This window comes from Manihot esculenta, chromosome 11 (assembly GCF_001659605.2).
Source record: "Manihot esculenta cultivar AM560-2 chromosome 11, M.esculenta_v8, whole genome shotgun sequence".
In the NCBI taxonomy this organism is placed as follows: domain Eukaryota; kingdom Viridiplantae; phylum Streptophyta; class Magnoliopsida; order Malpighiales; family Euphorbiaceae; genus Manihot; species Manihot esculenta.
The window spans coordinates 27414458-27486546 of record NC_035171.2 but is presented as its reverse complement, the minus strand read 5'-3'; the positions used below and the strand labels follow the sequence as shown (position 1 = coordinate 27486546).

The window sequence follows — 72089 nt, the reverse complement described above, 5'->3', positions numbered from 1 at the left end:
ATCAAGCAATCAGTCACATCACTGTCGAATAATCAAGAAATATATCAGCAACATCATTATCGAATAATTAAGAAATATTATATTTAATCACACATTCCTATAGTATAAAAGGAGAAGAGCCACAAAAACAAAGATATATTATTCTTATCGCTACTCGAGTTTACATTCATTCTCTCAAAACTTTTCTTATGAGTTTTTAATTACTAAATCTCTTATGTACAGATAAAATAATAACAATATTTTTTTTATATTACATACCAATCACGAAAAATAGACCATGAACTGTTATTATAAGATAAGTTCACGCGGCAAAGATTTGATGTGTGAGAAATGCAGTTCAGCATGAAAAAAGAAAAATCTGAACACCTTAACACTCGATTAATTATTAAAGATTCGCAGTGAATCTAGGCATGAAGTTACCATTATTAAGCACAACATATCTCCGTTACGCCTGTGATTGCGGGATCGTCAACTTATTAGCTGGCAATATCTCTTATCAAGCAATCAGTCACATTGTTGTCAGATAATCAAGAAATGTTATATTTAACCCTACCTTCCTACAATATAAAAGGAGAAGAGCCACAGAGGCAAAGATACGCTATTCTTGATCACTACTCAAGTTTACATTTATTCTCTTAAAACTTTTCCTTTGAGTTTTTAATTTACTAAATCTCTTATGTACAGATAAAATAATAATAATTTTTTTTATGTTACATACCAATCACCCAAAATAGACCATGAACTGTTACTACAAGATAAGTTCACACAACAAAGATATGATGAGTGAGAAACGCGGTCCAACGCGAGAAAAGGAAAATCTGAATACCTTAACGCCCAATTAATTATTAAAGACTCGCAATGAGTCTCGACATATAGTTATCGTTATTAAGCACAATCCAGCATATTTCCGTTATGCCTATGATTGCGGGGTAGACTCGCAATGAGTCTCGATATATAGTTATCGTTATTAAGCACAACTCAGCATATTCCCGTTATGCCTATGATTGCGGGGTCGCCAACTTATTAGCTGGCAATATCACTTATCAAGCAATCAGCCACATCATTGCCGAATAATCAAGAAATGTTATATTTAATCCCACCTTCCTACAGTATAAAAGGAGAAGAGCCACAGAGGCAAAGATATGCTATTCTTCATCACTACTTAAGTTTATATTCATTCTCTCAAAACTTTTCTTTTGAGTTTTTAATTTACTAAATCTCTTATGTACAGGTAAAATAATAACAATTTTTTTTATGTTACATACCAATCATCCAAAATAGACCATAAACTGTTACTACAAGATAAGTTCACGCGGTAAAGATCTGATGAGTGAGAAACGTGGTCCAACGTGAGAAAAGGAAAATCTGAACACCTTAACACCTGATTAATTATTAAAGACCCGTAATGTGTAATACCCGGCTAGACTCCGGTATCGGAATTCCTACCGTCCGGTGGAATCTTGGATGTCGGAAACCTCTAGAAGGGTAAAAGCATGTTTTTATAAAATGTTTTCATGTTTTAATGGTTTTAAGTATGAAATTAAATGAGTTTTTGCATGAAAAGTCTTTGCAGGAAAACCCAGGTTCGGCCGCCGAAAGTTAAGTTCGGCCGCCGAACATAGGGAGGTTTTGGGGAGTGCCTTTGGCCCCCGAAAGCCTTCTTTGAGTAAGCTAAGGTTCGGCCGCCGAACCTCATGTTCGGCCGCCGAACATGCATGAGATGTGGGGGCACGTTAGGCCGCCGAAAGGTGGCAGGACCAGCCCTATAAGAGGCCCCGTAACCGAAACAGGGAGGTTTTCTCTCCCATTTCGGCCGACGGTGAGCTCTAACCCTCCTATGGTGTTTTTAAGTTGTTTTCCCTCAGATCTTTCAAGTTTTAACAAGTTATATCTTGTTTTTGAAGAGTTTTGAAGTTTTGAGACAAGTTTTGGAGCTTTGGGAACTCAGGAGCTCTTTTGCTTGGATCTCCGAGTATAGGTCGTCTCCCTCTCGATCTTCAAGAGGTAAGAGCCGATCTTAAGCTCATTGTATGCTTTAAGTAAGTTTTAAGTTGTTTTATGGGGTAGAATGGCATGTATAGGGTTGTATGAGTTTTTAAGCAAATGTTAGATTTTATGTGATTATATGGGCAATGTGTGTTGTTTGAGTATGCTTGAAGTGTTGTAGTTGGGGTATATGTTTGTTTGAGGCCCCTAGGAGCTTGTATGCATGTTTTGGTTGAGTGGTATGCATGTTTTGAGGTTTTGGGAGGCAAGAGGTTCATGTGAGCCTAGTTTCTGCCCATTTGGGAGAAACCAGGTTCGGCAGCCGAAGGTACTTTCGGCCGCCGAACCCCCTTGTAGAGGCAGCATTAGGCTGCCGAAGCCTGCCCCCGAAAGTTGAGTTTCGTCTCTGTCTGAGACTTTCGGCCGCCGAAGGTGCCGCCGAACATGCATGAGTTTCGCCTCTGTCTGGGAGTTTCGGCTGCCGAAGGTGCCGCCGAACCTGCCTGACTTTCGGCTCTGGAGGGACTTTCGGCCGCCGAAGGTGCCGCCGAAAGTGCCCTGTTCAGCCATTTCTTGCATGCTTTTCCATGCTTGTTTGATGATGTTTTAGGGGGGTTTTTGGGGAGTAGTTTAGAGTTATGTTTATGTATGTTTGGTCCCTCATTGGAGTCCACCTGTGTAGGTTCGGACCCGAGGAATCGAGGACCCCAGCAGTGAGTCAGCTGCTACAGAATATTGTCAGAGCTAGCCAGAGGTGAGTGGAAGAAACCATAAGTTTTAAATTAATGAAATACAAATTTTGAGCATGACCCATGCATCATGAATGCCATGAGATATAGTAGGTTGTTTGCATTAGTATTCACGAATATGTTGCATTGCATATTTGATGATGATGTGGATGGGTATTGAATGATCCTTTAGTCCTTGATATGTTATGATGAGATATGTTATAGTATGATTGCCGAAAGACCCATTCTACGTCCCGGCCAGAGTAAGAGAAAGTCCAGGAAGACCCATTCTACGTCCCTGGCACATTGGAATGTTACGATATGTTATAGTGAGAAAAATTCCAGGAAGACCCATTCTACGTCCCTGGCACATTGGAATGTAGAGGACTATGGGTGACAATACCATCCTTATGTGATATGTCTGTGATGTGTTGCATTTCATGAAAGCATGAAGTTTTAATATATGTTTTTCTCTATTCTGCTCACTGGACTTTAGAGCTCACCCCTCTCCCCTAACCCCAGATGTGCAGGTACAGGGTAGGCCAGGAGGTTAGCCAGAGTTCTGAAGTTTATCATGTAATAGTTAGATTGTGGACATGACAATTGTACTATGAAAAATGGTATTGTGATGTAATGTAAGAGATTACAGCATGTTATGTAATGAGGTTATAGTTGTGCTTGACCCTATGAGTTATTGTTATCCCTTTGTTACATGATCTATAGATATGTTTATGATGTTCATGATAGTCCAAGCTTAATGTATGATGAGGTACCCCATTGGAGCATTTGATGAGGGCTCCAGTGGAGGTTTATGTTTATAGTTATGTGCATGCACAGGTTAATCTTGGATAAAGAAAAGAAAAAGTTTACAGTTTATGTATGTTGTTTGTAACAGCCCGGCCACTAACGCACGGCACTGTTACCGTACAGCCCGGCCCTTATCGCACGGCACTGTACAGCTCTTAACATCCCCTCACCCTCACGGGCTCAAGGCAGGATTTGTCCCTCGGGGGAGCCATTACGGCCCGCTCTAGCCCGAGTGGATTTGGCCCTTGGTCAATGATTTGCCCTTTCTTCCAAAGGTCGCCTCCCCCACTACTCGAACCCTTGACCTCCCACTTTAAGGGAATAGAAGGGTTCGAGTAGTGGGGGAGGCGACCTTTGGAAGAAAGGGCAAATCCCTTGACCAAGGGCCAAATCCACTCGGGCTAGGGCGGGCCGCAATGGCTCCCCCGAGGGACAAATCCTGCCTTGAGCCCGTGAGGGTGAGGGGATGTTAAGAGCTGTACAGTGCCGTGCATTAGTGGCCGGGCTGTACGGTAACAGTGCCGTGCGTTAGAGGCCGGGCTGTTACATTGTTGATCATGTTTGGGATTATACAGGTTTACAGGATGTATGTTAGGCTTGCTACGGGTCCCGGCGGCCTTAAGTCGACCCGGATCCTAGCGCCGGTAGCGGTCCGATTTTCGGGTCGTTACAGAATGGTATCAGAGCCCTAGGTTCTTATGGTCGGACCTAGAGTGTCGGACTCATAGATGTTATAGAAGGTCAAGCACAATAGGAAGATCATGTCCACTAGGATAGGATGTGGAGTCCTGTCTTGTTTTATGATGTGAAATGCCATGATTATATACATGTGCATTAATGCTATGTGATGAGGTTTCATGTGTGCCCACATGAACCATAAGATGCTAATGTTTGCTTGTTATGTGCTGTTTTTCAGAAAACAGGATGAGGGGAACTCGTCGATCTGCACGATTCACTGGAGTACCACCTGAGGATGAGGGCACGAGCGCCCGTCCTCCAGCATTGCCTAGGGCAATGTCTAGCAGGTCTAGCAGAGAAAGAGCAATGAGAGACCTTAGAAGGTCTTTGGATCTGGATAGAAGCAGATCAGTCAGAGGAACAGTTCAGGGAGGACCGTCTGAGGACATGGGGGATGCTATGGAGGTAGAACAGAGGAGGGATGGCAGTTTGGGAGTTAGTATGTCAGAAGAAGGAATGGGAGAGTCCCAAGGAGGCACTCAGGCCTCGGGATTTGTGCAACCACCTTTTTACCCACCCTTCTCACAAAACCCTGGGTATTCGATGGGAGGCACATCGGATTACCATAGCTTTAGCCCTTATCCCACACAGTTGCCATACCCACCCTACTACCCACCATACTCACAGTACCCAATGTATCCACCCCCACCTTACCATCCAAATCCAGCAAACCCTACCCCAGGGGATGCTGCACCTCCTCCTCCACCAGCAGAACCAACAGCCCCAGTTACCCAACCTCCTAGACCTAGCTCAGCCAGTGGGAGTAAGGTCAAGATGACCGACTATGTAAAGTTGGGTGCTCCTCAGTATGAGAAAGGGGATGACCCGTTCGTGTATCTTGAGAAGGTCAAGGTGATCACAGATGAAATAGGGGCTGATGATAGTAGAGCCATTCAGATGGCAGGGTTCACACTTCAGTGCAAGAAGGCACGACAGTGGTTTAAGAATTATGTGAACCCGAGGGTAGACAGCATGTCTTGGGAAGAGTTTGCAAACGAGTTTGCAGAATGGGCTTTCCCTGACAGCTCAAGGGAATTGAAGATGATAGAGTTTGAACAGTTGAGCCAGACTGATGATATGAGTATCGAAGAATTCACAGACAGATTCTTGGAGCTGTTGCCGTTTGCAGGGCAAAACCTTGACTCAGATCAGAAAAAGTCAAGGAGGTATATCATGAAGCTTCACCCCAGATATTCCTCCTTGATCCAGTCGGCAGATAGGGAGAGCTTTCATGCCATAGTGGATATGGCTCGGAAAATGGAGGCCAGTGCCATCGCTCGAGGGACAGTTAAACAGTCTGTGGCACAGTCTTCTGGTTCTAAGATCCCAGGCTCTTCTTCTCAGAGTGCAGCAGCTTCAGGTAGCAAAAAGTGGAGTAACACCACTAAGAAGTTCAAGAAGAACAAGTTTTGGAACAAAGTCAAGTCTAGTCTGGGACTAGGGAGAGGCTCAAGCTCTGGCGCAGACAACGCTGTTTGTGCAAGGTGTGGTAGACAACACTGGGGAGTGTGTCGGTTTGGGACGACAGCCTGCTATAGATGTGGGCAAGAGGGACACCTGTCACGGGAATGTCCTAGGGCAGTTCATACGGCACAGCCTCAGCAGACAGCATCAGGTAGTGTGGCACAGCCAGTAGCTCCAGCCGCCACACAGGCCAGTGGCAAAGGCAGAGGGAGAGGGTCAGCCTCTTCATCAGCAGGGCATAGGGGTGAAGGTCCATCAGCTCCAGCACGGATCTTCACCATGACACAGCAGGAGGCTAACACATCCAACACCGTGGTGTCAGGTAATCTCATCATTGGGTGTTCTGATGTGTATGCATTAATGGACCCGGGTGCATCTCATTCTTTTATTGCACCGAGAGCCGTTCAGAGGTTAGGGTTGATGGTCTCTGAGTTAGAGTGTCCCCTATGGGTCAGTGGACCCAAGTGTGACCCGTCAGTTGCAGAGTTAGTCTGCCAGTATAGTCCAGTTTTTATAGAGGGAAGATGCTTGTCCGCCGACCTTGTGGTTCTAGATTTGACAGACTTTGACGTCATTCTAGGGATGGATTGGCTATCTACCCATGGTGCTACCTTGGACTGCAGGGACAAGGTAGTTAAGTTCAGATGTCAGGATGGGTCAGAGGTCGTCTTCAGAGGAGACAGAAGGGGTACACCTAGAGGTCTGATATCAGCTCTTCAGGCTCGTAGGTTGCTTAGGAGGGGATGTCAGGGGTTTTTGGCTCACGTGAGAGAGCTAGGCAGTCAGGTTAGAGAACCTGCCTCGGTGCCAGTGGTCAGAGAATTCTTAGATGTTTTTCCAGACGAGCTACCAGGTTTACCACCTACTAGGGAGATAGAGTTCGAGATAGAATTAATGCCTGGAACCAGACCGATCTCTATCCCTCCCTACAGGATGGCTCCAGCCGAGTTGAAAGAGTTGAAAGAACAGTTGCAAGATCTGGTAGATAAGGGCTTCATCCGACCGAGTACCTCACCTTGGGGTGCTCCAGTGCTCTTTGTAAGGAAAAAGGATGGATCCCTTAGACTTTGTATCGACTACAGGCAGTTGAACAAGGTCACTACCAAGAACAAGTACCCATTGCCAAGGATCGACGATCTATTCGACCAGCTAGCAGGAGCGGGTTGTTTCTCCAAAATAGATCTGAGATCGGGGTACCACCAGCTGAGGATCAGAGAAGAGGACGTACCAAAGACAGCTTTCAGGACCAGATATGGGCACTATGAGTTCCTTGTGATGCCGTTCGGGTTGACCAACGCCCCTGCAGCATTCATGGATCTCATGAACAGAGTGTTTAGTCAGTACTTGGACCACTTTGTTATTGTCTTCATAGATGATATCTTAGTGTATTCCAGGAATGCAGAGGAGCATGCCCATCATCTGAGGATAGTTCTGCAAACCTTGAGGGAACATGGCTTGTATGCCAAGTTCTCCAAGTGTGAGTTCTGGTTGAGGAGCATCTCATTCTTGGGGCATATAGTGTCAGAGAATGGAATAGAGGTAGACCCCAAAAAGATAGAGGCTGTGACTAACTGGCCTAGACCCAACTCAGTGACAGAGATCCGAAGTTTCTTGGGTTTGGCTGGTTATTACAGGAGGTTCGTTCAGGACTTCTCAAGGATTGCAGCTCCTCTGACCAGATTGACCAGGAAGAACCAGAGGTTCGTGTGGACCGACCAGTGTGAGGAAAGCTTTGAAGAGCTCAAGAAGAGGTTGACTTCAGCACCAGTGTTGGCTCTGCCAACTAGCAATGAAGATTTCACAGTGTTCTGTGATGCATCCAGAGTGGGCTTGGGTTGTGTAAGACCCCGCTCGTTCAGGCATCGGAATTCCTACCGTCCGGTGGAATCTCAGATGTCGGACCTCTGTTGGGGGGGTATGGTAAGGGCAAATGAAGGTTTCTAAAAGGTTTTTAAGTGTTTTATGGTTGTAAAAGAGTTAATGGTTTTGAGGTTTTAAAGGAAAAGAAAGGAGTTTTAAGGCCAAGAAGGAGTTTGCAAGGTTCGGCCGCCAAAGGTGAAGTTCGGCCGCCGAACATGGGAAGGTTTCGGGGAGCGCTTGTGGCCTCCGAAAGCTTTGCTCAAAGCAAACCAAGGTTCGGCCGCCGAAGGTGAAGTTCGGCTGCCGAACATGCATGGGGTTAGGGGGCACGTTAGGCTGCCGAAAGTGGTTGACCAAGCCTCCTATAAAATTCCCTTAGGTCGGTTCAAGAGGTAAAATTCTTCCTCTTCCCACCCAAGGTGAGCCATGTCCTTCTTGGTATGGATTCATGGTTTTTGCAAGTTTTTCCATGGGTTTTTAATGAGTTTTAGCTTGGTGTTAAGGTTTTGAGCAAAGGAAGTGAGTTTTGGAGACTTGGAGCTTGTGGTGCTTGAGCTCTCCATCCTTGCAAGCGAGGATCACACAACCCTCGTTCTTCAAGAGGTAAGGGCTGATCCTTATGTTTTTAAGCGTTTGAAGTAAGTTTTATGGAGGGAAAAAGGGTAGAAGTTGCATGGGTTGCATGGTTGTGCATAGTAGGGTTTATGGACCCTTTATGCCCTTGTGAGCCAAGTGAATGGCTTTTGGGGTTTTGAGCTTGTTCTAAGCCCCTAAGTATTAGTAAGAGTGTTTTAAAGCATGTTTTAGAGGTTTGATGGAAGTTTTATGGTTGAGAAGTAAGTTGAGGTTTTGGGGTGTTTATGTGTGTAAGCATGATATATGTTGTGTTTGTTATGTTTGTTGGGGTTTTAAGGTAGTTTGGACCCCTTTGTGCATGTACTTGGGTATATGCTTGTTGATGAGGAGTAGTTTGCATGTTTGAGAGGAGTTTGGGGGAAGTTATGCATGAGTTGAGGGAGGTTCTGCCTAACTGGAGAACCCAGTTTCGGCCGCCGAAGGAGGGTTCGGCCGCCGAATGCTTTAAGGAGGTGGTTTCGGCTGCCTAAGCCTGCCCCCGAAGGATTGGACTTTCGTCTCTGGAGGGGAGGTTCGGCCGCCGAAGGTTAGAGACTTTCGTCTCTGGAGTGAGTTGTGGCCCCCGAACCTTGCCCCCGAAAGGGTTCGGCCGCCGAAAGAAGAGATTCGGCCGCCGAAGGTGCATGAGTTTCGTCTCTGGAGAGGACGTTCGGCCGCCGAACCTGCCGCCGAAAGTGCCTGTCCAGCTTTTCTTTTGCATGTTTTATGAGATGCTTCTAGGATGTTTTAGAAGGGTTTTGGGGAGATGTTTTAAAGTTCTGCTAGAGTTGTTTGGTACCTCATGTGAGTCCATCTGTGTAGGATCGGATCTAAGGAACCGAGGTGTCCAGCAGTCAGTAGTTGCTCCAGAGTCAGGAGTGTCAGCCAGAGGTGAGTAGAACTGAACTATGCATGTTTTTAAAGTTAAAGCTATAATGTTACAAAGATAATGCTTGCTTTGGCATAGTACATGCATCATGAATGCTATGAGCTATAGTAGGTTGTAATGCATTAGTATTCACGAAGTTGATTCATTGCATTCTTTCCTGAAGTTGCTGTGGATGGATATTGAAGGATCCAATAGCCCTTAGACCTTAGAATGATATGATAGAAATGCTATGAAAAGAGAAATATGCCATGATATACTATGATATGATATGAAATGAAACCAGGTGAAAGGCACCGCCTCCCTGGCACATGCATGATAACCAGGGACCCAGTTGGACCTTAAGAAATCAGGTGGAAGGCTCTGCCTCCCTGACTCAGCCAAGACTGAACAGGTTAGAGGCTCCGCCTCCTTGGTACAGTAGGGCTGAGAATGATGTTCAGGTATGAGAGGCGCCGCCTCCCTGGCATCCTTGGATTTGATAAACTAAGCTATGTTTGAGGTGTTGTTAGAAATAGAGGATAGAGGGCTATTGGAGACAATATCATCCTTGATGTGAAATGTTTGTGTTGTGATGCATTGCATAAAAGCATGGTTGAGTGAATGAATGACTAAATGGTTTTTATATGGTTTCTACTCACTGGGCTCTAGTAGCTCACCCCTTTCCCTTCCTCCCCAGTGTTGCAGGATCAGGATCAGGCTTGAGTATGGGCAGTCAAGTCAGCTGGGAAGTCAGTGTGGCTATGGTTTGATCATAGCTTTGTTGTAATAGGTATATAGAGTGGACATGATGTATATAAAGAATAATGTAAGAAAGAGTAATGATGTATAGAAGTGTAATGATAGAGTTTATGTAATGTAAAGTCATATGTTATATAATGAGTTAAAGGATAGAGTTGTGCTTGGCCTTAGTGGTTGGTTGAATCCCATGTTATACATGATCTTTTGAGATAAATGTGTTAAAGTATATGTGTTCTGTAAGCTTAATGTATGATGAGATGATGGAGTAGCCTTTGAGGACTCCAATGTGCATGCACAGGTATAGACAGAAAAAGAAACAGGTCAATATGCTCAGAGTAAATCTGAGAAGTTAAAAGTTTACAGTTTTTCATGGAAATGTTAGTCATGTATGGGATTTGACCAGGTAATAGAATGTATGTTTGGCTTACTACGGGTCCCGGCGGCCTTAAGCCGATCTGGATCCTAGTGCCGGTGGCGGTTCGGAAAACCGGGCTGTTACAGGTTGTGTGTTGATGCAGAATGGTAAGGTGATCGCTTATGCTTCTAGACAGCTAAAGAGGCATGAGTTGAATTACCCCACGCATGACCTTGAGATGGCAGCAGTAATCTTTGCACTCAAGATGTGGAGGCACTACCTTTATGGGGTAAAATGTGAGATCTTCACAGATCATAAGAGTCTGCAGCACATCTTGAGTCAAAGAGATTTGAATTTGAGACAGAGGAGATGGGTAGAACTGTTGAGTGACTATGATTGCAAGATCCAGTACCATCTGGGTAAGGCTAATGTAGTAGCTGACGCCCTAAGCCGGAAGTCACTAGGCAGTCTATCCCACATCACGGCAGAGAGGAGACCAGTGGTGAAGGAATTTTACAAGCTCATTAATGAAGGTTTACAGTTGGAGTTGTCTGGTACAGGTGCTTTAGTGGCTCAGATGAGAGTGGCACCCGTGTTTCTGGAGCAGGTGGCTCAGAAACAGCATGAGGACCCAGAGTTAGTGAAGATTGCCAGGACTGTTCAGTCAGGCGAAGATAGTGAATTCAGATTCGACAGTAAGGGGATCCTCCGCTATGGGAGCAGACTATGTGTACCAGATGACATAGGGTTAAAGGGAGACATTATGAGAGAGGCTCATAATGCTAGGTACAACGTTCACCCTGGAGCCACCAAGATGTATCAGAATCTAAAGAAAGCTTATTGGTGGCCAGCGATGAAGAAAGACGTAGCACAGTTCGTGTCAGCCTGCGAAGTATGTCAAAGGGTGAAGCTGGAACACCAGAAGCCAGCTGGAATGCTTAACCCGCTACCTATTCCAGAGTGGAAATGGGAAAACATAGCTATGGACTTCGTAGTGGGATTACCGGCAGTGTCCAACAGGTTGGACTCCATATGGGTGATTGTGGACAGACTCACCAAATCTGCTCACTTCATCCCTGTTAGGAGTGGTTACTCTGTAGACAAGTTGGCGCAAGTATACGTGGATGAGATCGTCAGGCTGCATGGGGTTCCTGTTTCAATAGTGTCGGATAGAGGGCCCCAGTTCACCTCCAGGTTTTGGCGGAGTCTGCAGAATGCCATGGGTACCAGGTTAGATTTCAGTACTGCCTTCCACCCCCAGACGGACGGACAGTCAGAAAGGACCATCCAGACTATTGAAGATATGCTTAGAATGTGTGTGCTGGACTTTGGCGGTTCTTGGAGGCAGCACCTACCGTTGGTGGAGTTTGCCTACAATAACAGCCATCATGCTAGCATCGGGATGGCTCCGTATGAAGCTTTGTATAGGAGGAAGTGCAGATCACCCATCTGTTGGGAAGAAGTAGGAGAAAAGGCCTTGGCAGGGCCTGAGCTGGTAGAGATCACCAGCAGGGTGGTGCCCATAATCAGAGAGAGAATCAAGACTGCTGCAAGCAAACAGAAGAGTTATCCAGACATCCGCAGACGGCAAGTAGAGTTTCAGGAGGGGGATCTGGTATTGCTCAAGGTGTCTCCAATGAAAGGAGTGGTTCGCTTCGGGAAGAAGGGTAAGCTAGCTCCACGATACATCGGACCCTTTGAAGTCTTGCAGAAGATTGGGAATGTGTCGTACAAGCTAGATTTGCCTGCTTCAATGGAAAGAATCCATCCGGTTTTCCATGTTTCAATGTTGAGAAAATTTGTGTCAGATCCGAGTAAGGTTCTTAGTGAGCCTGATGTGGAGATCCAAGAGGATCTCACCTATGTTGAGCAGCCAGTACGGATCATAGACACCCAGATCAGAAAGTTGAGGAACAAGGAAATCCCGATGGTGAAAGTCCTGTGGAACCACCATAATATAGAAGAGTGCTCTTGGGAGACACGGGAGTCTATGCTCCAGCAGTACCCTCATCTCTTTTAGAGGTTAGTATCTATGTGTTCTATGTTTTATGTTATGCATGTGCTAGTTGAGGAACATTCGGGGACGAATGTTCTTAAGGGGGGAAGAATGTAATACCCGGCTAGACTCCGGTATCGGAATTCCTACCGTCCGGTGGAATCTTGGATGTCGGAAACCTCTAGAAGGGTAAAAGCATGTTTTTATAAAATGTTTTCATGTTTTAATGGTTTTAAGTATGAAATTAAATGAGTTTTTGCATGAAAAGTCTTTGGAGGAAAACCCAGGTTCGGCCGCCGAAAGTTAAGTTCGGCCGCCGAACATAGGGAGGTTTTGGGGAGTGCCTTTGGCCCCGAAAGCCTTCTTTGAGTAAGCTAAGGTTCGGCCGCCGAACCTCATGTTCGGCCGCCGAACATGCATGAGATGTGGGGGCACGTTAGGCCGCCGAAAGGTGGCAGGACCAGCCCTATAAGAGGCCCCGTGACCGAAACAGGCGAGGTTTTCTCTCCCATTTCGGCCGACGGTGAGCTCTAACCCTCCTATGGTGTTTTTAAGTTGTTTTCCCTCAGATCTTTCAAGTTTTAACAAGTTATATCTTGTTTTTGAAGAGTTTTGAAGTTTTGAGACAAGTTTTGGAGCTTTGGGAACTCAGGAGCTCTTTTGCTTGGATCTCCGAGTATAGGTCGTCTCCCTCTCGATCTTCAAGAGGTAAGAGCCGATCTTAAGCTCATTGTATGCTTTAAGTAAGTTTTAAGTTGTTTTATGGGGTAGAATGGCATGTATAGGGTTGTATGAGTTTTTAAGCAAATGTTAGATTTTATGTGATTATATGGGCAATGTGTGTTGTTTGAGTATGCTTGAAGTGTTGTAGTTGGGGTATATGTTTGTTTGAGGCCCCTAGGAGCTTGTATGCATGTTTTGGTTGAGTGGTATGCATGTTTTGAGGTTTTGGGAGGCAAGAGGTTCATGTGAGCCTAGTTTCTGCCCATTTAGGAGAAACCAGGTTCGGCAGCCGAAGGTACTTTCGGCCGCCGAACCCCCTTGTAGAGGCAGCATTAGGCTGCCGAAGCCTGCCCCCGAAAGTTGAGTTTCGTCTCTGTCTGAGACTTTTGGCCACCGAAGGTGCCGCCGAACATGCATGAGTTTCGCCTCTGTCTGGGAGTTTCGGCTGCCGAAGGTGCCGCCGAACCTGCCTGACTTTCGGCTCTGGAGGGACTTTCGACCGCCGAAGGTGCCGCCGAAAGTGCCCTGTTCAGCCATTTCTTGCATGCTTTTCCATGCTTGTTTGATGATGTTTTAGGGGGGTTTTTGGGGAGTAGTTTAGAGTTATGTTTATGTATGTTTGGTCCCTCATTGGAGTCCACCTGTGTAGGTTCGGACCCGAGGAACCGAGGACCCCAGCAGTGAGTCAGCTGCTACAGAATATTGTCAGAGCTAGCCAGAGGTGAGTGGAAGAAACCATAAGTTTTAAATTAATGAAATACAAATTTTGAGCATGACCCATGCATCATGAATGCCATGAGATATAGTAGGTTGTTTGCATTAGTATTCACGAATATGTTGCATTGCATATTTGATGATGATGTGAATGGGTATTGAATGATCCTTTAGTCCTTGATATGTTATGATGAGATATGTTATAGTATGATTGCCGGAAGACCCATTCTACGTCCCGGCCAGAGTAAGAGAAAGTCCAGGAAGACCCATTCTACGTCTCTGGCACATTGGAATGTTACGATATGTTATAGTGAGAGAAAGTCCAGAAAGACCCATTCTACGTCCCTGGCACATTGGAATGTAGAGGACTATGGGTGACAATACCATCCTTATGTGATATGTCTGTGATGTGTTGCATTTCATGAAAGCATGAAGTTTTAATATATGTTTTTCTCTATTCTGCTCACTGGACTTTAGAGCTCACCCCTCTCCCCTAACCCCAGATGTGCAGGTACAGGGTAGGCCAGGAGGTTAGCCAGAGTTCTGAAGTTTATCATGTAATAGTTAGATTGTGGACATGACAATTGTACTATGAAAAATGGTATTGTGATGTAATGTAAGAGATTACAGTATGTTATGTAATGAGGTTATAGTTGTGCTTGACCCTATGAGTTATTGTTATCCCTTTGTTACATGATCTATAGATATGTTTATGATGTTCATGATAGTCCAAGCTTAATGTATGATGAGGTACCCCATTGGAGCATTTGATGAGGGCTCCAGTGGAGGTTTATGTTTATAGTTATGTGCATGCACAGGTTAAGCTTGGATAAAGAAAAGAAAAAGTTTACAGTTTATGTATGTTGTTGATCATGTTTGGGATTATACAGGTTTACAGGATGTATGTTAGGCTTGCTACGGGTCCCGGCGGCCTTAAGTCGACCCGGATCCTAGCGCCGGTAGCGGTCCGATTTTCGGGTCGTTACATAATGAGTCTCGGCATGAAGTTACTGATATTATTAAGCACAGCCCAGCATATTCCCGTTACGCTTGTGATTGCAGGATCGCCAACTTATTAGTTGGCAATATCTCTTATCAAGCAATCAACCACATCATTGTCGAATAATCAAGAAATAATATATTTAACCCCCACCTTCCTACAGTATAAAAGGAGAAGAGCCACAGAGGCAAAAATATGCTATTCTTGATCACTACTTAAGTTTTAAGCAATTCAGTGCATTCTCTCTATAATATTTAGTATACTGACTTGAGTGTCGGAGTGGCTGCTATGGACACCCACCACCACCTTACATTCTCTTCCTTGCAAATCTAGTCAATCACAACATAGTTTCATTCCAGCCACATCATTAATCTAATCTCTGTAACATCATTTGGTTCTGTTGCCGGGAAATCTATTGAATTTTTTTCGTTCGTTTGGATTAAAAGCGGTCTCTTATTTCTTTTCTCTCTAAAGCAAGGAAATTTCGCCTATTTATCTATTAAAATGGCATGAATTGTACATGTCATTATGGAAGAACTTGATAAGGAAGGGAAAAATAAGCGTGTAGCAAAAGACGTCCTGTCAATTGATCAAGAAACAAGGGCGGGTCACTGCCTTGGATTGATTCATATCATGCTTGGCCAGAAGATGTCTCCCATTCTTCAAGGCCTTAAAGGGTCAAGATAAGTTTGAATGGGAGAAAGAATGTGCAGAGGCTTTTGAAAGTTTGAAAACCTTTTTATCATCTCATCGTTGCTAAGCTCGCCTGTCGAAGGCGAAGTTTTATTTTTATACTTGTTTATAACATAGAAAATAGTTTGCTTGGTGCTCATTCGTGAAAAATTATACCAGCCAAGTGTTGAAGGGGGCAGAATTGAATTATTCTCCCCTCGAGAAGTTAGCATTTGTAGTCCTAATGTCAGCCACAAAGCTATGACCATAGTTCAAGTCACTCACCATAGAAGTCAGAACCGATTATCCTTTGCGAAAGGTTCTACATAGACTGGAGCTGTCAGGGCAGCTGTCTATCTGGGTAGTAATATTTTCAGCCTATGACATTAGGTATGTTCCAACAAAGGCCATGAAAGCCGAGGTGCTAGCCGATTTTTTTGCAAAAATGACTCAGCCTTTAGAACTTTCGGAGTCCCATGAATCATACATAGACAAGTGGAAGGTTTGGGCAGATCGAGCTTGAAGGGCCGGAAATTCTAGAATGGAGATCTTATTACAGTCTCAAGTCAGTATAAAGTTTCGATATGCGACAAAACTCGCCTTCAAGGCCACCAACAATGTAGCCGAGTGTGAGGCCGTAATAATAGCCATGAGAATCATCAAGGAGTTAAGTATACAAAAATCTATTATTTTTAGTCACTTACAATTAGTTGTTAATCAGTGATAGGGATAATTCAAAGTTTGAGAACTGAACCTTGTCAAATACGAGGAGAAGGTTCGATCTCTAATGGAGAGGATTAAAGACAATAATAAAGAGGCAGATCTTCTAGTCAAAATGGCGGCGGCGGGTGAATAGCACTTGACCCAACCGTTTCAATTTAAGAAATTGCACACTCCAGCAATAGAGGTGGAAGAGTCTTTCCCCATAGAGGAGGGGGAATCATGGATGATGCCCGTCTATAAATTTTTAAAACAAAATGATCTTCCAGCTGATGAATTATCAGCTAAATAAGTGATAAGAAAATCTTCTAAATACGCACTAATTGATGGTTGGTTGTACAGGAGGTCCTCCACATAGCCATGGTTGTAATGTGTTATAGAGGAAGAAGGCCAGAAAATCCTAAAGGATATTCAGGAAGGTGACTACGGGAGCCATGAAGGAGCTCGAACAATCACCGGGAAGGAATTCAGATAAGGGTACCACTGGCCAATGATAATACAAGATGCAAAACAACTTGTCCAGAAATGTCGAAGATGCTAAGTATATGCAAACATCCAAAGGACCCTAGGAGAAATGCAAGCAGCCATTGGAAGCCTGTGGCCTTTTTTTCAGTGTGGGATAGACATCATTGGCTCTTTCCCTAAGGCATCCGGGTCAAGGAAGTTTGTAATCATGGCAGTGGATCATTTTATCAAATGGGTAGAAGCTGAGTCAGTATAGTCCATCACTACCCAACAAGTGATTTCCTTCATTAGCAAAAACATATTACTCGATTCGGAATACTCAAGATAGCGATTACTGATAATAGAAATCAGTTTGCAAGCTCCAGGTTTAAAGACTTCTATAAGAAATGGGAAATTGACTTGAGGTTCAGTTCAACCTATCACCCTCAGACAAATGGTATGATAGAGGTCACAAACAGGACCATCTTATAGGGGCTAAAGAAAAGACTCGACCAAACTAAAGGCAGTTGACCTAGGAGTTATCTCATATACTATGGGCATACAACACTACTCTCAAAATAGCTACAAGAGAAATACCATTTTTCCCTTATATATAGGGCCGAGGCAGTCATCCCCGTGGAAATCCAAGTAAGTAGCTTCATAACACAACACTCAAAGATTTCAGAAAATCCAGAAGAGATGCAGTTCAATTTGGACCAAGCCAAATACTTACATGAAAAGGCCGCAATCAGAATGGCAGATTACAAAAATAAAATATCCAGAATGTTCAATAATAAGATCAAGCCATGAGCTTGTAATGTGGGGGACCTAGTCCTTAAGAGAACAGATGTAACAAGTAGCAATGTTGGGCCTGGTAAGCTGTGCTTAGAAAGGACCATTTAAGGTCTCGAAGATTATTCATCCAGGGTCATACAAACTGGCCAAGCTAGATGGTCAAGTCATTCCCTATGCCTAGAATATTTGTAATTTGAGAAAGTTTTATCAATAACAAAGTTAATGAAATATTTTTTTCACATGTTATATTTTTCAGTGATAATGAATGATGGGATTTCCTTCCTCAAAAGGTTTAAGAAGACAAAAAGAGGCCACAAGGCAGTTTCTACCAAGTCAGGTCATAAGACGGTTCCCACTAGACCATTTGAGCTCTGGTCCTACTAAACAAGGCCACAACGCGATTTTTTCCAGGTCAGGTGACAAGGCAGTTTTTGCTAGACCATTCGGGCATTGGTCCTACTAAACAAGGCCACAAGACGAGTTTCTGCCAGGCCAGGTGATAAGGCGATTTTCGCCAGACCATCCGGGCATTAGTCCCATTAAACAAGACCACAAGGTGATTTCCTCCAAGCCAAGTCACAAGGTGGTTCCTGCCAGACCATTCGAGCGTTGGTTCCACTAAATAAGGCTACAAGGCGGTTTCTGCAAGACCAGGCCATAAGGCGATTTTCGCCAGACATTCGAGCATTGGTTCCACTAAACAAGGCCATAAAGTGAGTTTTCGTCGGCCAGGTCACAAGGTAGTTCTGGCCAAATCATTCAAGCATTGGTCCCACTAAACAAGGCCACAAGGCAGTTTTCGCCAGACCAAGTCACAAGGCGATTCTCACTAGACCATTCGGGCGTTAGTCCCACTAAATAAGGCCACAAGGTGAGTTTTCGCTAGGCTAGGTCAGGTCACAAGACAGTTTCTATTAGACCATTTGGACGTTGGTCCCACTAAATAAGGCTACAAGGCGATTTTCGCCAAGCTAGGTCATAAGGCGGTTCTCGCCAGACCATTCGGACATTGTCCCACTAAACGAGGCCATGAGGTAGGTTTCGCCAAGTCACAAGCCATGCGTTGGTCCTTATAAATAGATCACCCGCACCAAACAACTACAAATGGGGTGTACTAATCCCTAAAAGATGAAGGTGCTGATTAAAGGTTAATGTTAACGAGGAAAGTCTTATTACCAAGAATCAAGATGAATAACTGAGTAAAAGCCCCTTATTACAAAAGTGCCCAAGGCATCTTATGGTACAAAGATGGGAATCCACCAAGTGACGGGCCCAGGTATTAATCTTATTTTGCCGAAAATCTATAAAGTACATTTGTTAAAGTTTAGGCGTTAAAACCCACAAAATGAATATGTTTCTGCCCTCAAATAGATACGCCAAATATGCATTTTCATTACAAAAGTTTACAAGGGGATAAAAGGGACTTAGGCAAGTCTCTATTATATCATAAACTTCTAAAAATCTTTTAGTAGAGACCTAATTGGCAGGTTTCTCCTCAGCCTCTCGCTCAATATCATCCTCCGGGAAGACATCATTTGAAAGGCTGTAGGAAGGATTGTCTCTCCAACTACCTTTCTGGCCTGCCCCTCGAATCAATCTTGCACAATCCAACCCCTGTCCTTGGGGTCATAACGCCAAAAAAGATATTATAGTTAGGTTGGTTGCAGTCCTAAGAGCTAAGTAGTATGCTTGCACCTTCATGAAGACTCAGCTTCAACTGTCCTTTGAAGACCATGATGATATTCTCTACGCAGATCTAGTTATTCTCAAAAGGAGAAAAGAAAGCATCCCATTCATGTCTCCTGCATATGATTGGCGCAAACACAAAAAAGAAAGGAGGGTTCTTATACAGTGGTGTAGCCATCAAAGTTTTTAATATGGCTCGAAAAATGAGGCCACCATCATGACCAAGAGAAGACAAAATGATGCAAATGGTAAAGACTAGTCAAATCGTGCCGCGTAACCAAAAAGAACAGCCGTCTCCTTCAAATCTGAAGAATCAAAGACCAAGCGGGAGATCTCTGATGCTACATAGCAATCGCCTAAAGTCGGGCATGAACTGTCATTATAAAATAGATCCACATAGCAAGAATCTGATGAGCGAAAAATGCAGCCTAGCGCAAAAAAAGGAAAATTTGGACACCTTAACACCCGGTTCATTATCAAAAACTCGCCCTCCCCTTAACAGGACAAGTCTCGGCATGAAATTATCGTTATTAAGTACAGCCCAACATATCCCCATTACGCCTATGATCGTGGAATTGCCATATCAGCTGACAATATCCCGTATCAGCTGACGATATCCCTTATCAAACAGCCAATCACATCATTGCCAAATAATCGGAAAATATTATATTTATCCTCATCTTCTTACAGTATAAAAGTAGAAGAATTACAGAGTCAAAGGTACGCTATTTTTGAACACTACTCAAATTCTAAGCAATTTAGTGCATTCTCTCTATAATCTTTAGTGCATTCTCTCTATAATCTTCAGTGCAATGACTTAAGTATCAGAGTGGCTGTCGTGGACACCCACCACTATCTCATATTCTCTTTGTTGCAGCTTTAGCCAATCATAATATAATTTCATTTCAGTCACAGTATCAATATAATTTCTGTAATATCAGTTTTATTATAGCAAGTTCCGAAGGTATTTATAGACTTTTTGCAATATTGAACCTCCTCTCAAATTTCTCATTAAACTTTAACAATATTTTCTTTGATCCCACCGAAAACATAACGTATCGAATGAAAACATTTAAGAAGGTTCAACCATACTTTTAAAATATCAGTATTCTCATTAAAATAATTTAATTTTCTTTTTAATTCAAAAAATATTTTTTATTAATCAATTTATTTAAGTATCCTAAATATCAAAAAATATATAAAAAATATTTTTCTAAAAAATATTTTCTAAAAGTAAAACAAATGAAGAAATTAACTGTTTGTAGTTAAATTGATGCATAATTAAATATAACAATTAAAAAGAAAAAAAACTGTTTGTAGTTATTTTTTAATGGTTTAATTTTTAATTTTTAGATAGTCACTGTATATAGGACAGTCTAACTGTTTCACAATACAATTTATTTCTATTTACAAGCCACTTATACCATAAAAATATAATATGATTTTGAAATCAACCGTTAATAAACCCTCAATATTTATTACGAAGACATCCATTTGAAATTAAATTTAGAGAAAATTTAATTTTTATAGAAATACAATGGCATCATAATAATTATTCATAAATAATAAAAATAATTTACAAAATTTTAATATAATTCACTATCTTAATATAAAGTTATATTTACAGAGTCTTGTTCCACCAACTTGAGGTGGTCACCGTGGTGTCTGACTGACTGCTTCATACAAGCTATGTTAGACCCATTCAACTCTTTTAGGACCTCAAAATTAATTATTATATAATAGATAAATTATTATTTAATTTATATAATATACAAAAACTTATTTTTTATTAAAATTTGATTATAGTAATAAAAAAAATACAAATTTTTTAAAAATTAGCATTATAAAATAAATCCCTAAAAGCTTTTAAAATACTCAAAGTTTTCAATCCTTCATTAAATCTTATTAGAAGCAATAGAAATTTTTTTTTTAATAATTGTTAGCATAAGATAAATTGCTAAATCTTTTAATATAAAAGAGGATCTAGCCCTATATCAGAATATAAGAAGAGTTAAAAAAATAAAAATTAATATTTAAAAATTATAATTATAGAATCTGAAAATTTTTAAAATAAAATTTAAAAATATTTTATTCCCAATTACAGAGTGAATAATGGTATTATTTGTTGCCCAACCCATGCTACAAGTTATGCTAATTCTTCTTTCTTTATCCATGTTTCTCTTTTACCTTGCTTTTATTTGAAATCAGTCTCTTGGCAATTTTCTTTCCCTATGTCCTGCCCAATGCAATAGAAAATTTAAAAATTACTATTATAAAATAAATTTCCCTATGTCCTACCGAGTGCAATAGAAAATTTAAAATTACTATTATAAAATAAATGGTTAAATATTTTAACATAATAGAGGTTTTTTTTTAATGAAACAATTAATAAACTCAAATCTTTTAATATATTTAAGGGGCTCAATTCTCCAATAATGGTAATATAATATACTTGTTTTACAAAATTATTACTAGAAAATAAAATCTATGTATAATTTTTTAAAAATATTATAGGTCCATCAAAATTTGATTGGGATAGTAGAAAATATAAATTTTAAAAATTATTATTATAAAATAAATCATTCATTAAAAGCTTACATAAAATACTCAAGGGTTAATGTCCCATTAAATTTTAATAGAAGTAATAAAAAAAAATACTTTTTTTAAATTGTTACCATGCAATAAATTGTTAAATCTTTTAATATAATATATAGTCCAGTGTCTATTCATATTATATATGAATAGTAGACAATATTAATATTTTAAAAATTATTATGGTATAATATCTGAAATTTCACCTTAATGAGACTTAATGCCACTTCATGCTTCATTTACTCAAATTCGACACCAATTGATGATATTATTCAATAGGGTCGATATATACATGGCAATATTTATGATATTATAAAGTATTAATAATAAATTTTAATAAAATTTATATGAGTCATTATAATCCATACTTATAATAAAATTATTATATAAATATATTATATTTTTTTAATTATATAGTCAACGGTTGTATTTAATTGCAGCCCAACCTATGGGACAAGTCATAGAAATTTTGAATCAATTTTTCACGTTTATCTTTGGATTTAATAAAAATGAGTCTCTACAATTTTCTTTACTTATATCCTATCCAATCCACTCAACAAATTAAAAATTTGAGATGATGCGAAAGAATACATTAAAATGTCTCATAATTTTTTAATTATATAGTCAACTATCGTATTTAATTGCAGCACAATCCATGGGACAAATCATAGAAATTTTAAATCAATTTTTCATGTTTATCTTTCACCTTAATTCGATTTTTCATTGAAAAATGAGTCTTAGCATTAAAGTAACATTCTACGCTGACTCATTGCCATATTGGGTTTACGATGAGTCAAGTCGTTGGGTCCCTTTTATTAGAAGCTGTGGACCCTCACTTTTACTTTATTTTTTTTATTTTTTATTTTTAATTTTTGCTGAGTTAATGGTTTTATTTAGAAAAGTAGATGAATACAATCAACCGTGACGTTTACTTCAAACTAGGCTTATCACAATGCAAGTTGACATAATAATAACTACTGAAATGGAAAAATTTAGATAAAAACAGTATTTAAATCTGAATATATATTGTGGCAAAATTTTTTATTTAATTTTTATTTATTTTTTTTTAGTAAAAGAGGGATAGAGCCCTTATTTTATTAATCTAGGCCATGAAAGCCCCAACCTATCAGTATCCAGTAAAAATTTAATAGTAACAGGAGGCCATTGATGAATTTTCAAATTAAAATCATCACCAATGGTTAAACTAGTCAAACGATCCGCTACCGCATTTGCTTCCCTGTAAATTTTTATCATCTTGACTTCCCAGCTTCTATTGATAAGATCTCGACAATTCCTCACCAAATTAGCAACTCTAAAAACTCCTGCACCTCTACCTGCAAGTAAATCTAACGCGAGTTGAGAATCCGTTTGAACTTCAATCTTCTTCCACCCTGAATCCCATGCTAATACTAAAGCATAATATATTCCCCATAGCTCAGCTTCCATTGCTCCACAATTACCCAAAAACCGTTGAAAGCCCAAAAGCCATCTACCTTCATTGTTTCGAAAACAACCTGCACAACTTGCCCTTCCTGCTGACAACAATGCACTACCATCGGAATTCACTACCACCTAGCCTGTTTCTGGCGGCTTCCACCCAACATACTTCAAAGACCGGCCTCTCGGTCCAGACCCAGCCTGCATCGAAAACCTCCATGCATGAACATATTCTTTTGCTCGAAGCTGAATAAAGGACGCATCAATAGTATCCTGGTCATTATTCTCATTAAAAACCAACAAGTTTCTTCGCTTCCATAACCACTAAACAGTCGAACTAAAAAGCACATCCCATGGTATTCCATTAGCTAATAACCCTACTTTTTCTATATTAGCAGATAGCCATAAAGGCACATTCAAAATATCAAAAAATGGAGAAACGAAATTGGTAGGTAAAAGGGAATTCCAAATTTGTTTCACAAGTTGGCAATCTCGTAGAGCATGCAAAACAGATTCACTTGCAACTCCACAAAGAGGACATAAATCATAATCAATAAATTCTCGCTTTCGGCGTTGAACATTAACCATGATTTTCTCATGTGCCACTTCCCACAAAAATACTTGAATTCGCTGTGGCACCCTAACCTTCCACAGCCCTTGCCAATCCATATTAGATCCTTACACTTCTGAATAAAACGTATCAAACCCTGACTTAACTGTATATAAGCCAGAAGAAGAATGCTTCCACGCAAAACCATCCAAACACGACATATCATCAACTAAAGTAATTGATTGGAAATATAAAAGGACATCAGTAGGAAGAAGAGAATTTAAAATGTCCCAATTCCAGCCTACATTAGGAACCCAGAAATATCGAACACAAACTTGCATATTCAACTCAATCAACGGTTTAAGTGCAAAATTCTAAAGAGGCCCAACCGGAAGCCAATCATCCAGCCAAAATCTAGTGTGCATCCCATTATTCACATCTACAACTATCCCTTTTCGAAGTAGCTCCAAGCCATAACAAAAAGATTTCCAATTGACTGAACCATTAGCTTGGGAATGTATCGTACAAGCTGGAGTTACCTACTTCAATGGAAAGAATCCATCCGGTTTTCCATGTTTCAATGTTGAGAAAGTTTGTGTCAGATCCGAGTAAGGTTCTTAGTGAGCCTGATGTGGAGATCCAAGAGGATCTCACCTATGTTGAGCAGCCAGTACGGATCCTAGACACCCAGATCAGAAAGTTGAGGAACAAGGAAATCCAGATGGTGAAAGTCCTGTGGAACCACCACAATATGGAAGAGTGTACCTGGGAGACTCGGGAGTCCATGCTCCAGAAATACCCTCATCTTTTCTGAGGTCAGTTCCCCGTGAGTCTTATGTGCTTTACATGTTTGTTTTGTGTATGCCTTGCATGTGCTAGTTGAGGAACATTCGGGGACGAATGTTCTTAAGGGGGGGAGAATGTAATACCCGGCTAGACTCCGGTATCGGAATTCCTACCGTCCGGAGGAATCTCGGATGTCGGAAGCCTCTAGTGGGGTAGAAACGTGTTTTCATAAAATGTTTTAATGATTTTCATGGTTTTAAGTGAAAAGGAAACGAGTCTTTGAATGAAAACAGCCCTAGAGGAAAACTCAGGTTCGGCCGCCGAACCCCAAGTTCGGCCGCGCGAACATGCATGCGCTTCGGGAGTACTTTAGGCCCCCGAAGGCATAAGTGAGGGAAATCCATGTTCGGCCGCCGAACCTCAAGTTCGGCCGCCGAACATTGCATGGATGCGGAGGCACATTCGGCCCCCGAACGTGGCCTGGCCAGCCACTATAAAAGGGTCTCTTAGCCGAAAACGGGCGAGCTTTTTCCCACTTTCGGCCAAGGTGAGCCTTTCCGCCATTCCTCACCATCCTTGAGTTCTTTCCTTCAAATCTTTCAAGTTTTTCACAAGTTTTCATCTTGTTTTGAAGATTTCCAAGTTTTTAGCAAGTTTTGGAGCTTTGAGGTTCAAGGACTCAAATCTCTCCCACCTCCGAGTTTAGGACGTCTCCCTCTCGATCTTCAAGAGGTAAGGGCCGATCCTAAGCTCATTTCATGTTTAAAGTAAGTTTTATGCAAGATCTATGGGGTAGAATGCATGTTTAGCTCATGGTTAGGTTTTGAGTTTATGTTGTTGTTGTTGTATGTTGTAGTTGGGGTTTAAGTTAGTTTGAAGCCCCTAGGAGCCAATATATGTGTTTTTGCATGACTTGAGTGAGATATATGCATGTTGTTAGATTTGGGAAGCAAATGTGCATTAAGGAGCCAAGTTTCTGCCCTTTGGCAGAAACCAGGTTCGGCAGCCGAAGGAGCTTTCGGCCGCCGAACATGGCTGGGAAGGCAGGCCTTTCGGCTGCCGAAGTTGCCCCCGAAAAGAGACTTTCGTCTCTGTCTGGGACTTTCGGCCGCCGAAGGTGCCGCCGAACCTGCCTGGGTTTCAGCTCTGGAGGGACTTTCGGCCGCCGAAGGTGCCGCCGAACCTGCCCTATTCAGCCTTCCTTTGCATGTTTTTGCATGTTTGTTTGAGGTGTTTTAGGGGGTTTTTGGGGGATGTTTTTAGAGTTATGTTCTAGTTGTTTGGTCCCTCATTTGAGTCCACCTGTGTAGGTTCGGACCCGAGGAACCGAGGCCCCCAGCAGTGAGTACAGCTGCTTCTGAGTCAGTAGAGCTTCAGCCAGAGGTGAGTAGAATAAACCTTTACGTTTTCAAAGCAAATAAAGTATACAGCTGAGCATGTTCATGCATCATGAATGCCATGTGATGAATTAAGTTGTTTGCATTAGAATTCACGAATATGTTGCATTGCATTTATGATGTTGATGTGGATTGGTTATTGGATGATCCTTTAGTCCTCATATGGTATGATGATACTAAGGCATGATATGGTATGGAAGTCCAGGTTGTACCCATTCTACGTCCCTGGCACTATGTAAGAGAAAGTCCAGGTTGTACCCATTCTACGTCCCTGGCACATTGGTATGTTATGATATGTTATGTTAAGAGAAAGACCGGTTGTACCCATTCTACGTCCCGACACTTTGGATAGTAGAGGACTATCGGTGACAATACCATCCGAGATGTGATTTGCTGTGATGTGTTGCATTACATGATGGCATGAGATTTTAAATATTGTTTTCTATTATTCTGCTCACTGGGCTCTTGTAGCTCACCCCTTTTCCCTAATCCCCCAGGATTTGCAGGTATGGGCTAGGCAGAGAAGTCAAGAAGAGTAAAGTCTTGTAATTGTAATAGTTAGAAAGTGGACATGATAAATTGTAAGAGTATGTATAATTGAATAGTCATGTTATGTATAATGATATCAAGGATTAGAAGTCGTGCTTGACCCTATAGATGTTGTAATCCCTTGTTGATGCATGATCTTAATGTTATTGATGTATATGTTAGCCAACTCAAAACGTGATAGGCCACCCATTGGGGGCATTATGAGATCCCATAGAGGGGTCAAGTTATGATGATGATTGTTTTCAGTGCATGCACAGGTTGAGTTTGGCATATGATAGAATGTATGAAAGAAAAGTTTTAAATTTTTACGTATGATGGTTGATCATGTATGGGATTAAACAGGTTTTCAGGATGCATGTTAGGCTTGCTACGGGTCCCGGCGGCCTTAAGTCGACCCGGATCCTAGCGCCGGTAGCGGTCCGATTTTCGGGTCGTTACACCCTTAGTGCTTTTCTTTCAAAACGCAATCCTTTTAACTATTTAAAACACAGTAACACACTTAACAACATGTGAGAACACACATGGATTACCCTTCTAGATGCTTCCGACACCCGAAATTCCACCGGACTACAGGAATTCCGATGTCGGACTCTAGCCGGGTATTACATTCTCCCCCCCTTAAGAACATTCGTCCCCGAATGTTCCTCAAACACGTAACACATAGAAAAGGGGCAAACTAACCAACCTGAAAACAGATATGGATATTGCTGCAACATAGACTCTCGTGTCTCCCAGGTACACTCCTCTAGATTGTGGTGATTCCACAGGACTTTTACCATCTGAATCTCCTTGTTTCTCAACCTTCGGATTTGCGTGTCAATAATCCGTACTGGCTACTCTACATAGGTGAGATCTCCTAGGATCTCTACATTAGGTTCACTGAGAACCTTACCCGGATCTGACACAAACCTCCGTAGCATAGAAACATGGAAAACCGGATGGATTCTTTCCATAGAAGCAGGTAAATCCAACTTATACGATACATTTCCGATTCTTTGCAGAATCTCAAAGGGACCAATGTATCGTGGAGCTAGTTTTCCCTTTCGCCCAAAACGAACCACTCCCTTCATTGGAGACACTTTCAGCAATACCATATCCCCCTCCTGAAACTCTATCTGCTTCCTGCGGATGTCTGCATAGCTCTTCTGTCTGCTTACAGCTGTTCTGATCCTTTCTCTTATAATAGGCACTAGTCTGCTGGTAACCTCTACTAACTCTGGCCCTGCAAGAGCTTTCTCTCCTACCTCTTCCCAGCAAACCGGCGTTCTGTACTTCCTCCCATACAGAGCTTCATAAGGAGCCATCCCTATGCTAGCATGATGGCTGTTATTGTAAGCAAACTCCACCAGAGGTAGATGTTGCCTCCAAGAACCGCCAAACTCTAACACACACATCCTGAGCATATCCTCTATGGTCTGGATGGTCCTCTCTGACTGACCGTCTGTCTGTGGATGGAAAGCAGTGCTGAAATCCAACCTTGTGCCCATAGCCTCTTACAAACTCCGCCAAAACCTGGAGGTGAACTGCGGTCCTCTATCTGATACTATTGACACTGGCACTCCATGTAACTTTACTATCTCTTCCACATATACCTGCGCTAACTTATCCACAGAGTAGTTACTCCTGACTGGAATGAAGTGTGCAGATTTAGTCAGTCTATCCACAATCACCCAGATGGAATCTAGTCTGTTGGACATCGCTGGTAATCCCATTACAAAATCCATAGCTATATTCTCCCATTTCCACTCTGGAATCGGCAGTGGGTTAAGCATTCCAGCCGGCTTCTGGTGTTCTAGCTTCACCCTTTGACAAATCTCGCAGGCTGACACAAACTGTGCCACTTCTTTCTTCATGGCTGGCCACCAATACACCCTTCTCAGATCTTGATACATTTTGGTGGCTCCAGGGTGAACGCTATACCTCGCATTATGAGCTTCCCTCATAATGTCCTCTTTTAAACCACTATCATCTGGCACACACAACCTCTGCCCGTGACGAAGAATCCCCTCACTATCAAATCTGAACTCTGCATTATTGCCTGACTGAACAGTCCTGGCAATCTTTACTAACGCAGGGTCCTCGTGCTGTTTCAGAGCCACTTGCTCTAGAAACACGGGTGTAACTCTCATCTGTGCGATCAAAGCACCTGTACCAGATAACTCCAACTGTAACCCTTCTTCTACTAACCTGTAAAAGTCTTTCACCACCGGTCTTCTCTCTACTGTGATGTGGGATAAACTGCCAAGCGACTTCCGGCTTAAGGCATCAACTACTACATTAGCCTTACCCGGATGGTACTGTATCTTGCAATCATAATCACTGAGCAATTCAACCCATCGTCTCTGCCTCAAGTTCAGCTCTCTCTGACTCAAGATGTGCTGCAGGCTTTTATGATCCGTAAAGATCTCACATTTTACCCCATAGAGGTAATGCCTCCACATCTTGAGAGCAAAGATAACAGCTGCCATCTCCAGATCATGTGTCGGATAGTTTAGCTCGTGCCTCTTCAGCTGTCTAGAAGCATAAGCTATCACTCTCTCTTTCTGCATCAACACACAACCTAATCCCATTCGGGATGCGTCACAGAACACTGTGAAATCTTCATCACTAATTGGCAGAGCTAACACCGGTGCTGAAGTTAACCGTTTCTTCAACTCTTCAAAACTTTCTTCACATTCCTCTGACCACACAAACTTCTGGTTCTTTCTGGTCAGTCTGGTCATCGGAGCAGCAATTCTAGAGAAGTTCTGTACGAACCTCCGATAGTAGCCTGCCAATCCCAGAAAACTCTTGATCTCTGTTACTGTAGTGGGTGTAGGCCAGTTGGCTACTGCCTTTACCTTCTTGGGGTCCACTGCTATCCCTTCCTCTGATATTACATGCCCCAAGAAAGAAATGCTCCTCAGCCAGAACTCGCACTTGGAGAACTTGGCATACAAGCCATGCTCTCTCAAGGTTTGCAACACAATCCTCAGATGCTGGGCATGTTCCTCTGCATTCCGAGAGTACACTAAGATATCATCTATGAAGACGATCACAAAGCGATCCAAGTACTCTCTGAACACTCTGTTCATGAGATCCATGACTGCTGCAGGGGCATTAGTCAACCCAAACAGCATTACCAGGAACTCATAATGCCCATATCTGGTCCTGAAAGCTGTCTTGGGTACATCCTCTTCCCTGATCTTCAACTGATGGTATCCGGATCTCAGATCTATCTTCGAGAAACAACCTGCTCCTGATAGCTGGTCGAATAGATCATCGATCCTAGGCAAAGGATACTTATTCTTCGTAGTGACTTTGTTCAACTGCCTGTAGTCGATACAAAGTCTAAGAGATCCATCCTTCTTCTTGACAAACAGTACTGGAGCACCCCAAGGTGAGGTACTCGGGCGGATGAAACCCTTGTCTACCAATTCCTGTAACTGCTCTTTCAACTCTCTCAGCTCTGCTGGTGCCATCCTGTAGGGAGGAATAGAGATCGGTCTTGTACCAGGCATCAATTCTATCTCGAACTCTATTTCCCTATCAGGTGGTAGACCTGGAAACTCCTCTGAAAACACATCTGGGAACTCTCTTACAACTGGTACTGAGGATGGTTCCCTAACCTGACTATCTAGCTCTCTCACATGAGCTAGAAACCCCTGACAACCCCTCCTCAACAACCTACGAGCTTGAAGGGCTGATATCAAACCTCTAGGTGTCCCCCTCCTGTCTCCTCTAAAGACACACATCGACCTATCCTGGTCTCTAAAACTAACTACCTTGTCTCTGCAGTTCAAGGTAGCATCATACGTAGATAACCAATCCATCCCTAGAATGACATCAAAATCTGTCAACTCTAGAACCACTAGGTCAGCTAGAAGGTATCTACCCTCTATACTCACAGGACTGAACCGACAGACTGACTCTGCCAAAGATGGGTCACATTTGGGTCCACTAACCCAGAGAGGACACTCTAGCTCAGAGACTATCAGACCCAACCTCTCTGCGGCTCTAGAAGCAATGAAAGAGTGAGAAGCACCGGGGTCCATCAAAGCATACACCTCTGAACACCCAATGAGGAGATTACCTGACACCACTGTGTTCGAAGTGTCTGCCTCTTGCTGAGTCATGGTGAAAATCTGTGCTGGGGCTGACGGACCTGCACCTCGGGAGCCCATCCCTGATGAAGAGGCTGCCCCTCTTCCTCTTCCTCTGCCACTACTCTGTGGTACTGCTGAAGCTGCTGGCTGTGCTACACTGCCTGAGGTCATCTGCTGGGATGGGACAACCAAAGTCGCCTGAGGACATTCCCGAGCATAATGTCCCTCCTGCCCACATCTAAAGCAGGCTGAAGATCCCAACAGACACGCTCCTCTATGCGATTTCCCACATCTCTTGCAAACTGGATTCTCTGCGCCAGAGCTGGAGCCGCTACCCATTCCTAGACTAGATCTGATCCGGTTCCAGAACTTACCCTTTTTACCTCTTGGTCTATCCCATCTCCTTTTCCCTGCACCTGCTGTGCTCTGGGAGGCGGAAACTGGTTTAGAACCAGAAGACTGTGCCGTAGGCTGTTTGACTGTTCCCTGTATAATGGCACTGGCCTCCATCTTTCTAGCTGCATCCACAATTGAGTGGAAACTCTCTCTTTCTGCCGGAAGGATCAAGGAGAAATACCTGGGGTGAAGCCTTGTGGCATATCTCCTTGCCTTCTTCTGATCAGTATCATACGCCTGACCCACGTATGGCAACAATTCCAGGAACTTATCTGTATATTCATCGATGGTCATTTCCTCCGTCTGTCTCAGCTGTTCGAACTCCACAACTTTCATCTCCCTGGAACTGTCAGGAAAAGCCCACCCTACGAACTCATTGGCGAACTCTTCCCACGTCATACTGTCTATTCTGGGGTCCACATAGCTCTTAAACCACTCTCTCGCTTTCTTGCACTTTAAGGTGAACCCTGCCATTTCTATGGCTCTGCCATCATCTGCTCCCAACTCGCTTGTTATCATTCTGACTGCACTGAGATACTCGAAAGGATCATCTCCTGTCTTGAATTTAGGAGCATCCAACTTCAAGTACTCTGTCATCTTCACTTTACTCCCCTTCGAAGAACTAGGTTGCTGTGTTTCAACAACAGGGGCTACTGGTTCTGGTGGTGGAGGTGGAGATACTGTTTCTCTAGGTTCAGGTTGAGCTGGACTTGGCTGAACAGGTGGGGGTGGATACATATGCTATGGTGGGTAAAAAGAAGGATGAGGCATGTATGGCATATAGGGTGGATATGGGGCAAAGCTGGAGAAATCCGACGTACCTCCCATCGGATACCCCGGGCCCTGTGGAAAGGGTGGATGGTTATACCCCGAGGCCTGAGTGCCTCCTTGGGACTCCCCCATTCCTTCTTCAGACCTTCCTATACCCACACTTTCATCTCTGCTTTGATCAACCGCCATAGCACCTCTCTCCTCTTCTGATCTTCCCCCTCTGCCTACTCCTCTTCTACTTGCGTCAGAAGACCTTCTAGGGTCTCGTGACGTTCCCTCCCTGCTTGATCTGTGCGATCTTGCCCTTGGCAAGGCAGGAGGACGAGCACCTGTACCCTCACTTTCTCGTGGGACTCCAGTCAATCTCGCAGATCGACGAGTTCCTCGCATCTTAACTCTCTGAAAAATAGCACATAACATAGCATATCAGCAACATATAGTCCATGTGGGACCACATGAACCCTCAAACATACATCACATATCAAAGAATGCCCATGTATGAATCATGGCATTTCACATCAGCATATAGACAGGACTGACATCCTCTCCTAGTGGACATGTTCTCCTATGGTGCTTGACCTACTGAAACCGCTATGAGCCCGACTTCCCTCTATAGGTCCGACCATATGAACCTAGGGCTCTGATACCAATCTGTAACAGCCCGGAAACCGAACTGCTACCGGCACTAGGATCCAGATCGACTTAAGGTCGCCGGGACCCGTAGTAAGCCTGCTATCCTGTCTGTGTACCTGTGAAATCCCATACATGATCATACATTTTCTGTAAATAATTAAAACTTTCCCTGTATTAAGGCTCGACCTGTGCATACACTATCTCTGTGCCATAACACCCCTACTAGAGCTCTCATTATTGCCCTAGGCGGGTCATACTCATAGATTGTTAAGCCTGGTTTTTCATACATATACAATAAAACATTTACATAAAAAGATCATGTATACATAGGATTACAACTCTTATAATCAAGCACCGTTCTAGACACTGTACAGCCATACTATCTCTGTAACAAAACATGTCCACTCTAACTCTTACATCGCTCTTCTCTTTATGTACCCTGCTGATACCTCTGGACTCTGAACTTGCAAGACTGGGGTTAAGGGAGAGGGATGAGCTATACAAGCCCAATGAGCAGAACTATAAAACAGGCTATTAAATCATGATCACATGGAATGCATCACATCATCAACATTTTATCTCACGGATAGACATGACCACCAAAACTCCCACTGGGAGGATGCCTGGCCCAGCCAGGTCTCACAACCTCAAATTGCCTGGCCCGGCCAGGTCTTATTATCTCTGCTGCCTGGCCCAGCCAGGTCTTACAATCTCTGCTGCCTGGACTAGCCAGGTCTTACCTACAGATGGCTGCCTGGCCCGGCCAGGTCTTACACAGAGCTAGGGCTATTGGGGTCGCCTTGGTCCATCCACATCATCATATACATCGTAATATGCAATGCAATGCACCATATTCGTGAGACTAGTGCAATCAACCTATCATAAGTATCATGATGCATGAAACATGCTAAAAGCATTTTAGTTCTGAAAATAGGAGTTCCACTCACCTCTGGCTGACTCTGGATGAACTCTGCAGGTTCCACAGCAGTCCTCACTGCTGATCTCCCTGATTCCTCTGGTCCGTTCCTACACAGGTGGACTCACATGAGGGACCAAACTAACTCAAGAACATTGCTAAGAAACGCCCTAAAAACCCCCCAAAACATCCTAGAACAATCACATAAAACATGCAAAAGAAAGCTGGACAGGGCACTTTCGGCGGCAGGTTCGGCGGCCGAATGTCCCCTCCAGAGACGAAACTCGGGTACCTTCAGCGGCCGAACCCTTACTTTCGGCGGCCGAAAGTCCCTCCTTAGCCCGAAAGCCTCACTTTCGGGGGCAGGCTTCGGGGGCACTTAAGCATTCCAGAGACGAAAGTCTCCCACCTTCGGCGGCCGAACCTTCCCTCCAGAGCCGAAAGTCCAACTTTCGGATGCGGGGTTAGGCAGCCGAAACCACCTCCTTAGCACCTTCGGCGGCCGAACCTTCCTTCGGCAGCCGAAGCTGGTTTTGCCCAATGGGCAGAACCCTGCCCTGCTTCATGCAAACGCACCCCCAAACGTACCCAACATGCATATCAACTACTCCCAACTAGCATATACCATAAAACATGCATAAAAGGGTTCAACACTAACCTATAACCCCAACAACATAACCAACAACACTTAAACATGCATATAGACAAGAATCACCAAAACTTGCCACAAAACCTACTCATGCATACTACCCATAGAACGCCCATAAAACCTTCAAAAATCATCAAAGAAACTCAGGATCAACTCTTACCTCCCAAAGAACTTGAGGATGAGTGATCCTAACGTGGAGATGTGAAGATCTTAGCTTTCCAAGCTCCAAACTTCAAAACTTGGTTCTTTTGCTCAAAACCTTCAAATCACACTAAAACCCTTAAAAAAACGTGAAAGATTTGGTGAAAAACATGAAAATCATGAAAGTCAACTTGGAGAAGGCTTGGACTCACCTCTAGCTGCAAGTGGAGAAGAAATATCCTCTCTCCACCGACCTTTGGCCCTTTTTATAGGTGGCTGGCCAGACCACCTTCGGCAGCCGAACGTGCATCCGAAACCATGCAATGTTCGGCGGCCGAAAGTCACCTTCGGCGGCCGAACTTTGCATTTCTCCCTTAGTGCTTTTCTTTCAAAACGCAATCCTTTTAACTATTTAAAACACAGTAACACACTTAACAACATGTGAGAACACACATGGATTACCCTTCTAGATGCTTCCGACACCCGAAATTCCACCGGACTACAGGAATTCCGATGCCGGACTCTAGCCGGGTATTACATTGATTACTGTAAATAAATTTTGAGCTCTTATTCCAAACTTAATGAAAAATATTTAAACACATTAACACTATCAAAAAATTATCATTATTTATTATATTTTAATATAAATTTAACTATAAATTTTAAAATAAAAATGACTGAAATTATATAATATTTTTATATAAATACATACTTAATGAAATACTCATTGCTCGAAGTAAGTCAAGTTCATTTACCTCTTCATCTCCTTTAACACCACAAATGTCTATGTCTTAGCATGACAAATTTCACCACCGTTTATGAGTCAAAATCACTACCTTCCTCTTATCAAAATGAAACTTGTATGTAATAATTTTTAAAAAAAACCCTATAAAGGGTTGAATTGTGTACATATTTTATTTGAGTGAGGAAATTTAATTCGAAGATTTTAAAGTATTAAATTCTTGCATATTTAGCTAGTCATATTTTTTAACTTTCTCTTTTATTTTTTTAACTATAAAAAGTGTATTTTATTTCTGTTTAATTTTTTTAAAATAATACACTTAAATCGCATTTTTCTATTTCATTTTCAGCTTTTTTTTTTACAGTAAAACTTAAATGCTTGAATTGATTCAATTTAATTACTAAAACTCCTCAAAAAATTTATTCTCAAAGTCATCCAATTTTGTTAATATTATTTTTATTGTAATTAATGCTTTATATATCATATAAATAATTAATAAAAAATTTAATTGAACCTTAAGATGCAAAAATTTTTTAATTTAAAATTTTAAATAATAATATCCAATTATATACAATTTAAAAACTTTAAAATAAATTTTTATAAAAAATAAAAATGGATATATTAAAACTACATAACAAAATAAATATAAAATTCTATGGAATTTTTTATTTTATAAAAAATAATAAATTAACAAAATGTAATTTAATTAGCAAAATAAATTATTAACACTATCAATTATTAGAATGATTTTTTTTTTTAAATTTCTATTAATATATAAAAGTGGGAGAACCAATTATTTTGAGTGGAAGTGGTTTGTGCGGTTAAAATCCAAAAAATTTCTTCAAGGGACCATGAATCAAATTCTGTTACTGGCAGTAAATGTTCATTTTTTTGGTTAAAGACCAGTGATTCCATTTGGAATTTCCAATTCAAACTGGCCGGGTTGACTGTTGGCTAATTCTCCGCCCGATTAAATCTGTCTAACCAATTGGTCTGGTTTAATTTTAGCAATCATGTTTTTATACAATAATTATATAATATTAGTTAACTTTTTATCTTAAATCGAAATTGTAAACCCGTTCTGAATCAAAACCGTTGTCGGAACCGATTTTAACCACGACAAATAATCAAATAAACGAATTCAGCCCGACATTAAATTGGAACTCACGGTTTGGTAGTTAACTTGTCTGTTGACGATTTTTTTTTTCATAGAATTAAAGACTTAGTTAATAGAGGATTTTTTTCTCCGCTAGGAAGTTACGCATAGAACCTGACCAATGTAAGAGAATAAAAATAGAGAATAAAGCATTATTACACAAGGGGTTGCTGTATATTTTGTAGATTTGAAATGGTTAGCTGTTTGGTTTGCTGCCTATGTTTCATTATCTTTCTTGCAGATCGTGGATTAGGCTTTAATGATTGCAATACATCAACATGTGGGAGCTTCGGACCACCTGTCCGATTTCCCTTTCGAATCAGAGGCAAGCAACCGCGCCACTGTGGCTATCCTCAATCTGAGTTTCATCTTTCTTGCTCGGAGAAGAATGATACTGTGCTGCAACTGCCAAATTCATGGAAACTTTTCATCCTGGAAATTGATTATAAGTCTCAAGTAATTTATGCAAAAGATTCAGGAGGTTGCCATTTTAGACGGCTTATTTCAAACTTGAGTCTGTCCGTTTCTCCCTTCGAGTTGATGAATACAAGAGAGAATATCACCTTATTCAAATGCCCATCAAGGAAAATACAAGGTTGGTCTTATTCCGTACGTCAGATCCCTTGCCTTAGTGATCTACACTATGATTTCCTTGGCGCTTCCTCATACTATTTAATTGAAAATCCCGACCTATTATCCTGCACCAAGATACACGACTATCCAGAAGTTGCACTCATGGATAATCTGGAGAACTGGGAAGGCAGGAATTGGTCCAATCCACTTCTAGGATTGAGTTGGATCAATCCAACATGTAAATCTTGCGAGGCAAAAGGTACGTACGATGGTTTCTGCTGAGAAATCTATTCTCATTCAAGCAGTTTGTTAATATTCTAAGGTATCTGAAAAAACAATGATCCTTTTGCAGGGGCATCAATAAAGTTTATAGAGACAGGTTCTCATCTTTGCTCTTCTCTCCACTTCTATTTTCATATTCATTGCCTATCTACAGCATGTGTCTTCTTGACTAGGAATTTTTTATATATGCAGGTGCAGTCCTAGGTTCTGTTCTTCTTGTAGCAGCAGTTGTTCTACTCTATCGTAGATATAGTTTCAACAAGATGGAAAAAGAATTTCAGTCCAAGATTAAAAGTTTTTTGGATGACTACATGTCTCACAAGCCTACTAGATATTCGTATGCTGATATTAAGAGGATGACTAGCCAATTTAAAGACGAATTAGGCCAAGGAGCTTATGGAAATGTGTTTAGAGGGAAGCTATCTGATGAAATTCTAGTTGCTATTAAGGTTCTCAACATCTCCAAAGGAAATGGAGAGGAGTTCGTTAATGAAGTTGGAACAATAGGCAAAATCCACCACGTCAATGTGGTTCGTTTGATTGGATTTTGCGCTGACGGGTTTAGACGAGCTCTAGTTTATGAGTACTTGCCAAATGATTCATTGCAGAAATTCATCTCTCCAGCAGATGACAAGAACCATTTCCTTGGGTGGAAAAGGCTGCAAGATATAGCACTTGGCATAGCTAAAGGAATTGAGTATCTTCATCAGGGTTGTGATCAGAGAATCCTCCATTTTGATATCAAACCGCATAACATCCTGCTTGACCACGACTTCAATCCTAAAATCTCAGATTTTGGGCTGGCTAAGTTATGTGCTAAGGATCAAAGTGCAGTGTCCATGACAACAGCTAGAGGGACCATTGGCTACATCGCACCTGAAGTGTTCTCAAGGAACTTCAGGAATGTTTCGTACAAGGCAGATATTTATAGTTTTGGAATGTTAGTATTAGAAATGGTTGGAGGAAGGAAAATTGTTGATATTACAAAGGACAGTGATGAGCAAATATACTTTCCAGAATGGATTTATAATCTTTTAGAAGAAGGAGAAGACCTTAGGTTCCATATTGAAGAAGAGGGAGATGCTAAAATTGCAAAGAAACTAGCAATTATCGGACTCTGGTGCATTCAATGGAACCCAGTCGATCGCCCCACCATAAGAGTTGTTGTTCATATGTTAGAAGGTGAAGGAGAGAATCTAACAATACCTCCCAATCCTTTTAACTCTGGCATTCAAACAAAGAAGAATCCAAAGATTTCAGGGAAGCGACTCCATTCAGAGTTGGATGCCATCTCAGAAACAGAATAAAAGTCATAAATAACATGCATTTACAAGTACTTCTCATCATAGTTTCCCAATAATGTGTCGCGCAAGTTTGTGAACAATTCATGCTCAGTTGTTAATGTATTGTACTACAGAACTGATTCAAGTCTTGCTATTTGAACTTAGTAGCACTAGTATGTTAAATTTACCATAGATTTACAACCAAAATGCACTTTGATAATCATTTATTCAAATATAATTATTTATAAGTTAATTAAACATTTTCAGTCATAGAAGCATTATTTCAAACCACGAAGCAGATATATCATAATTTAGCTGGACTTACATGCAGTGTATTCAAATTCTTTCTTCTGCAGCCATTTCTAATATCAATATCCCAAATCTATAGTTTTTTTTAATTAAAATAATTATTAAAAAAATAAAGTAGGTAAAAATTATGGGATGGGTAGTATTCTTGTAGGAATATTGCGTATACAAGGCTATTAAAAGACTTGGATTGAATTGGTCCAATCCTTTTGTGGGCCAATAAGAATGACTAAACAAGTTAAGTCATTGCCATATTGGGTACGCCAACATTTGCAAGTCAAGTCTTTATGCTTTTGTGCGGAAGTGTGAATCCATGACTTTAAATTCCAATTTCCATGAAATTAACTTGAGTGTCATTAATGAATCGAAAATTAATGAAACGAAGATCAAAGGTGCTGTTACTGGCGGTCAGATTGAATTATGATGTGAGAATATTATTGATCAATTCAGAAAATAATATTTCATAGTTTAAAATTACATTAAATTGAAATAATTTTGATTTTTAAGATAAAAATATTAAATTAAAAGTAAGAAAAAAAATTTATTTAAAGTTAATGATAAAGCAATTGGCAGAATTTTATCAATTTATTCTATTTTGTAGATGTAGTATGTTTTCTCTATGCATTTAGCGATGTCATTATAATATAGGATTAATACACTCTAACACTAACGCTTAAAATTTTACTATTGCATTTATACCATACTTTACTCATTTCAAAAATTAATTCAGGAAAGAAGAGTGTTTTTTTTTTTTTTTTGAAATAGGGGGTTGGGGGAGTCGAACCTTAGACCTTTCAAGGTTACAGGATGCACTTTCCACCAGGCTAAACCTTGGAGTGTTTTTAAAAGAAGAGTGTTTATAACTCATATAAAAAATGTATTACAATTGCTTATTAAAGTCTTCCTATTTAAATTTAATTGCAGTGTTGTGTTAAATCTACAACATGACTTACAATCCAAAATGCAATTTGATTAATCATTTATTCAAATATAACTATTTTAAAGTTAATTAAACATTTTTAAGTAATTTATAGGTTAGCTAATGTCATGTCATAGAAGCATTTCAACGTTTTAAGCCGCCATAAAAAACAGTTTCACATAGAAGATATATCATAAACCTAGAAAGAGAAGTAAATTAGCTTGAATTCTTGCTAAATGCGTTTAAATTCTTTTCTTGGACAGCCATTTCCAAAAACAATATTCCAAATTTATAGATATTAATGTTTTATAAAATAGTTCATGATACTGCACAGGATAATAAATTTTAATAAATTAAAATACAAAAGAACTCAAATATTATTTATGCATAGTAGCTTTGAAACTCAAAATACACGACCTTTTGATTAATTATAATCAACAAAGCAACTATTTAACTTAAAGCGTCGGTTATCTTATTACTATAACTAACTTTTTATTTTATTTTATGACAACAAATCAGCTCATAATCCATGTATTAGTCCCACTATCTAAGGTATTGTATGCTAAGGCCACGAGGTGGGTGTCCGCTAGGCTCATAATTGGGGTGTTAGTTCCAATATCTAAGGCATTTTATGCTAAGGTCACAAGGCGGGTATCCGCCAGACTCATAATCGGATGTTAGTCCCGCTAATCAAGGTATTTTATGCCAAGGCCACAAAGCGAGTATCTGCCAGGCTTATAATCTGAGCGTTAGTCCCGCTAACTAAGGCATTTTATACCAAGGCTATAAGGCGAGTATTTGTCAGGCCTATAATTGAGGGTTACTCCCAAAAGATAAAGGTAAGTTTCTGCCGAAAATCGCCACAAGGCGGGTATCCACCATGCCTATAATTCGGGTTTTAGTTTCATTAACTAAGGCATTTTAGGCCAAAGCCACAAGGCGGGTAACTACCCGGCTAGTCTTTGGGTGTTAGTCCCAAAAGACAAAGAAAAGTTTCTACTAAAAAGTGCCACAAAGCGGATAACTGCTAGGTGAGTTTTCGAGAGTTAGTCCCAAAAGATAAAGGCAAGTTTTTGCCAAAAAGCATCACAAGGCGGATAACCGCCAAACTAGTCTTTGAGAGTTAGTCCTAAAATACAAAGGCAAGTTTTTGTAAAAAACAACACAATTGCCAGGCGAGCCTTTGGGCGTTAGTCCCAAAAGATAGAGGCGAGTTATTACCAAAAAGCGCTACGAGACAGGTATCTGCTAGGCCCACAACCCAGGTATTAGTTCTAAAATTTTGAAAAACAGTTGTAAGTTTCGAATACGAAGAATCGAAGGCCAGCGTGAGGATTTCTGATATAACATAATAATCGCCTAAAGTAGGCAATGTGCTGGCACTTGAAGAGATTGCCACGCTGCAGGGGTCTGATCAGATGATACTCGGTCCCATCGAGAGAAAAAAAAAAAAGACCGGGACACTTCAGGCACCAACTCTATCTCGAACTCTATCTCCCTAGCAGGTGGTAAACCTGGAAGCTCATCTGGAAAGACATCCTGAAACTCTCGGACAACTGGCACCGAGGCCGGCTCCCTGACCTGACTATCTAGCTCTCTCACATGAGCCAAGTACCCCTGACATCCCTTCCTAAGCAACCTACGAGCCTGAAGAGCTGATATCAGACCTCTAGGTGTGCCCCTCTTGTCTCCTCTGAAGACGACCTCTGACCCGTTCTGATCTCTGAACCTGACTACCTTGTCCCTGCAGTCCAAGGTAGCACCATGGGTAGATAGCCAATCCATCCCTAGAATGACGTCAAAGTCTGTCAAATCTAGAACCACAAGGTCGGCGGAGAGGCATCTTCCCTCAATAAAAACTGGACTGTACTGACAGACTGACACTGCCACTGACGGGTCACACTTGGGTCCACTGACCCATAGGGGACACTCTAACCCAGAGACTATCAGACCCAACCTCTCAACGGCTCTCGGAGCAATAAATGAATGAGATGCACCCGGGTCCATTAATGCATACACATCAGAACACCCAATGACGAGATTACCTGACACCACGGTGTTGGATGTGTTAGCCTCCTGCTGAGTCATGGTGAAGATCCTGGTTGGAGCTGATGGACCTTCACCTCGGGAACCAGAAGAAGAGGCTGCCCCTCTCCCTCTACCTCTGCCACTGCCCTGAGTTGTGGCTGGAACTGCTGGCTGTGCCACACTACCAAAAGCTGTCTGCTGGGGCTGGCCCATAAAAGGCGCTCTAGGACAATCCCGAGCTATGTGTCCCTCCTGTCCACATCTGAAACATGCATTAGTCCCAGCTCGACACACTCCCCTGTGTGGTCTTCCACATCTCTGGCATTCTGTACCATCTGAGCCTGAGCTCGAGCCACCGCCAAATCCCAGACCGGATTTCAACTTGTTCCAAAACTTATTCTTCTTCGGCTTCTTGGTGGTACTGCTCCACCTCTTGCTGCCTGAAGCTGCTGCACTAAAAGAAGAAGAGCCTGGGGTCTTAACCCCTGAAGACTGGGTCACTGATTGCTTCACTGACCCCTCAACTATAGCACTTGCCTCCATTCTTCGAGCCATATCCACCACCGTGTGGAAACTTTCTCTCTCAACTGACTGAACCAACGAGGAGTACCTGGAATGCAGCTTCATAACATATTTCTTGGCTTTCTTCGTATCTGAATCTAGAGCTTGCCCTGAAAAAGGCAATAGCTCCAAGAATTTATCCGTGAACTCCTCTACACTCATGTGCTCTGACTGCCTCAGTTGCTCAAACTCAATCATTTTCAGTTCTCTAGAACTGTCTGGAAAAGCCCATCCAGCGAACTCATTCGCAAATTCTTCCCATGTCATACCGTCTAGTCTCGGGTCCACATAATACTTGAACCATTCCCGTGCCTTCTTGCACTTTAAAGTGAACCCTGCCATCTGAATGGCCCTGCTGTCACTTGCCCCTAGCTCATCAGTTATTGTCTTCACTACCCTCAGATACTCAAAGGGGTCATCCCCTGACTTGTATTTGGGAGCATCTAGCTTGAGGTAATCTGTCATTTTCACTTTGCTCCCATCGACTGAGCTAGGTCTAGGAGGTTGAGTAACTGGGGCTGCTGGTTCTGTAGGTGGTGGAGGTGGAGGTGCAGCATTCCCCGAGGTGGGGTTTGCCGAGTTAGGATAGAAGGGTGAGGGTGGATAAGCTGGGTACTGTGGGTAAGGTGGATAGAAAGGTGGATAAGGCATGTAGGTAGGGTAGGGGTTAAAGCTGGAGTAATCCGATGTACCTCCCATCGGATACCCTGAACCCTGTGGGAAGGGTGGATAATGGGGTGGAAAACCATACCCCGAGGCCTGTACGCCTCCCTGTGACTCCCCTGTCCCTTCTTCCTGCATGCTCACATCCAGGTTCCCATCCCTCCTCTGATCCTCTTCCAAAACCTCCCTCACATCTGAAGAACTTCCTCCTCTATCAGTCCCCCTTCTGCTGGCATCAAAAGACCTTCTAGGGTCCCTTGACACTCTATCTCTGTTGGCTCTACAAGACATTGCCCTAGGCAATGTAGGAGGACGGGCGCTCGTGCCCTCATCCTCAGGTGGCACTCCAGTCAATCGCGCAGATCGACGAGTTCCTCTCATCCTATTCTCTGAAAAACAGCTCATAACAAGCAAACATTAGCATCATATGGTTCATGTGGGCACACATGAACCCTCATCACATACATCACATAGCATAGCATATCCTCAATGCACATGTACAAAATCATGGCATTTCACGTCATCATACAAGACAGGACTCAACATCCTATCCTAGTGGACATGACCTTCCTATTGTGCTTGACCTTCTAGAACATCTATGAGCCCGACACTCTAGGTCCGACCATATGAACCTAGGGCTCTGATACCATTCTGTAACGACCCGGAAATCGGACCGCTACCGGCGCTAGGATCCAGATCGGCATAAGGCCGCCGGGAACCGTAGCAAGCCTGACATAACCTGTAATCCTGTTTAATCCCATACATGATCAACAATTCTCATAAACCTGTAAACATTCTCATATAACAACCAAGCTCAACCTGTACATAAACATAAACATAACATAAACCTCCACTGGAGCCCTCATCAAAAAGCTCCAATGGGGTATCTCATCATACATAAGCTTGGCTGAAACATAACCTCATATCTCATATCATAAAGACCATGTACATACAAGTGGGATTAACAATCTGTATTGGTCAAGCACAACTCTATCCTCAATATTCAAATTTACATAACATAACTTAAAACACTTTTACATTACATCATAATACAATTGTCATGTCCACAATCTAACTATTACAAAAACATGCTTCAAAACTCTGGCTAACCTCCTGGTCTACCCTGTACCTGCACATCTGGGGTTAGGGGAGAGGGGTGAGCTACAAAGCCCAGTGAGCAGAATAGTAAAACATTTAAAACATATGATAACATGAAATGCATCACATCACAGCTAATCACATCACGGATGGATTTGTCACCAATAGTCCCCTACATGGACCAACTGTGCCAGGGGCGTAGAATGGGCCTCACTGGTCTTTCTCTTACATAACATAACATAACATGGTCCAACTGTGCCAGGGGCGTAGAATGGGCCTCACTGGTCTTCCGTATCGTATCATCATCATCATAGCATAGGGGGACTAATGGATCATTCAACATCCATCCACATCATCAAACATAATATGAAATGCACATATTCGTGAGTCTAATGCAACACCCTATTATCTCATGGCATTTATGATGCGTGAATCATGCTAAACTGATTTATTTATTTAAAAGCATAATAGTTATTCCACTCACCTCTGGCTGAAGCTCTACAGACTCTGAAGCAGCTATCTCACTGCTGAGGTCCTCGGTTCCTCGGGTCCGAACCTACACAGGTGGACTCCAATGAGGGACCAATCATACATAAACATAACTCTAATAAACTCCCCAAAAACCCCCTAAGAACATCAAGAAACAACTTCATAAAAACATGCAAGAAATGGCTGGACAGGGCACTTTCGGCGGCAGCTTCGGCGGCCGAAAGTCCCTCCAGAGCCGAAAGTCAGGCAGGTTCGGCGGCACCTTCGGCGGCCGAAACTCCCAGACAGAGGCGAAACTCATGCATGTTCGGCGGCACCTTCGGCGGCCGAAAGTCCCAGACAGAGACGAAAGTCTCTTTTCGGGGGCAACTTCGGCAGCCGAAAGGCCTGCCTCACCAGCCATGTTCGGCGGCCGAAAGTGCCTTCGGCTGCCGAACCTGGTTTCTGCCAAAGGGCAGAAACTTGGCTCCTTTGTGCATTTTCGCCTCCAACTCACCAATCATGCATATACCTCAGTTAAATCATGCATACAAGTTCCTAGGGGCCTCAAACAAACAATTGCCCCAACTACAACACTTCAAGCATACTCAAACATGCCACATTGTTCAAGAATCACATAAAACCTAACATTTGCTTAAAAACTCATACAACCCTATACATGCCATTCTACCCCATAAAATCACTTAAAACTTACTTAAAACACATGAGGAGCTTAAGATCGGCTCTTACCTCTTGAAGATCGAGAGGAAGACGACCTAAACTTGGAGATCCACGAAAATGAGCTCCTGAGTTCCCAAAGCTCCAAAACTTGTTTCAATAGTTCAAAACCTTCAATGCAAGCTTAAAACTCAAGAAAAATGGTGGGGATTTGGAGGAAAAATACTAGATTTGCAAAAGGGAAGGTCGGAAGCTTGCTGTGGTCGAAAATGGGAGAAAGCTCGCCCATTTCGGCTAAGTGCCCCTTTTATAGGCGGCTGGCCAGGCCACGTTCGGGGGCCGAATGTGCCTCCGCATCCATGAAATGTTCGGCGGTCGAACTTGACTTTCGGCGGCCGAACCTGGACTGCCCTCACTCATGCTTTCGGGGGCCTAACGTGCCTCCAAAACGCATGCATGTTCGGCGGCCGAACTTGACTTTCGGCGGCCGAACCTGGGTTTTCCTCCAAAGACTTTTCATGCAAAAACTCATTTAATTTCATACTTAAAACTATTAAAACATGAAAAAATTTTTATAAAACATGATTCTACCCTTCTAGAGATCTCCGACATCCGAGATTCCACCGGACGGTAGGAATTCCGATACCGGAGTCTAGCCGGGTATTACAAACGCCTCTCTCTCCCACTTCACTGACGAGTGCCGGCAGCCCAGTCGGCACAGGCGACGTCTCCTTTCTTTCCCCAGTCGACGATAAATCTTTTCTCTCCAGTGGCGACATCTCCCACTTCCTAGTCGGAGACAACTGTTCCCTCTCCTCGATCGGCATCGGCGACATCTCCTTCTCTCTTCCGACTGCCCTTGCCTCTCCCCAATCGGCATCGATGACATCTCCTTTGACTGGAACTCTCTTCAGGTTTGCTATTTGATTACTGTAACACTGTTGATTTTTAGAATTTATGGCTATTAATCTGATGTATGGACTAAAAGTTGCTATTAAAGATTTTTAGAATTTATGGACTATTAATTTGATTATTTGGTTACTGTTAAAAAATTTAATTGCAGTTATGAATAGACTTTTTAAGGACTCTTGGTAGTCAGTGATATTTAATCTGATGTATTGGTGATGTGCTATTATGCGTTGCTTTCTCTTCTCCTGTAACAGTTCACTGCTTTGATACTGGATGGATTCTGCTTTTGGTTTTTATTATTGCTATTTGATTACTGTAACACTGTTGATTTTTAGAATTTATGGCTATTAATATGATATATGGACTAAAAGTTGCTATTAAAGATTTTTAGAATTTATGGACTATTAATTTAATTATTTGGGTACTGTTAAAATATTTAATTGCGGTTATGAATAGACTTTTTAAGGACTCTTGGTAGTCAGTGATATTTAATATGATCTATTGGTGATGTGCTATTATGCGTTGCTTTCTCTTCTCATATAACAGTTCACTGCTTTGATACTGGATGGATTCTGCTTTTGATTTTTATTATTGCTATTTGATTACTATAACACTGTTAATTTTTAGAATTTATGGGCTATTAATCTGTTATATGGACTAAAAGTTATTAAAGATTTTTAGAATTTATGGACTATTAATTTGATTACTTGGATACTGTTAAAAAATCTAATTATTTGCTATTTGATTACTGTAACACTGTTGATTTTTAGAATTTATGGCTATTAATATGATGTATGGACTAAAAGTTGCTATTAAAGATTTTTAGAATTTATGGACTATTAATTTGATTATTTGGATACTATTAAAAAATCTAATTCTAATTATTTGCTATTTGATTACTGTAACACTAAAAGTTGCTATTAAAGAATTTTAGAATTTATGGACTATTAATCTGATTATCTGATTATTAATCTGATTATTTGCTATTTGATCTCTCTTAATTTGATAATCAAGATCGTTTTAGTTGCTGTTAAATTATATTAATACTATCAGATCCCATACTGTTTAAGAAAAATATGTATTAATTTACCAGAATGATATTTGATGTAGTGAATAGATTATAAAGCCTAAGTACCATCTATGTAATCCACCTGGTTCATGTCATTGAGCATTTGTCCAATGTTTCTACTACTAGTTTGTGCATATTTTATGGATAGTTTTAGTGAAAATTATTGCAAGTTCTCAGACTTGATTTACAATCTATGTTTTAACTGTTGGTAGTTTATTTGTGAGTTAAATTATTGATATTATTGTTCTCTGTGATGAGTATGAGTGTGTTGACTTAAGTAGAGGTATCTTTGAGCAAATCTTTAGAATTAACTAGGTGAACTGGAATAGTTATTTTAGTTTGTGGTTATGTATTGACTTAAATAAATTTATTTGTTGATTAAATTTGTAATATACTTATTTTATTTTAGTATATTTAAATTTTCTAATTTAGGTTTGTTATTTGGGTTATAATATTCAAATCTTTAAATTTTTTATCATTGAATTGAATTAAAAAAAATCGGGTTCGGTCGGGTTCGGGTATTATGGGGTATTGGATTTGGAACGGATACGGGTAATAAAATTAAAATACTAAACGGATTTGGGACGGGTTCAGGAATTTTATATATAATCGGGTTCGGATTTGGATACCCTCAATTTCGTAGGTATCCTACCCGTTTACATCTCTAGCCGTAAGTGCCAATCACCTCACGTTCTCTTTTTTGCAGAGTGACCAATTGCAGTACAATTTCGTTTCAGCACCATCAAATAGCAATAGGGAATATTCTCCTAGTTTGGAATATATTTTCTAATTTAAAAATCTAAGCTATTAGCTCTATAAGAAAATCATTCATTTATAGGGCAATTCGGGAGAAGATCATAAGTAAGAAGCAAGTTATTTTCTTGAAACATAATTTAATTAGAAATATTTTCGCATGTATACATACATATGTTATTTTTTCATAAAAAAAATAGCGTAAAAGCTTTAATACTGAGGCTATCTATATAATCAACTAAACAAGGAATATGAATTCAAAACCAAATTAATTCCATTAGAACATATTGCATTGGCAAGTTGGAACAAAAAATTGGTTGACCCATCTTAGATTCATAACAAACAAACAAGGAAAATAAAAATATCAAAGTTTAAATCCAAATCAACCCGTTTTGTTTTGAAGGACAATAAACTACAATCAATTATAGAAATAGATAATTAATAAATCATTAGCAGAGCTGATTCAAAATAGAGGATGATGCTCATTGCCAATTGAATCGACTGAATGCATTTATACACATCTAAACTTCGTAAACTCTACTGTCTTATTCTTATCTTACTCACCTATATGGCATTGTCCACATTGAAATTAATAGCCACAAATATGAATAAGGCAGCTTACACTCTTAAGTTAAATACACATACATTCACTATAAATTAATTATGATCAAGTCATTAACTAATTAAGTCTTTAGAGCATTTTAAAGTGAAAAAACTTGAAGAACAAACCTTCAAATGAGTAGTGGGATATTGCGTATCAAGTCACTTAACTTGAATTTTCAATCAAGCTACTTGATCCTAACTCTAATGATGATTCTCCTTTATCCATGGTCACTGGGGTTGCAGGAAATAGAATAGGCCTCGGAGGCAATTGTAGGCTTTCCAAGTCTCCTTCAAGCATCTCTATAACTTTTTTCATGGGAGGACGATCACAAAGTTGCATTTGCACACACCATAATTCTGTCAAAATCATTTTTCTAGCTATTATATTTTCTCCCTCTGTTGTATCTTTTATCGGTAATTTTCCACTAGATAGTTGGTCATGTACCCAAAATGGATAGTAAACTTCACTTAAATGTTCAGCAAGTGAATTTACATTCTTCCTTTTGTCTGCCATTTCTAGCATCAATATTCCAAAGCTATATACATCTGCTTTATATGAGACACGTCCAATGTTTTTATAAAACAATTCTGGTGCCATGTATCCTATCGTTCCCCTCGCAGCTGTGAGAGATGCAATGTTCCCTTTGGTTGGATAAAATTTAGCAAGCCCAAAATCTGAAATCTTTGGTGTGAAATTTTCATCAAGGAGAACATTATGAGGTTTGATATCAAAATGAAGGATTTGCATATCACAACCTTCATGTAGATATTCAATGCTGTGGGCCACTCCAAGAGAAATCTCATAAAGTTTTTCCCAACTTAGAGAAATCGATCCTTCTTGACGACCTATGTAATTATTAAGAGACCCATTAGGCATGAATTCATATATAAGAGCTTGCTTTGATCTCTCGAAACAAAAGCCAATTAATTGTACAACATTAGCATGGTGAATTCGTCCAATAGTAGCAACCTCATTGATAAAATCTTGTCCATTAGCTTTAGAGCTATTCAATATCTTTATTGCAGCAACTTTACCGCTTCGAAGTTTTCCTTTATATACACAACCAAAACCTCCTCCTAACTTTTCCTTAAAACCTCTAGTAATCTTCTTAATGTCTGGGTGAGAATATCTTATTGGCATAAGGTTATTGTGGTTCTGTAAGAATTCTTCAATTGCATCATATCCTGATAGGTGCCTTCTTCGCCATTTGTACGTAAGAAATGCAACTAACAACAGAGCCCCAATTAAAGTTCTTGCAGCAAAAAATTTTCCTGTGTGAAATTTATGAAATCATTCATTCGTTAAGATTTTGCTTAGCTATCTAGTTTATAAGTTAGCTATCTTTTCTTGCTGACTCGATCTAGATCTGCATATAAATAACTATATCTGAAATAATTGATTAATAGGAAGAGTGCTTACCAACATTAGGCAAGATCTTGATTGGGAGCCAATAATAGACAGCAACTGTATAGGAAAACGGTGATGTTGGTATTCCCAAAAGTTAAAGGAAGCAAGGGTAAATAACTATGACATTTGTGTTTTTTAAAATTAACTATTAAGCGTAATTTAAATAATACTGAATTAAAACATTCTTTTATTTTATAAAGTTAAATTTGTCAGTCTTTTTATTAAATAAAATATTGGTCAATATATTTTAATTTTAGATAAATAAACTAAATAATATTACCAGTTACAAAATTAAATAATACATATAATCTAAATTATAGAGATTAAACTGTATAAATATTCAAAACTAAAATAAGATTTTCTTAAATAGAAAAATTAAAAATTTTGATTTTATAAAATATAAATATATTTTAATAGAGTGAATTTAAAATATAAAATAAGTAATTAATTTAAAAAAATAAAAAAATATCTAATAGTAATTCACTTAGCAAATAATAATTAATTAAACATTATCACATATTGTATAAACGGAAAGAGAGGCCTTACCTCGGAGTCTATATCCTATGTCAATCTTACCTGCAAATAATTGAGGAAACAATTAAATTAATATTTATAAGAACTATTCATTTATTATAATAATAAAAAATAAAATACTAATATGTATTTATTCAGAAAGAAATATATAATATTGATGCAAAATATGCACTATAACATGTATTTTGTTATTTCACGTATTTACACTTATGCCTATGTGCTCATATGACACAATGTTTATAAATAAACTAATTTAGATATAAAATACACAAGCAAGATAAGAGTAAAAGAATTATTACAAGAAGTAATATATAATGAGTAAACTGACATTAATTAATTAATTAATTTTCAAATAATATATATATATTTTTTAAATTTAATTGTGCAATAAATTGTATAGTGTAAGAAAATTAATAGATGAAAGTGTTGCGTACCTTTATATGTTATGCAATGAACATGGTTGGTGTTGTTCTCCAGGTAGCAGCCATATGTACAATTAACACAGTAGAGGCTATCGAACCATGAAATCTCGAACCCAAACGCCAGATATTTGTGAATTTCATTAAAGGAAACATTTTTCTCTACGTGACATGAATAATAATCCAATGCTGCTGATGGAATTAAAGTCATCATCTCCACGCTGCACAAGTCCATCAGATTAGATACCCATGGGCATCGTGTAACCATCACATATGAATAGTTGAGTCCAGTACTGATGCAAGGTGCAGCATCCATATGTGGATAGAGAGAAAAATTCACTGGATTTTGGCACTTGAGGAACACGATACTCCCCAGTGAAAGTGAATAACTCAATTCTTCGTCACTCCAGTTATAATTGTAATCAGAGTATGGATCTCCCTTTTTGAAGTGGTAACGAGACAAAGGAAAACGAGGAATGGAAGAACAATCATGTTGACGGACGCCAGCATCCACCAGTCGGATCGTGAAGTTATGGTAATTGATGGCCTGGACGTAGTATTTTCCTCCATATAGATTCAACACCGTCGAATCATTTTCACAGGAAAGGTTATATCTATGGTCTCCGCAGTTGATTGAATCAGTTTCCAGTCTGAAAGGGTAGCTAATGTTCCGGATATTGCCGCATGCTGAAGGTGCACAGCGGTTTGTTTCAAAAGCATTGCAACTTTGGGAGACTAGCAGGAAAACAAAGATGAGAGTTTCTCTAATCATGGCAAATTAAGATGAGACTTCTGTTTGTTTTGAACTTCATATTTGTCTTGTGAATTTCCTGCTTATTGGTCAGGTTGGAGTCGGACCGGTTCATACAAGCCAGATCCGAATCACCAATTCTGTCCTTTTCATTTTGAAAAAATTACTATTTACTCTATAAAATAAAAATATTCATTAACTACTCTTTCAATTTTAAAAAATATATTAAAATATTTTTGATATCGTAGACCGTCTATTACTTAGTCTCTCCGTTGATTTTAACTGTTAAATATTTTATTATTTAATTTTTATAATTTGAAAAAATTTATTAATTTATTTCTAAATTTATAAAAAAATTACTAATTAATCTTTTCGTACAAGAATATTTTAAATTATTTACAACGTTTAACGGTTAAAATTAAAAAAAATTAATTTGTAAATTTTTTAAAATAACATATATTTTAATACTGTATTTTTTAAAATTAAGTGATTACTTAATAAATTTTTTTAAATAATAATTTTTTTAACCTATAAAATATGCGAATAAAACAATCAATTTATTTATACAGTAAAAGATTTTTTATTAACCATACATACAAAATTATAGTTTAGAAATAATTATTGATATTGATATGTTAGATCAACTAGAAATAAAGTTGAAAAATATAGTAAAATAAATTAGAATTATAACAATATTTCACGATTTCAAAAAATATTGATAAAATTTTACAAATTTTGGAAATTCGGTATATCTATCAGGATTTAAATATTTGGATTAAATTTTTAAAATATAAAAAAATTTGAATTATTTTTGTAATTAAGATTTTTTTTTATCTATTTCACAAATAATATCCCTTAGCGTGAAAAATATTCTTAAAAAATCCTAGTGCGTTGTTAGGTTGGTCAGCATTGATAAGTCAAAGTCATTGCTAAGCCTTTTGTTAGAAGGTGTGAACCCATGACTTTCAAATTCCTCTACCCATTTGATGAATTTTTTATGATAACTAATTTTCTTATGATCAGTCACATCAAATTATACGTAATTTTATAATGATTGGATTAAATCCAGTTTACGTTTATTCTCTCAAAACTTTTCCTTTGAGTTTTTAATTTACTAAATCTCTTCTGTACAGATAAAATAATAACAATTTTTTTATGTTACATACCAATCACCCAAATTAAACCATAAACTCTTATTACAAGATAAGTCCACGCGGTAAAATTTTAATGAGTGGGAAACGTAGTCTAGCTTGAGAAAATAAAAATCTGAACACCTTAACACCTGATTAATTATTAAAGACTCGCAGCGAGTTTCGACATAAAGTTACCGTTATTAAATACAGCTCAGTATATCCAGTTACGTCTGTGATTGCGGGATCGCCAACATATTAGCTGGCAACATCCCTTATTAAGTAATCGGTCACATCATTGTCAGATAATCAAGAAATGTTATATTTATCCCTACCTTCCTACAGTATAAAAGGAAAAGAGGCATAGAGGCAAAGGTATGCTATTCTTGATCACTACTCAAATTCAAAACAATTCAATGCATTCTCTCTATAATCTTTAGTATATTGACTTGAGCGTCGAAGTGGCTGCCGTAGGCACCCACCAACATCTTACCTTCTCTTCCTTGTAAGTCTAGTTAATCACAATATAGTTCCATTTCGGCCACGTCATTAATCTAATTTCTGCAATATCATTTGGTTCTGTTGTCGAAAAATCTATTGAATTCTTTCCGTTCGTTTGGATTAAAAGCAATCTCTTATTTCTTTTCTCTCTAAAGTAAGGGAATTTCGCATGTTTATCTATTGAAATGACCAGAATTATATATGTCATTACAGAAGAACCTGATAAAGAAAGAAAAAATAAGCGTGTAGCAGAAGACGTCCTGTTAGTTGATCAAGAAGCAAGGGCCAAGCAAGAGGTAAGGTTCGGACCTACCTATAAAGTGATTGAATTCTTTTAAAATGATCCACTGGTTGTTAAGATTCTCCTGAGCCAGTACGAGGTAAGGTGAGTATTTGTGGATACAAGTAGTTCCATTAACCTTCTCATCCTAAATGTTTTTAACAAATTAGACTTGGCAAAAGTAACATGGCCAAGGTCTCCTATTCGTTAGTAGGATTAGGAGATAAGACCGTGGTAGTACTGGGCACCATCAACCTCCCCCTAGTCCTGGGTGACGAAAAGTATAGGCGAGAGTTGTATATAGAGTTTGCAGTAGTAGACATCCCATTTGCATACAATGCTATACTCGGTCGCCCAGTCCTAAACTGCTACGGTATTGTTATTAACATGGGTACTATTCGTTGGTAGGATTAGAAGATAAGACCGTAGCAGTACTGGGCACCATCAACCTCCCCCTAGTCTTGGGTGATGAAAAGTATAGGCGAGATTTGTATGCAAAGTTTGCAGTAATAGACATCCCATTTGCATACAATGCTATACTCGGCCGCATAGTCCTAAACCGCCACGGTATTGTTATTAACATGGGTGCTATGTATCTTAAGTTACCAGCTCCAGGAAGAATAGTCGTGGTCTGAGGCAATCCGAGGTTGGCCAAAGAAGGATATGGACATCCAGCAAAAAGTCTCAAAAAAGAACAATGCTCATCAACTTGTTGGAGAAACCAGAATCTCATGTAAAGCCAGAACTAGCAGACTCAGTAGAAGAAGTCCAGCTGGGTAAGGATCAAAAGGTACGATTTGGTATTGCGTTAACTGAAAAAATAAAGACCCATCTAATAAAGTTGCTAAAAACCTGAATAACCACTTTTGCTTGATCTCCAAAAGATGTAACAGGTGTGGACCCGACTCTCATTACCCATAAACTATCTATTGACAAGACCGCCAAGCCAGTCCAACAAAAGAAAAGAAAGTTTGCACTAGAGAGGTAGCAAGTGATCAAAGAAAAGGTGAATAAGCTTCTAAGTGCAAGATTGATAAAGGAAGTTTAATATCCCATGTGGCTGGCCAACGCGGTCTTGGTGAAGAAAGCCAATGGGAAATGGAGGATGTACGTGGATTTCACGAACCTGAATAAAGCATGTTCGAAAGATCATTATCTATTATCATCCATCGATAGATTGGTAAACTCAACCTCGAGTCATGCAGTGGTTTCCTTCCTCGATGCCATTTCAGGATACCACCAAATCATGATGCACACCAAGGACACAGAGAAAACCGCGTTGAAGGAGTTTACTACTACAAGGTAATATCTTTTGGGCTGAAAAATACGGGAGCGATGTACCAAAGGCTAGTGTCAAGAATCTTCAAAGACATGGTGAGATCAACAGTCAAAGTATACGTCGATGACATGGTAATAAAGAGCCGATCGTTGGAAGACAATCTGGAAGATATCCGCAAAGTTTTTGACGTTCTAAACAAGATGAGTATTAAGCTGAATCCTGAAAAGTGTACCTTCAAGGTGAAGGCTAGGAAGTTTCTGGGATATATCATTGTTGGGAAATCATGAGATTATTGCAACCCAGTTGCGCAGCGGAAAAATACAATCTCTGTTGATTTCCTTTCTCAGAATCCAAGTGCTTCGTTTAATTCAAAAGATGGATATGAGACTAACCTGTTAATCTCGTCAAGAAGAAACAATGCCGGACTGATGGTGCTGCCTTTTCAAACGAACACCCTCAATGGTATCCACACAAACGTCTTCTATCCTTCTAGAGTGCTAGCTCTCTCAAGGATGGATAGATTATGTGCTCCACAATCTGCAGTTTTAGACTGAGTTTTCTAAAAAACCATCACTCCTAAATTTGTAGTAGGAGTATTTATAGGTTTTAGTCTTTTCGTTTTCCACAATTCTTTTCCTAAAAGAATTGTACAACTCTTTTCCTAAAAGAGTTGTGTTCAGAACCCACTATCACAATCTCACAGATACTCAAATATCTTTATGTGATAGAGTCATTTATCTGTAACAGTTACAGATAGACTGCAGATCTTTTAAATATTATTATCTAATAATAAATAAATAATTAATAATAATAACACTTTATTATTATTAATTATACTAATGGGCTTTTAGCCCATTAATATAGCATATCAATAACGTTCTTGTGTGTGACCCAATAGGCTCATATTAATTGGCAATAGGCCCAGTCCCACAAGGCCCATAAATCATAAGTGGCCTCTAGCAAGACATTATGACTACCCAACTAATATGAGGATCAATAGTGCGATAAAGCCTAATAAATAGAACATGTATTAATCCATTTGTCACACGATATCTAGTTTGAACATAAGTCATGGTCAATGTCAAACTAATAATGTTCAAACTTATGATTTCTCGATCTCTAAGTAGACTAATAAATTCAAATGATATTATCACACTATCAATTCATTTGAGCACGGCCATGCATTTCTCAGTCTCACTTATCGAGGGGCCCAGAAGATATCTCTCTCAAAAAGAGGGACAAATTCTATCTTGATTGTTCATTATCCTCTACATAATTTCTATCATGCTCAATCATAACCTTTATGATTGTTCGATTAAAGACAACATTTGGTTATGTCAAAACATAATAGTCCTTATGTTGGAAACTATAACAATCTCAAGTCAAAGGATTAAGACATAACTACTTTGAGATTCACTTATGACAATGACCCATGTAGTAATCTCAATGCGAGTCCATCCAATACTTTGTTCTCTAACAAGTATTTATGATTATTGAATTATATCAATATATACATAATCATCTCATGATTATCAATCAATAATCATACCAGTTATATTTTATTATTATCAACATAATAATAAGTAACCAGAGATGATAATCATTATTATGTAACATGCAAACAAATAATAATGATAAAAACCTCTTTTATTAATAACCAAAACGACATACAAAAATATCCAAGATAATGGCCTAGGGCATATACACTAACAATAATATCATAAAGAGGTATAAAAGCAAACCCTGAGAAGATCAGCAACATCCAAAATATGGAGGTGCCAAAACCATCAATGAGGTACATAGGCTCAATGGGCGGGTCACTGCCCTAGGTCAATTCATATCATGCTCGACCAGAAGATATCTCCCGTTTTTTAAGGCCTTAAAAGGCCAAGGTAAGTTTGAATGGGAGAAAGATTGTGCAGAGGCTTTTGAAAGTTTGAAAACTTTTTTATCTTCTCCTTCGTTACTAAGCTCTCCTGTCGAAAGCAAAGTTTTATTTTTATACTTGTCTATAACATAGCCAAGTGTTGAAGGGGGCAGAGTTGAATTATTCTCCTCTCGAGAAGTTAGCATTTGCAGTCCTAATGTCAGCTATAAAGTTATGACCATACTTCAAGTCACACACCATAGAAATCAGAACCGATTATCATTTGCAAAAGGTTCTATATAGATTAGAGCTGTCAGGGCAGCTGTCTACCTAGACAGTAATATTTTCAGCCTATGACATTAGGTATGTTCCAACAAAGGTTATGAAAATCAAAGTGCTAGCCTATTTTGTTGCAAAAATAACTCAGCCGTTAGAACCTTCAGAGTCCCGTGAATCAACCATAGAGGAGTGGAAGGTTTGGGTAGATGGAGCTTGTAGAGCCGGGGATTCCGGAATTGAGATCTTGTTGTAGTCTCAAGTCGGTATAAAGTTTCGATATGCGACAAAACTCACCTTCAAGGCCACCAACAATGTAGCCGAGTATGAGGCGGTAATAATAGCCCTGAGAATCATCAAGGAGTTGGGTATACAAAAATCTATTATTTTTAGTGACTCATAATTAGTTGTTAATCAGTGTCAGGGACAATTCAAAGTCTGAGAATCGAACCTTGTCAAATATGAGAAGAAGGTTTGGTCCCTAATTGAGAGGATTAAAGAGAAGGTAGTTGAGAACTTCGCCAGGTAGCTAGAGGTAATAATAAAGAGGCAGATCTTTTAGCCAAAATGGCGGCGGCGGGTGAACAACACTTGACCCAACCATTTTAATTTAAGAAATTGCACACTCTAGCAATAGAGGTGGAAGAGTCTTTCCCCGTAAAGGAGGGAGAATCATGGATAATGCCCGTCTATAAATTTTTAAAACAAAATGATCTTCCAGCTGATGAATTATCAGTTAAATAAGTAATAAGGAAATCTTTTAAATACACACTAATTGATGGTTGGTTGTACAGGAGGTCCTCCACATAGCCATGGCTATAATGTGTTATAGAGAAGGAAGGCTAGTAAATCCTAAAGAATATTAATGAAGGTGACTACAATAGCCATAAGGGAGCTCGGACAATCGCCTGAAAAGTATTCAGATAAGGGTACCACTGGCTGACGATAATACAAGATGCAAACCAACTTTTCCAGAAGTGTCGAAGATGCCAAGTACATGCAAACATCCTAAGGACCTTAGGAGAAATGCAAGCAGCCATTGGAAGCCCGTGGCCTTTCTTTCAGTGGGGGATAGACATCATTGGCTCCTTCCCTAAGGCATCAGAGTCAAGGAAGTTTATAATCATGGCAGTGGATCATTTTATCAAATGGGTAGAAGTTGAGGCGGTATAGTTCATCACCACCCAACAAGTAATTTCCTTCAATAGCAAAAACATATTTACTCGATTCGGGATACCCAAGATAGTGATTACTGATAATGGGACTCAGCTTGCGAGCTTTAGATTTAAAGACTTCTACAAGAAATGAAAAATTAACTTGAGGTTCAGCTCAGCCTATCACCCTCAAACAAATGGTATGATAGAGGTCACAAACAGGACCATCTTACAGGGGCTAAAGAAAAGACTTGACCAAGCCAAAGGCAGCTGGCCCGAGGAGTTATCTCATATACTATGAGCATACAACACTACTCCCAAAATAGCTACAGGAGAAATGCCATTTTCCTTTGTATATAGGGCCGATACAGTCATCCCCGTGGAAATCCAAGTAAGTAGCTTCAGGACACAACACCCTAAGATTTCAGGAAATCCAGAAGAGATGCAGTTCAATTTGGACCAAGCTGAATACTTACATGAAAAGGCCGCAATCAGAATGGCAGTTTACAAAAATAAAATGTCTAGAATATTCAACAATAAGGTCAAGCCATGAGCTTTTAATATGGGAGACCTAGTCCTCAAGAGAACAGATGTAACAAGTACCAATGTTGGGTCTCATAAGTTGGGCGAGAACTGGAAAGGACCATTTAAGGTCTCGAAGATTATTCGTCCACGGTCATACAAACTGGCCAAACTAGATGGTCAAGTCATTCCTCATGCCTAGAATGTCTATAATTTAAGAAAGTTTTATCAATAACAAAGTTAACGAAATATTTTTTTTACATGTTGTATTCTTAAGTGATAATGAATGATGGAATTTCCTTCCTCAAAAGATTTAAGAAGACAAAAAGAGGCCACAAGGCAGTTTCTACCAAGTCAGGTCACATGGCTACAAGACGATTTTTGCCAGGCCAGGTGACAAGGCGATTTTCGCTAGACCATTTTTGTAACAGCCCGAAAATCGGACCGCTACCGACGCTAGGATCCAGATCGGCTTAAGGCCGCCGGGACCCGTAGCAAGCCTACATACATCCTGTGAACCTGTTTAATCCCATACATGATCAGCAACATACATAAAAATTTAAAACTTTCTCAATTAATCATTCATTCATTCTTTCTCAATCCCATTACGCCTATGATCGTGGAATCGCCAACTTATTAGCTGACAATATCCCTTATCAAAAAACCGACTACATCACTGCCAAATAATCGAGAAATACTATATTTATCATCACTTTCTTACAGTATAAAAAGAAGAAGAGCTACAGAGTTAAAGGTACGCTATTCTTGAATACTACTCAAATTCTAAGCAATTTAGTCTTCAGTATACTGATTTAAGCGTCAGAGTAGCTGTCATGGGCACCCACCACTACCTCGCCTTCTCTCCCTTGTAGGTTTAGCCAATCACAACATAGTTTTATTTTAGCCATATTATTAATCTAATATCTAACATCGATTTTATTATAGCAAGTTTCAAAGGTATTTATAGACTTTTTGCAAGATTGAATCTCCTCCTAGATTTCTCACTAAACTTTAATAATATTTTCATTGATCCCACTGAAAAACGTAACGTATCGAATGAAAACTTTTAAGAAGGTTCAACTATACTCTTAAAATATAATTATTCTCATTAAAATAATTTAATTTTCTTTTTAATTCAAAAAATATTTTTTATTAATCAATTTATTTAAGTATCGTAAATATAAAAAATATATATAAAAAATATTTTTCTAAAAAATATTTTCTAAAGTAAAACAAATGAAGAAATTAACAATATACATTAATTTAAAACAATAATGGGATTAATTAATTAAGCTGAAATCAAATGAAACTAAATTCAACCATATCAAAATGAAGTTAGATAGGAATTATTAATTGTTAAAACTCAAAATTATTAGAATCTGTTCATATTTGTATTGAAATTGAAATGAAATTGTATAAGCATATTACATTGTATACAAAAACCGCTAAAAAATTGATGCATAATTATATTTTTTTTAATTGAAAATTAGAAATTAGGGGAATAAAATTTAAAACCTCTCAGATTTACTTAAATACACTTACTACTTATTACTAGACTAAATTAGTCTATGGATGCATGATGCATAATTAAATATAATAATTAAAAAAAACTGTCTTAGTTTAATTTTTAATTTTTAGATAGTCACTATATATATATAGGATAGTCTAACTGTTTCACAATACAATTTAATACAATTTATTTCTATTTACAAGCCACTTATACCATAAAAATATAATATAATTTTGGAATCAACCGTTAAGAAACCTTCAATAGTTATTATGAAGATGTCCATTTGAAATTTAATTTAGAGAAAATTTAATTTTTATAAAAATAGAATGATATCATAATAATTACTCATAAATAATAAAAATAATTTACAAAATTTTAATATGATTCACTACTTTATATTTACAGAATAACCCAATCTTACACCCAGTTAACTGCTTGTTCCACCAACTTGAGGTGGTCACAATGGAGTCTGACTTACTGCTTCATACAAGCTATGTTAGACCCATTCAACTCTTTTAGGACCTCAAAATTAATTATTATATAATAGATAAATTATTATTTAATTTATATAATGTTGAATCCTATATCGGTTGTGGAAAGGGGTAATGTGCCCCTTATATGAGTCATAGGCAATCCTCCCCCTTGAGCTAGCTTTTGGGTGAGTTAGGCCTGACCCAAATTTAACATGGTATCAGAACCTTCCCATCCGATGTTGGGCCTCCCATAAATGTGTTACGCACCAGTAAAATTTTGGGCGTGAGGAGGTGTGTTGAATCCCACATCGGTTGTGGAAAGGGGTAATGTGTCCCTTATATGAGTCACAGGCAATCCTCCCCTTGAATTAGCTTTTGGGGTGAATTAGGTCTGACTCAAATTTAACATATAATATATAAAAACTTATTAATTAATTTATAGGTTTTATTAAAATTTGATTATAGTAATAAAAAATATAAATTTTTTAAAAATTAGCATTATAAAATAAATCCCTAAAAGCTTTTAAAATACTCAAAGGTTTCAATTCTTCATTAAATCTTATTAGGAGCAATAGAAAATTTTTTTTAATCTTTTAATATAAAAGAGGGTCTAGCGTTATATCAAAATATAATAAGAGTTAAAAAATAATAATATTTAAAAATTATAATTATAGAATCTGAAATTTTTTAAAATAAAATTTAAAAATGTTTTATTCCCAATTATAGAGTGAATAATGATATTATTTGTTGCCCAACCCATGGTACAAGTTATGCTAATTCTTGTTTCTTTATCCATGTTTCTCTTTTACCTTGCTTTTATTAAAAATCAGTCTCTTGGCAATTTTCTTTCCCTATTTTCTGTCCAATGCAATAGAAAATTTAAAATTACTGTTATAAGATAAATTGTTAAATATTTTAATATAATAGAGGTTTTTTTTTAATGAAACCATTAATAAACTCAAAACTTGTAATATATTTAAGGGGCCCAATTCTCCATTAAAATTTAATAATAGTAATGTAATATACTTGTTTTGCAAAATTATTACTAGAAAATAAAATCTATATATAATTTTTTAAAAATATTATAGTTCCATCAAAATTTGGATGGGATAGTAGAAAATATAAATTTTAAAAATTATTATTATAAAATAAATCATTCATTAAAAGCTTAAATAAAATACTCAAGGGTTAATGTCAAGTTTTTATAGGAGTAATAAAAAAATACTTTTTTTTTTAATTGTTACCATACAATAAATTGTTAAATCTTTTAATAAAATTTATATGAGTCATTATATTCCATAATTATAATAAAATTATTATATAAATGTATTATATTTTTTTAATTATATAGTCCACAATTGTATTTAATTGTAGCTCAACCCATGGGACAAGTCATAGGAATTTTGAAATTTTCACACGTTTATCTTTCAATTTAATTTGATCGAAAAATGAGTGTCTGCGCAATTTTCTTTCCTTATATCCTGTCCAACCCACCCAACAAGTTAGAAATTTGAGATGATGCGAAAGAATACATTAAAATGTTTCAGAATTTTTTAATTATATAGTCAACAATCGTATTTAATTGTAGCACAATCCATGGGACAAATCATAGGAATTTTGAATCAATTTTTCATGTTTATCTTTCAACTTAATTTGATTGAAAAATGAGTCTCTGCCCAATTTTCTTCCTTAACCCACTCAACAAGTTAGAAATTTAAGATGATGAGAAAGAATGCATTAAAATATTTCTAAATTTTTATGAAATTTATTAATTTATATTTATTAACTTTATTAATTAAATATTATAAAAAAAATTTAGGATACTATTAATATGAAAGAACTCATTATAATATATATTTTTATAGATTCGAGAATTTAATTGATGAGTTTTTACATGTTACATGATTAAATAATAAAATATTTAATAATTAAAATTAATATAAGAATTAATTAATAAATTATTTTAAAATTTTATAAATATTTTATATATTTTTATAAAATTAATTGACTAATTAATAAGTATTTTTCAAACTTTATGGATATATTTAGATAATCATACAATGGAGCAGAAGACTATAATAAAAAAAATAAAATTATAATAATATTTCTCAATTTAAAAATTTTTGCTTATTTTTATAATTAAATCTTTTTATTTATCCTATTTAAGAAATAGACGGTCATTTCTCTATTTTATTGATTTATATGTATAATAATTAGTGATCAATTGGGAAAATAAAAAATAATAATTAATATAATAAATATATTTAAATCAATAAAATGAAAATTACCTCGTAACTGTTGCTAGCATTTCTCAATCCTATAAATATAAGCTAATAATTATATTTACATGAAATTAAGAAAATTATCTATAACATTCTACCTATTATGTTTTCTAAAATGATTTTACCTAAAAATCTATCATAAATATATCTATAAATTTCTTAATTATTACAATTTTTTGAAAAGAAATATGAAGTATTTAAAAATATAGTTACTCTCTAAAAAGTGCAAATTCATAATATTTCAAGGGAAGTTATGTCTTAGCTTGAAAGTAACATTCTAGGCTGACTCATTGCCATATTGGGTTTACCATGAGTCAAGTCGTTGGGTCACTTTATTCGAAGATGTGAACCCTCACGTTTACTTTATTTTTTTTATCTTTTATTTTTTATTTTTTGCTAAATAAAAGGTTTTATTTAGAAAAGTAGATTAATACAATCAACCGTGAAGTTTACTTCAAACTACCATTTAATGCACTCCGCTTATCACAATGCAAGTTGACATAACTGAAATGGAAAAATTTAGATAAAATAGTATTTAAACCTAAATCTGAATATATATTGTGGCAAAATTTTTTATTTAATTTTTATTTTGTTATTTTACAAAGATATTAAAATTTAATAAATATGGGAGATAAGTTTGAAAAAAAATATATGTATTTATTTATAAATAATTATAATATTTATTAATTAATTTATAAAAATATATAGATAAATTAATTGTGATTAAAGATATTATTTTATTAATAAAATAAAATTTTATAAATAAATTTAAAATATAGAGACTAAATTATATAGTTTGAAGATTAAAAAATAATTTATTTTAATTAAAAATATATATAAATTGAAAACTTTCTTAAAAATTTAGAGAGCTGATAATTGTTTTCCCTTAAAAGTATTGACAATATTAAAAATAAAAATATCTTAAAATTTTTAATTTAAAGCTAATTATAAAAAAATTTGAAAGATTATACAATTTCCCAATTTGTGTTGTCAAAATTATTTTTGTAGAAAAATATTATTTTAGATTGTTTCAGACTTGAAAACTTAAAAAAATGGTTAATATAAAATATTTTATTGATTAAAAAGAAAATTAAGCTGTTATAAGGCTAATTATATATATATTTTTTAACAAAAGAGAACGTTATTGTATGGTATTTAAGAATTTTGTTGCTATCACTAGACTTTCAATCTATTAATCTCATTAGCACTTTTATTTTTTAATATGGCAACTAAAAAACTTCAAAATAAATTTTTATAAAAATTAAAAATTGATATATTAAAACTACATAACAAAATGAATATAAAATTCTATGGAATTTTTTATTTTATAAAAGATAATAAACTAACAAAATGTAAGAGATTTAATTTAATTAGCAAAGTAAATTATTAATACTATCAATTATAAGAATGATTTAAAAAAAAATTTCTATTAATATATAAAAGTGGGAGAACCAATTATTTTGAGTGGGAGTGGCTTGTGCGGTTAAAATAAAAAAAATTTCTTCAAGGGACCATAGATCAAATTCTGTTGCTGGCAGTAAATGTTCATTTTTTTGCTTAAAGACCGGCGGTTCCATTTGGAATTTCCAATTAAAACTGGCCGGGTTGACTGTTGGCTAATTATCGCCCGATTAAATCTGTCTAACCAATTGTTCTGATTTAATTTTAACAATCATGTTTTTATTCAGTAATTATTTAATATTAGTTAACTTTTTATCTTAAATCGAAATTGTAAACCCGCTCTGAATCAAAACCGTTGTCGGAACCGATTTTAACCACCACAAATAATCAAATAAACGACATTAAATTGGAACCCAAGGTTTGGTAGATAACTTGTCTGTTGACGATTTTTTTTTTTTTTTTCATAGAATTAAAGACTTAGCAGTTAATGGAGGATTTTTTTTCTCCACTAGGAAGTTACGCATAGAACCTGACCAATGTAAGAGAATAAAAATAGAGAATAAAGCATTATTACACAAGGGGTTGCTGTATATTTTGTAGATTTGAAATGGTTAACTGTTTGGTTTGCTGCCTATGTTTCATTATCTTTCTTGCAGATCGTGGATTAGGCTTTAATGATTGCAATACATCAACATGTGGGAGCTTCGGACCACCAGTCCGATTTCCCTTTCGAATCAGAGGCAAGCAACCGCTCCACTGTGGCTCTCCTCAATCTGAGTTTCATCTTTCTTGCTCGGAGAAGAATGATACTGTGCTGCAACTGCCAAATTCATGGAAACTTTTCATCCAGAAAATTGATTATAAGTCTCAAGTAATTTATGCAAAAGATTCAGGAGGTTGCCTTTTTAGACGGCTTATTTCAAACTTGAGTCTGTCCGTTTCTCCCTTCGAGTTGATGAATACAAGAGAGAATATCACCTTATTCAAATGCCCATCAAGGAAAATAGAAGGTTGGTCTCATTACGTATATCAGATCCCTTGCCTTAGTGATCTACACTATGATTTCCTCGGTTCCCGATACTGTTTTATTGATAATCCCAACCTATTATACTGCACCAAGATACACCACTATCCAGAAGTTGCACTCACGGATAATGTGGGGTACCGGGAAAGCATTATTGGATTGAATTGGTCCAATCCACTTCTAATATTGAATTGGACCAATCCAACATGTAAATCTTGCGAGGCAAGAGGCAAGTACTGCAGATTGAAGATGAGCACCATTGCTTCTGAAATGGAATGCTATGGCAGCCTCAAACCAAGTAAAGGTACGTACGATGGTTTCTGCTGAGAAATCTATTCCCATTCAAGCAGTTTGCTAATATTCTAAGGTATCTGAAAAAACAATGATCCTTTTGCAGGGGCATCAATAAAGTTTATAGAGACAGGTTCTCATCTTTGCTCTTCTCTCCACTTCTATTTTCATATTCATTGCCTATCTACAGCATGTGTTTTCTTGACTAGGAATTTTTTATATATGCAGGTGCAGTCCTAGGTTCTGTTCTTCTTGTAGCAGCAGTTGTTCTACTCTATCGTAGATATAGTTTCAACAAGATGGAAAAAGAATTTCAGTCCAAGATTAAAAGTTTTTTGGATGACTACATGTCTCACAAGCCTACTAGATATTCGTATGCTGATATTAAGAGGATGACTAGCCAATTTAAAGATGAATTAGGCCAAGGAGCTTATGGAACTGTGTTTAGAGGAAAGCTATCTGATGAAATTCTAGTTGCTATTAAGGTTCTCAACATCTCCAAAGGAAATGGAGAGGAGTTCGTCAATGAAGTTGGAACAATAGGCAAAATCCACCATGTCAATGTGGTTCGTTTGATTGGATTTTGCGCTGACGGGTTTAGACGAGCTCTAGTTTATGAGTACTTGCCAAATGATTCATTGCAGAAATTCATCTCTCCAGCAGATGACAAGAACCATTTCCTTGGATGGAAAAGGCTGCAAGATATAGCACTTGGCATAGCTAAAGGAATTGAGTATCTTCATCAGGGTTGTGATCAGAGAATCCTCCATTTTGATATCAAACCGCATAACATCCTGCTTGACCACGACTTCAATCCTAAAATCTCAGATTTTGGCCTGGCTAAGTTATGTGCTAAGGATCAAAGTGCAGTGTCCATGACAACAGCTAGAGGGACCATTGGCTACATCGCACCTGAAGTGTTCTCAAGGAACTTCCGGAATGTTTCGTACAAGGCAGATATTTATAGTTTTGGAATGTTAGTATTAGAAATGGTTGGAGGAAGGAAAATTGTTGATATTACAAAGGACAGTGATGAGCAAATATACTTTCCAGAATGGATTTATAACCTTTTAGAAGAAGGAGAAGACCTTAGGTTCCATATTGAAGAAGAGGGAGATGCTAAAATTGCAAAGAAACTAGCAATTATCGGACTCTGGTGCATTCAATGGAACCCAGTCGATCGCCCCACCATAAGAGTTGTTGTTCATATGTTAGAAGGTGAAGGAGAGAATCTAACGATACCTCCCAATCCTTTTAACTCTGGCATTCAAACAAGGAAGAAACCAAAGATTTCAGGGAAGCGACTCCATTCAGAGTTGGATGCCATCTCAGAAACAGAATAAAAGTCATAAATAACATGCATTTACAAGTACTTCTCATCATAGTTTCCCAATAATGTGTCGCTTAAGTTTGTGAACAATTCATGCTCAGTTGTCAATGTATTGTACTACAGAACTGATTCAAGTCTTGCTATTTGAACTTAGTAGCACTAGTATGTTAAAATTTACCATAGATCTTTGATAATCATTTATTCAAATATAATTATTTATAAGTTAATTAAACATTTTCAGGAACTTAGAGGTTAGCTAATGTTATGTCATAGAAGCATTATTTCAAACCACAAAGCAGATATATCATAAACCCAGAAAGGGAAGTAAATTTAGCTGGACTTACATGCAATGTATTCAAATTCTTTCTTCTGCAGCCATTTCTAATATCAATATCCCAAATCTATAGGTTCTTTTTTAATTAAAATAATTATTAAAAAAATAAAATAAGTAAAAGTTATGGGATGGGTAGTATTCTTGTAGGATTGTTGCGTATACAAGGCTATTAAAAGACTTGGATTGAATTGGTCCAATCCTTTTGTGGGCCAATAAGAATGACTAAACAAAGTCATTGCCATATTGGGTACGCCAGCATTTGCAAGTCAAGTGTTTATGCTTTTGTGAGGAAGTGTGAATCCATGACTTTAAATTCCAATTTCCATGAAATTAACTTGAGTGTCATTAATGAATCGAAAATTAATGAAACGAAGATCAAAGGTGCTGTTACTGGCGGTCAGATTGAATTATGATGTGAGAATATTATTGATCAATTCAGAAAATAATATTTCATAGTTTAAAATTATATTGAATTGAAATAATTTTGATTTTTGAGATAAAAATATTAAATTAAAAGTAAGAAAAAATTTATTTAAAGTTAATGATAAAGCAATTGGCAGAATTTTATCAATTTATTCTATTTTGTAGATGTAGTACGTTTTATCTATGCATTTAGCAATTAATTTATTATTTTATTTTAATAATATAATTTTATATCATTATAATGTGGGATTCAATACACCCCAACACCAACACTAACGTGTAGAATTTTACTATTGTATAACATATTTATATAAGATCCAATATTGAATGGAAGGTTGAATATCATGTTAAATTTAAATAATACTTAATTCATTCCAAAAATTAACTCAAAGAAAAAGAGTGTTTATGACTCATATAAGTGACGTACAGTTGCTTATTAAAGTCTTGCTATTTGAACTTAATTGCAGTGTTGTGTTAAATCTACAACAGACTTACAATCCAAAATGCACTTTGATTAATTATTTATTCAAATATAATTATTTTTAAGTTAATTAAACATTTTTAAGTAATTTATAGGTTAGCTAATGTCATGTTATAGAAGCATTTCAACGTTTTAAGCCGCCATAAAAAACAGTTTCACATAGAAGATATATCATAAACCCAGAAAGAGAAGTGAATTAGCTTGAATTTTTGCTAAATGCGTTTAAATTCTTTTATTGGACAGCCATTTCCAAAAACAAGATTCCAAATTTATAGATATTTATGTTTTTATAGAATAGTTCATGATAGGTACATAGGGTAATATTTTTTAATAAATTAAAGTACAAAAGAACTCAAACATTCTTTTAAGCATAATAGCTTTGAAACTCAAAATCCTGCATAATGAAAAATTTTAAAATAAATTACCCGTGGAGTATGCATTTTATTTACATATTTCTTAGTTTTAAAATGAATCAAAAGTTGATGATTTATGTGAATAATAAATTCTCACCATATCAGATATTATTTCCAAATTTTAAATGCTCAGAACACTATATATAATTCATACTCATAAGTATATCATTTCTTCTTAATATCATTCAATTTCTCACTGAAAAAGGCAATAGACCTATTAGACTGCGATAACATACCACCAATCTTAACTCTACAAGTATCACATTTAACCTCAAACAGTTTATCAAAATCAGATAGAGCAAGAATATGGGCAAAAGTAAGTTTATCTTTTATTTTCTCAAAATTTTTATTGGCAGAGTCAGTTCAACTAAATTTCTATACACTTTTTTTTTAAATAATTTGTGATAGAGTTAATGATACTGCTGAAATTTCTGATAAATCGCTTGTAGCAAATAGCAAGTTCATGAAGACTGCGAATTTCTAAAATATTTTTGATAGTAGGTCAGTTCCGTATTATTTCTACTTTTTTCTCATTAACATATATCCTTTCTGCATTAACAACAAATCCAAGAAACAAAACGCGCTCCGTCATATAGATATATATATATTTTTTTATCAATTGAAATAGAACTATTTAGACTTTATAAAAAATTTTAATAAATAATATTTGATTAAGATAAAATTCAGAAAATAAAAATTTAAAAGTTAAATTTTTATTGAATACTCGAAAATTGAAAAGTTTATCAAACAATCAAGAAATGACTATTTATATTAGAAAAATTTCAATATGAAAAATTTTAAAAATAATTAAAATAAAAAATTAACCGAAAGGATGGAATTTGAATTTTGAACTTTGTGATTCTACCTGTGATCTTTATTATATTTTTAAAAATTATGTGTCTCAAAATTAACTTTCTGGAAAATTATCATGAATTTTTAACAGATATCGACAACAAAAATTAAGGTTTGATCTAAATCTATCACAAAATCGAAATCTAATTACTCCCCGCCATAAGTTTTTATTAACAAGATTACCGTGGGACTTGATGTCACACTCTTCATATAAATATTGAATACCATGGGTTACTCCTTTAGAAATTTGTATAGTTTTTTCTAACCAAAGAAGATTCCTTAAATACTTATATCTTATTACAATAATTAATATATCTTTTAACTTATGTTAACATAATTATTAATCTATAGCTAGCCAAAAAAAAAAAACAATTTAAATAAGTAGATATAATTTATTTTTTAATTAAACCAAATTATTATATTTTTTATTTTTTTATTGAGAACAATATATATATATATATATATATATATATTCTGTTATATAATTCTCAAATATTAATATTATTTTCTGTTTCTCTATTATTATTTAAAATTTCTAAGTTTTTTAAAAATATTTTAAATATTAAAATTTAACTGAACTTCTATAATAAAATATCATTATTAATATAATAATATATTCATTTACTAATATACTAGTTTTTTTTTTTGAATTGAAATAATATACTATTTAAACTTCATATTGATCTTAATTGAATTTTAAACTTTTAATCTTCGTCTTCACCAATTTAATGACAAATCACATTTCAAATTGTTGACAGGTTTTTGATTTGAAATGAATCAAATTGAAATTAATTATTTTGATTTCAAATTGAATCAAATTAAAATTGATTCCTTCGTCGAGATAAATATTTAATATACAATATTTAATATTCATACATAAATATTGCATATTGAAGCTTTCATATGTAAAAATGTAATTTTATTTTAAAAATATCTTCATTTATATTGAGGAGACAAGGCATAGTAAAGCCTCTCAGTTTTGACCTAAACCTTGTATAATCCATTGAATAATTAAGTTTAATAAGGATTCGATGTGCAGCAAGTGGCCTATCAAGACTCTTTACAGGAAATTCTAGCATACTACTTTTTTTTTTCTTCTTCTCGAATTACAAATCCATAGTATTTAAAGCTCAATTGGACAAAATTACAAGATAAGATCCATACAAAAAGGCTCTGCTAACTAGTAAGCTCAAAGTGTAAAAAACATCAATCTTAGAGCTACCTATAGGACGAGATAACTTTGCACAGCACCATTGCCATCGTCAGAACCATGCAAAGCTCCCTTACAAAGGCTTGAAAATAAGAAGACTATCTCACCTACTGCCGCGTACATACCAAACTAAGGCCTAGAAAAATAATCCTCAAAATTCTTTCTAGTTTCACCACCTCTGAAAATCCCCAAGGTTACGATTGTCACTGTCTAAAGAGGAAAGCTAAAGGTTCCAACCTCTTAGATTTCTACAAGTCTCCGCGACTGGACACCATTGACTGAAAACCTATCAAGCAAGCAAAAGAACAATAACCCAATCTGAATCCCAAAAGAAAACCCTCTTAAGTAAGCATATTCGACCTAGATCAGGATAGAAAAAGGCTCAAAACTGTCTACAAGATCAACCCAATTAGGGATGAGGGTGGATAATTCAAAGCAGTCTAAAGATGCCCTGCCTTTCTCGGGAAAAATTATTCTATGCAACAACGGTAAGTGCTAACTATTAATATCGGTGATATCTAGATAAGATTTATCATAATAAATAATTACAATATAATCATTATACATACAATAATTGCATTATAAATTTTTTCGACTAAACAGAGGAAAAATGCGGATTATAAAGTTTAAGTATAACCAATTTTGATAATGGAAACAAAAATCTCTCATTGAAAATTAGAGTGAGGATAATCACAATTTATTTACTGAAAGTGATTTAAAAGGACGTTATTTAAATAATTTAAAAATAAAATTACATACCACTCTAAAAGTATTTAGAGAGAGAAAAATATAATGTGAAACTATTAGTTTACTTTAAAATACTGAAAAATTAAATTAATTAAAAATCAAGTTCTTTACTATTTTTAACTTAGTTATTTATTATCTAATCACTAACATCGAGATAGATTAGTTATGTTGTACATCTAAAACACATATTCATTACACTTCGTTTAAATCCTTTCTTTGTAGCCATATGTAATTAAGTTTATTTGAACATGGAATTCTGTAATATCGACCAAATACCTCCTCCATGCTAAGTTGATCGTTTTACATCGAAAAACTCGTTATTCAGATTTCATGATCACGTTTTTTAATGCCCACATTTCTCTAGCTTATTTGGGACATGTTTGGTTTAGTTTTTATATGTAATTGATAATGATGGTTGATAACTGATAGTTAATAATGAATATAGATTTATAATTGAATAGATTTATAATTGATTAAACTGTGTAAATGTTACTCTTATATGTGAAATGACTAATAAAGATATGTGTCAATTTTTTTAATGAAAAATACAAGAAATTATTAATTTATAATAAAAATATATAATAATTTAAAATAATTTTGAAAATGTAATTTTTGTATGAGTATAAATATTTTTTATCCTACAAAATGAATATTACGATTAATTTAATAATTTTTTTATAATATTTTTATATTTATCTAATTTGTTTTATCATTTTAAATAATTTTTTATTTAAAAATTTAACTAAGGCTGATGTGAAACAGCTCTAATTAGAGAACTGATAGGAAATGCAGGTGATAGATATTCTATGAATTACATGTTGTAGAAGGATATGATCATTCAGCCAGGCAATGTGTAGAAGGACGCAATCATCCGGTTAGGCGATCGCCAGACCAACCATTTGATCAGCAAGACGACTACCTGAAGCTTTTACCTGAAGTAAGGTCGAGTATTTGTTCAGCAAGACGACCACCTAATTGACCTAATGATGACCAGGTGGTCAGGCGAATAACAAGATGATCGTTCCAAGAGAAGGATACGACCTAGTCCAGACGATTAGACAATACGATATGAGTCGAGGTGTAAACCTAGACACCTCGACAATCTGGCTACTTAATGGACGATCTCTTGATGACTAGTTGGTGGGACAACCTAACAAGCAAATGGAGTCGATGGGACAATCTGATAACCAAATGGTTAGACCAACAGTCAAACAATCGGTGGGATGACCTGATAAGCAAATGATCTGAGCAACGACCAAGCAATAGGAGGGACG

General features: G+C 37.7%; 4 protein-coding genes across 4 annotated transcripts; 2 read left to right on the top strand and 2 right to left on the bottom strand.

The window, feature by feature from the left end:
- The first annotated feature begins 35805 nt into the window (after positions 1–35805).
- On the top strand, positions 35806–38060 carry LOC110626140 (rust resistance kinase Lr10). The gene is made up of 3 exons (XM_021771898.2): positions 35806–36562; positions 36656–36682; positions 36778–38060. Exons 1-3 carry the CDS (start codon positions 35923–35925, stop codon positions 37890–37892), a joined length of 1782 nt encoding a protein of 593 aa, XP_021627590.1. The 5' UTR covers positions 35806–35922; the 3' UTR covers positions 37893–38060.
- A 9183-nt stretch (positions 38061–47243) lies between these two features.
- LOC110626251 (rust resistance kinase Lr10) lies at positions 47244–49471 on the bottom strand. Its single transcript, XM_043961650.1, has 2 exons — positions 49344–49471; positions 47244–49195 (listed from the first exon to the last, which is right to left on the bottom strand). The coding sequence occupies exon 2, from the start codon at positions 49062–49064 to the stop codon at positions 48087–48089; it is 978 nt and encodes a 325-aa protein (XP_043817585.1). The 5' UTR covers positions 49065–49195; positions 49344–49471; the 3' UTR covers positions 47244–48086.
- A 289-nt stretch (positions 49472–49760) lies between these two features.
- On the bottom strand, positions 49761–51154 carry LOC122725081. The gene has a single exon (XM_043961651.1). The coding sequence runs from the start codon at positions 51054–51056 to the stop codon at positions 50214–50216; it is 843 nt and encodes a 280-aa protein (XP_043817586.1). The 5' UTR covers positions 51057–51154; the 3' UTR covers positions 49761–50213.
- A 13033-nt stretch (positions 51155–64187) lies between these two features.
- Positions 64188–66778, top strand: LOC110626209 (rust resistance kinase Lr10). The gene is made up of 3 exons (XM_021771990.2): positions 64188–65038; positions 65132–65158; positions 65254–66778. The coding sequence occupies exons 1-3, from the start codon at positions 64318–64320 to the stop codon at positions 66366–66368; spliced, it is 1863 nt and encodes a 620-aa protein (XP_021627682.1). The 5' UTR covers positions 64188–64317; the 3' UTR covers positions 66369–66778.
- The last annotated feature ends 5311 nt before the right edge of the window (positions 66779–72089 follow it).

What these genes read in the sequence shown, in the direction of transcription:
- LOC110626140 (XM_021771898.2), top strand. Translation starts at nt 35,923, where the DNA reads ATGGTTAGCTGTTTGGTTTGCTGCCTATGTTTCATTATCTTTCTTGCA. An exon ending in TAAATCTTGCGAGGCAAAAG is followed by an intron (nt 36,563 to 36,655) that starts GTACGTACGATG and finishes ATCCTTTTGCAG; the next exon opens with GGGCATCAATAAAGTTTATA. An exon ending in AATAAAGTTTATAGAGACAG is followed by an intron (nt 36,683 to 36,777) that starts GTTCTCATCTTT and finishes TTATATATGCAG; the next exon opens with GTGCAGTCCTAGGTTCTGTT.
- LOC110626251 (XM_043961650.1), bottom strand. Translation starts at nt 49,064, where the DNA reads ATGCCAATAAGATATTCTCACCCAGACATTAAGAAGATTACTAGAGGT.
- LOC122725081 (XM_043961651.1), bottom strand. Translation starts at nt 51,056, where the DNA reads ATGATTAGAGAAACTCTCATCTTTGTTTTCCTGCTAGTCTCCCAAAGT.
- LOC110626209 (XM_021771990.2), top strand. Translation starts at nt 64,318, where the DNA reads ATGGTTAACTGTTTGGTTTGCTGCCTATGTTTCATTATCTTTCTTGCA. An exon ending in CAGCCTCAAACCAAGTAAAG is followed by an intron (nt 65,039 to 65,131) that starts GTACGTACGATG and finishes ATCCTTTTGCAG; the next exon opens with GGGCATCAATAAAGTTTATA. An exon ending in AATAAAGTTTATAGAGACAG is followed by an intron (nt 65,159 to 65,253) that starts GTTCTCATCTTT and finishes TTATATATGCAG; the next exon opens with GTGCAGTCCTAGGTTCTGTT.